The following is a 72,089-nucleotide window of genomic DNA, read 5'->3' on the forward strand; positions in this document are numbered from 1 at the left end:
ATATGACACCATAAAAAGAGGCCCACAAGAAACTGTCTTGGACTATTGCACCAGATTTAACACCATTTACAATGCCATTCCTCAAAATCTTAGACCCCCACCGGATTTAGCATTGATTAAGTTCCCTGATGGATTTGATGCTGATATGGCATATCAGCTAAGAGAAAGAGCACCTGCAACTCTAGCAGACATGCAAAACATAGCTGTGAGTGTAGAGGTAAATCTAATTGCAAAAAGAAACCGGGCAAGAACTGAACGGAGAACTACTTTCAAAGAAGAACCCTCATCATTTGAACATAATCTAGATGCAATCATTAAGGGAATGGATAGACTTGGAGATAGGGTGGAAACCATAGAAAGAAAATCATCTTGGGAAGGTCAAACGAGCAATATCAGAAAAACAAATTTCAGAAAGAATCAAAATCCTAATGTTGGAAGGACTGACCCTGACCAGCATGTCAGACCTCCTTTTCAAGAGAATTATGCTGAGGCTTCAACATCTAGTGAACCTAGTGAGGACCCTCACATCAATCTAATGGGTTTGGATGGTGAAAATCAAGTCTTTTTGACACAAGAAGACCAAGAGGTTTACAATGACAGTCAATTCCACACTAAGACAGGAGAATCATTTGATTTTAAAGAAGGTTATGATGCAGCTGTGTATGAGGTACACAAACAATATAAACTAAGAACCAGAACCATAGATGTACCTGTACCTCCTAAACCAAAGGACAACAAACAACCAAAAAAGATCAATGAAAATGCTACTCCTCCACAATCAGCTGGCAGCTCGAACCCACCTAACACAGAAGTGACTGTGGAAGATATTTCAGAACAACAGTCCTCTCAAAATCAGCCAAGTACACCCCATCTATTAAAGACAAAGGCCGATGCTCCCCTAGGAAACAAACATGGCACCAGTTTTACTCAAAATAGACCTAATTATGAACAAAGGACCCTTGATAATACAACTGAAAAGGAAAAAACTGTTGCAATGAATGCAAAAATTCAGATAGAAAAGCCTTTTAACATGGAAACAGAGATAAGAAAGTTAAAGATATCAGTTCCTCTTTCGGAATTAGCCAAACATGACATTTATAGACAACAGATCAATAGATCACTCCAAATATCAAACAATAAAGATGCTGTGAATGTTCTAGATGACCAACCAGAGTTGCTATTCAGACCTGAGGTTAATGGAAAAACAGAGAATGGAGGGATACCACCCTTTTATGTCAGTCTGAATATTCATAACAAGATCCTACATAATGCAATGTTTGATTCCGGGGCCTCACACAACTTAATGCCCAAATCTGTAATGGAAAAACTTGACTTAGACATCACAAGACCTTACAAGGATCTATTCTCATTTGACTCAAGCCAAGTCAGATGTTTAGGCCTGATCAAAGACTTATGTGTCTCCCTAGACCAATATCCAACCAAAACTATCTTAATGGATGTAGTGGTAGCTGACATACCCCCTAAGTATGACATGCTCTTGTCCAGATCCTGGGGGGCCAAACTTCAAGGATCTCTGCAATTGGACATGTCCTATGCAACTATTTCAGTCTTTGGACAACCAAAGAGATTGTACTGGGAAACTCTGATGAAATATGTGGTAAGCAGTCAAGACAAACCCCAAAGCTTTCCAATCTATTCCATACACTCAGACATGGATTCATTCATTCTCTACAATGCTGACATATGTCACAAAGCTTATTCTGAAATTTTAATGACAGTAGAGACCAAGGTATCAGATGAAAAATCTACCTGTAAAGACCAAGGGACCATGGTGATGGCTGATAACAAGATAGGAGGAAATGATTTGCCTAACAATTTGCAAAAAGCAAATCTGCCCATCATCCAAATCTCTAAAATTGTTAATCCGGATCCCGATCATGAAACTTTATGGTATCTAGAATTCGATGGCTCTGTAAACAAGTTAAGAGCTGGGGCAGGAGTATGGATCCACAATATGTACAATGACCAAGCTGAGGGCCATGCATACAGACTAAAATTTTGATGCACAAACAACATGGCTGAATATGAAGCACTCCTGTTAGGATTGAAACTCCTAAAAAATCTAGGTGCAACCAAAATCTCAATCTTAGGAGATTCAGACTTGGTCATACAACAAATGAAGGGAAATTTCACCACAAATGATCTGAGGTTGAGATCATACAGGGGGGCAGCTATTCAAATACTTGACAGCTTCTCACAATCACAATTGACTAAGATTTCCAGAGAACTCAACCTACATGCTCACAACTTGGAAACTTTTGCCAGCACTTGTAAGTTACCTTTCAAAACCAATCATACATTCACAGCTGAAATCAAACAGAGACCTTCAGTCCCGGATAACATAAAAAATTGGCAAGTCTTTGAGAGTAATAAACAGATAAAAAACTTTCTCACTTTAAAGGAAGAATTTTCGGGCATGAACATTGACACTAGTACCAGAGACGATCAACCACAAATATGCACAGTTACACAGAACATATCAACTGAAACAGATGATCTGGTTTTACATCCGACCACCTTTGACAGTGAAACTATACGGGAATTGAAACAATTAGAAAACGCAGAAGAAATGGCTGAAGCAGAAGATGAGGTGATTGAGCTAAAGGATAATTTTCTGCCCATAGGTCTAACCCCTTTGGAGGATCTGTTTGACTCAAATGATATCTCAAGAAAACCAAAAATCCAACCACTGAATGCTGAAATAGAGGATTGTAACATTGGGACACCTGAACATCCCAAAATGGTCAAATTATCCAAAGCATTACCTCCTGAACAGAAACTGAAATACATTGAGTTATTTAAAGAATTTCAAGATGTCTTTGCCTGGAGTTATGAGGACCTTAAATCTTATGATACATCAGTCATCCAACACACAATACCGTTAAAAGAAAATCAGAAGCCTTTCAAGCAAAAATTCAGGAGAATTAATCCAGTCCTCCTCCCCCTCATCGAAAAGGAAGTCAAACGTATGTATGAAGTAGGGATCATTGCCCCAATCAGATTCTCAGAGTGGATTTCAAACCTAGTACCTACTAGGAAAAAGACAGGAGAAATCAGATTGTGTGTTGACCTTAGGAATCTGAACAAAGTATCTCTCAAGGATCATTATCCTTTACCAAAAATGGATCATATCTTGCAAAGGGTGGTGGGAGCCTCAAGGATCTCCTTACTAGACGGTTTCTCAGGATTCAATCAGATTTTAGTGCACCCGGATGACCAAGATAAAACTGCCTTCACAACACCTTGGAGAACATTCAAATATGTTAAGATGCCTTTTGGGCTTAAAAATATAGGGGCTACATTCCAAAGAGCAATGGATATTGCCTTTGCCAAGGAACTTCATGATTTCCTAGTTGTCTACCTTGATGATCTAACCGCCTTTTCAAAATCAGATCAAGAACACTTAGAACACCTAAGGCAGGTTTTCACAATTTGTAGAAAATATGGCATATCTTTAAATCCAAAGAAATCATTGTTTGGATTGGAGGAAGGCAAACTCCTGGGACATATAATCTCAAAAGATGGTATTAGGATTGATCCTAACAGAATTCAAGCTATCCTACAAGTACCACATCCAAGAAATATCAAAGAATTACAAAGCTTTTTAGGGAAGATCAACTTCTTGAGGAGATTCATTCCAAATTTGCCTGAACTCATTAGACTGCTAAATAATATGCTGAAAAAGGATTCCAAGGTCAAATGGACTATGGAAGCAAAAAAAGCCTTTGCGGATATCAAAAGAGCATTGACAAACACACCAGTTTTGACAAGCCCTAGATTTGATCAAGATTTTATCATATTCTCTTTTGCTTCTGAGCATACAATTGCTGCTGTTTTGCTACAAAAAGATGATCAAGGTTGTGAGAAACCCATTGCATTTTTCAGCAGAGCACTTAGGGATGCTCCCTTGAAATATCAGATCATGGAAAAACAAGCTTATGCATTGGTAAAAGCCATCAAAGATTTCAGAACCTACATCTTGTACTCTCATATAATTGCTCATGTTCCTAATGCAGTAGTTAAAGATATTCTAACCCAAGAGGGCCTTGAAGGCAAGAGAGGCAAGTGGATTGCTAACATTCTAGAATATGACATTGAGATCAAACCGACCAAACTGATAAAAGGACAAGGCCTAGCCAAATTAATGACTGAAACCAATTTCCAAGCCCTTGACATTAATGAACTGGATGACGAACAGGAGATGGCAACTCCACATATCAACCAAGCCTTTATGCAATCCCCATGGTATGCTGATATATGTTTTGTATTATTAAACCTGCAAGCTCCTCCAGGGTTGTCCAGAACTAAGAAAAGATTCTTGAAAATGAAAGCATCAAAGTTTTGCATTATTGATAATGTTTTGTTTTGGAGAAATCATGAGCGAATATTACTCAATTTCTTAACGATAGAAGAAACTGACAATGTCCTTAAAGAATTTCATGCACGTGACTATGGAGGAAATTTGTACTGGAAGTCCACAGCTGATAAAATCCTAAGGGCTGGATTTTATCGGCCCTCCTTGTTTACTGATGTAAAGAAGTTTGTGATGTCTTGTCACAAATGTCAAATTTTCGAAGGAAAAAGAAAATTGCTGCCTTTACCACTCAAACCAATTTCAACTGAGAGACCATTCCAGCAATGGGGTTTAGACTTCAATGGTGAAATTCACCCTTCCTCCTCTGACCAGCATAGGTGGATCCTCACTGCCACAGAATATTTTACCAAATGGATAGAGGCCATCCCTTGTAGGCAAGCCAATGACTCCATTATCATACAATTCCTAGAAACCAATAGCTTGTCTAGGTTTGGCTGTCCAGACAAAATTATCACAGACAATGCTGCAGCTTTCAAGTCCAAGAAAATGATCAATTTTTGTCACAAGTATCACATGACCCTAGGTCATTCCATTGCCTATTATCCTCAAGGTAATGGCCTAGCTGAATCTTCCAATAAAAGTCTCATCAACATCATTAAAAAAGTTTTGGAAGAAAACAAAAAGAATTGGCATAAAAAGCTGGTAAATGCACTGTGGGCAGATAGGTTGACCACCAAGAGATCAATTGGCATGAGTCCATATGAAATGGTTTATGGGCTAGAAGCAAGGTTTCCTACATCTTTAGGAATTCCTGTGATTAAGTTTCTGCAAGAAATACAAGCTGAGCCCAATGACATCCAAAGAAGAATTAATCAAACAATTCACTTACAGCAGACAAGAGAAGAAGTCTATCAAAGAACCCAAGTTCTACAAGAAAAGATCAAAAGAATATTTGACAAAAGAACCAAAGCTAAAGATTTCTTTATAGGAAATAAAGTGTTAATATGGGATTCCAGAAGAGAGGACAAAGGCAAACATGGTAAGTTTGACTTTCTATGGAAGGGACCCTATGTCATTTATGCTATACAAGGAAACAATACCTATTTTTTGAGAAGTGTGGATGGTTCAGACACTGAGGAAGGCCCAGTTAATGGGAGAATGCTCAAGCATTATTTTGACTCCCTTGATTAAACACTAAACATGCATGTATTGTACCTAGATATTTGCATTTTCCAGTATTTTCAATTACAGCAAATAAATAAAGCAGCAAGTGCATCACATTTTTGAGAAAGCCAGGATGATATACTATGATATTTTTGGGAGATATGGATCCTGGCATCTGGGAAACAATGTAAGCACATGGTAGTTATCAAATCATGAAGAGAAAGCTTGAGAAACAGATGAAAAATAGATCTAAAAATTCACAGCAAATCAGCTCACTGGGTGCTGCCTGCAAACATTCAGGATCCTAAGCATTGGTCTCCAACAAACATAGAAGTTCAGCTAGCTACAGGGAAGCAAATTCAGGCAATCTGACCTGCTGTTAGCCTCCTATACCAATAGGTTCTCATCTCTCATGATTGACAATGGAAGTGCCAAAAATGTCTACCTTCCATGCTGCTAAGGTTCCAATTTTGTGATAGAAGCAGATAGTTTAAAAAAAAATGTAAAGAGGGTATGCCTTAAAAAAAAATAAAATCAAAGGGCAAGAAAAGGAATTGGTCAATAAAAAAATGAAAGAAATGAACCCCAAACAAAGACCATGAAAGTGGCTAGTCCAAATTGCCATTACTGTTTTGATGGGTGGTCCAACAACTCAAGCTAGGCCTCACCATGTTTTAAATTGCATGTTGTAGACTAGAGAGGAAGTACCTGATCAAACAGTTCAAGCTTGACAGATGACTAGGTGGATAGAGAAAGAAAGGTGCCCAACTGCTTAATCTGGGCCCTTGGAAGTCATAAGGATAGACTTAGATAGGAGGGCAGCAAAAAGAAAAGAAATTATCAGGGTTTGCAAGACCAAGTGCACCCATACAAAGTGAAGAAAAAATGTTAGGCATAGTAGGTAGGGTAGGCAATTGAAGGTTGTAGAAAGAAAAATCCAAGCACATCACTTGGAGCAAATCAAAGTGGCCATCAGTAGGAAAGGCAAGGGCAATGGTCTATATGGCAAACTGCCAAATCATCACTAACTTCCCTCATCCCCTTCAAAGTTTCTCACTAACCTCCCATGAGCACTGCAGGATCTGCCTGCTCAGTCCTCCTTATACTCTTCATTTGTACAAATTTGATGTGATAAATAACTTCTTACTTTGAAAAAAAGCCACATTTCTTGTGTAAAAATCCTTTTCATTTTGATCTACTTCCTAACTAAGTTTGATTCCTGAAAAGCTTAGTAACTACCACTTCCCATTCTCATTCCCCCCAGTACTAACTACTAATTGTATTTACATTAAATCCCCTATGTTCCCCTTTTCCCCTACTATTATAACACCATGGTGTATAAACCCCAAGAAATGTATAAATATCCCCCCTTTAGCACTATAGCTAAATAAGTTGTCTAAGGGAGACATAGTCCACCAGGGACTATGGTCAACCCTGCTTTGGGATTGCTCTGACCTCTGGTCAGAGTAATAACCTATACTTAACCCTCATTTCCCCTTTTTTCCTAAAAAATTTCATAAAGCCCCCTTCCCCTCTGCTCAAACCTAACCCCAACCCTTTTTCCCCCCGACATATTAATTCAAAACCCATAAAAAACCATAAAAACCCACAAAAACCCCCAAACCCAAAGTTCCGCACCCCAAATATTTAAAAGAATATTTTATTCCGCGGGCGGGTCCCCCCCAACATGCACGACCGGTCGGGGCGCCCGCCAGCCGTCCATCGTCCACTGCCCCCGATCCAACGGTGGGCGGGAATTTTCAAATCGGAACCCATCTCCCTTTAACGTCCGGGGAGAGGGCGGTATTGGTGCTCGTACACGGGACACGTGGCGATCGGCGGGGTTGTTCGGAGGCCCCCTCCCCGATACCTCCTTTGCCCAAAGGTGGTGCGGGGAGATCGCTTACCACCTCCCCGATACCGCCCTGGCGGCACCACGTCACCCACACGTCATTATGACGTCGTGCCGCCTCCATCCGCCCCTACGCCTCGTGGCCCTCCACGTAGCTCTGCGACCGCTCTCCGCCCGCCACCATGACCAGCCGCGCTGGGCTCCAGCTCAGCGTCCACGTCACGCTCCGTACCCCGGGCCCGCCATGACGTCATGCTGACGTCATCGGCGGAAAAGCGCCAATGACGCTTTTCGTCCAAATTTGTTGTTAAAAAGCGCGGTTTTGGCCGTTTTCTGTCATTTTCGAGTGAAAGTGACCGAGCCGTTGTTGCCTCTTCATCGCGAAATTGCCTCCCAACCGCCAAATTCTCAGTTGCAGCCGTCACAACTCGTCAATTCAGCTGCATTGAGCCCCCACTGATCGACCCGAAGGTTTTCCGTGATGTTCATCCAGTTATTCACCATAATTCTCTTGTTTTGCCCCTATGCATGCCATTTATCTGCAAATTCTCCATTAAAGCACCTATTAAGTCCCAAATTGTATACTGTCCATCACTTAAATTTGAACTAAAGTAACCTACATTGCCCCAGCTCCATAAATTTGGTATTGAAACGATAAATTCACGGCCTAAGGTTACAAATTATCCTTGAGTTGCCCGGCATTGTTCCCTTTTGCCGAGTGCGGGCCCAAAGCTTCATTTCACCAATTTGAATCCTACATACCCTCTACAATTCATCCTCGTCAATTCACAATCCCTGTGAATTCAGCCAAGCAAAGCAGAGACAATCCTTTACAGCCTACCTATTCCATTTGGAGATAATTTCTAGCATCACCTGTAGTCAATCTGTCATTTGAGCTTTCAGGAACCTTGCAAGCTATTACACTTACCTTGTTCAAATTCAGACTACATAATGGCTGCTCCTGCACCCACAGCCCTCAGTGTTGCTCCCATAAATGCACCAAATAAAGACCTGGAGTCCTTGCCTCTTGCTGACAGGGACTACCTCATCCAAGACTTTGTGGGTAACAGGGACTATTTGCAAACCTTCAGGCAATTGAGAGATGACTACCTGAATGGCAAGGATACCTATGGCATATGGGAGTCAAATCTGCCACACTACTGTCTCCCCTCTGTCAATATTTTTCCAGAGATTATTCGCCTATGTGCTGAGAATTATGATGTGCAACACAGAGCTGTTAAGTCTCCATCTGGGAGCATCCTCTTTTACATTAATGCTGAGTCCATTAACCAAATGCTCAACTTCAATCAAACTGAGCTGCTGTTCCCTTTCTCCATGAACTATTTGCTGGACACAGGTGCCAAGATGTCCAGTGAGGACATTCAGAAAGTCACCAAAACATTTATGAGGCCTGACCACCAGCCCACAGGGCCACCTCCCTACTTGGATGTCTATTTTACTGATATAGGCAGACTTTTGTTGGACATGATTGCTTATGTGCTGGGATACAGAACCAGTGAGCATGTGGATGAAACAATGCTGGTATTTTTAGCTGCTTACAGCCCAGGCCAACCCCCTGCCCGCAAATATAATTTTGCCAAATTCATAGCTAACAAGATTCATGACCAGCTGTGCAAAGTAGACAGAGAGGGCATCTTCAAGTATTCATCTTATATCTACAACCTTTTCATGTACTATCAGTCTGAGGCTTTTCCATGCTACATCAAAAAGCTGGACTCTAAAGGGGAAAGAAGATCTGTTATCTTCTGGACATCTGTCTATCATCAAGTGCAAAGGTCACCTTTTTCATATTGTGAATTCATTGATCAGTTTGTTTACCCAGTCTCTTGTTTATTAATGAGGTCCCCTCCTCCCAGAATATCATTTGAAATACAGAAGGTCCTGCAGCTCTCCAAGAATTACAAAATAGGTGATTGGTACCTATATGAGAATCATACAATCATCAGAGTCTATGGCTGTGAGCTCTGTCCATACAGGCTCCCAAAATATGTGCCCATGAGGATATTTTCCTTGGAATATTATAGGCAGCTAATTCACTCTGACCTCACTCACTTCCACAGCTCCAAAAAGAAAGCCCATCTCAAGTTCAAGCACCACCTGGGCCCCTTCATCATGAATAAAAAAGAGGGATGGCAAGATGCTGAGCTAATCCTTAAAGATAAGCACATGCTCTCTAAAAGGTTCCGTTGGGTCCCTTATGACCCTGAAGGCTTCATCACTGCTAGGAGAGTTAAGTACCAGCTGTTAGGCTATGAGCATTGCAAGTACCCACACATTGAAAAGTATGCAAATTAGCAAGAATGGCTGCAAGACACTTTAATTGAAAAATTAACTGAAGAAGAGATAATGCAAAAGAATGTCAAGGATTTGGAAAAGACTCTTGACTTGGATTGTGTGCAGCAGGTAATATTCAAGCAACCACATCCAGTGGGAGAAGGGACCTCGGCCACGACAATTGCACCAACAACACAGGCACCTTCCACATCAGCACCAGGTACAGACAAGGGTAAAGGAATAATGGGTGCTGAAGAACAGACAGTCAAAGAACAACCTGCCTCCTCAATAGGGCAGCAACAAGAGCACACCCCTCCTCCACAAACTGAGCCACCGGCAACACCAATTTTGCAGACCCCAGCACATGAGGAGAGGGGTATGAAAAGAGATAGAGAAGAGTCCACTCCTGCTAGTGGATCCTCCCAGCAACCCCAGGCCAAGAGGCAAAGGGTTGATTCTCCAGAGATAGAGGAAATCAGTGAAGAAGTCCTTGACAGTTCAAGGAAAGATGGAGAAGGCAGCCAACATATAGGTACAAGCTCCTTTCAGCAGGAGCAGGGATTACAACTTGGTTTGGAGGTGTCCTCCTCCTCTCAGCAGAGCAAGAAGCCCAAAAGCACTAAGGCTTCTTTCAAGCAAATCAAGGCCCAAAACGACTTGCTAAGAGTAGAAGTATATAAGCAGTTTCTAAAGGTAGCACCAGCCAAACAAGAGAGACTAATGTCGGTATATGACATTCAAGAGGAGAAGATGATCCTTAGTAATTTCAAACCCAAGGTGCCGCAGCCTCAATCAGCTGCAGATTATGTGAGGACAAGGGTGGAAGTCATGGCAAAAGACATTCACCCCATGGACCAAATAGAACTCCACAAGCAGACTGGAGAAATGGTCTATGCCACCTTGGTGGATAGGGCATCCATGGCCCATGAATTAAAAGAATCACTGAAAAATACCAACATTCAGTTGGATTTTGAGAGAATGTCCTCCATGGCTAAAGATAACAGGATCAAATCATTAGAGGACATCATTGTAGATCTGGGACATGATTCCCAGGACCCAAAGGGCGTGAGGGCCCTTATGAAGAAAAAGGAAGATGACCTAAATGCATTGAAGAAAAGATTAAAGCTGCTGCCCACAGAGCACCCTCAAACAATAAAGTTACAAAAGGAGAAAGAAGCTGATGAGCAGTTGGATCTTATCATGCAGCTTAACCAGAAAGTCCTTGATTTGGAGAAAGAGCTTGAAGGTTTACTACAAGATAAGCAGGGAGAATCTACATCCCAAGCTCCTCCAACCACTTCAACCACTGCAACAACTACAGAGGCAGCAGTGGCCCCTGCAACAACAACAGCAACAACAGAAGTAGCAAAAACAATAGCTCCAGATTCCAGCACAAGCATGGAAGAATTGACTAAGGCCATTAAAGAAATGGAGCTCCAGGCCAATGAGATAAAGCAGCCCAAGGAAAAGTTGGCAGATCTAGATGCCAAATATGACAAATCAAAGATGACTGTGGTAGAACAAGGCAGAGAAATAAAAGCCTTGAAAGAGAAAATAAAGACTTTGGAAAAGGAGCTCAAACTAGAGACTGCTATGACAGAAATCAAAAGAATTTTGTGGGCCCGCATCGACCAATCCATCACCAAGCAATGGAAATCAATTAAGACTGTGCATGAGCAGATGGATTTGATTGGCCAAGCACAAACATAGGCTCAAAGGGCCAAAATAGTGCTGGGAAACAGGTCGGAGCTGGCCAATAGATTGATAGATTTTTTGAACAGGCAGACAAAGGAAGAACTGGAAGCCATCAATATTTTCAACAAGACAGAGGCTGTCCTTACAGTTAAAAAGGTACTCACTCTCAGAAATTATGTACAAACTGTGGAGAGGAAGTGCTATGAAATTCAAGCTGAGGTGGATGAGTACAAGGCCAAAATGGCAGCATTACAAGCAAAGGGACTGCCCAGCCTACTAAACAGCACGGGAAGAATGCTCCCTCGTGAGCAATATGCGAACAGGATGTCCACCTTTGTGGAAAATCAAATTACTGCGTCTGGCAGTACTTCTGAGGAGGCAGGGCCTCCAACAGGGTAGAGTCTTCTGCAGAAACTTGAGAATATATTTTTTATTGAAAATGAAATCCACCACCTTTTTGAGATTCCTCCAAATTTTTACAGATATACTAAAGCAGATGAGACCTTGGTGAAGATTTGAAGACACCAAATTCCCAAGGAGGATTGGTGGCAGGCAATGCTTCAAATTTTGCCACAATAGCCTCAGTTGCTCCATCCCAGTCAGCTACAGCTCAGCAAAAGTCAAACAACATTAAAAGCAGCATTAAAGGCAGCTGAAAGGTGACTCAGCAGAAGACAGCGGCAACAAGCCAAGGATAAGATATACGCACTTTTTGGACAGCGTATCCTCAACCGACTCCATCAGCCACAAAGTCAACATCTTCTGACCATTTTGGACAGCTAAGGCTCTGAAGAGTTACTACAGCATTTACTCCCTCAGCTACAACACTCCAAGAGTTGGCATGACATTAATGAAGCATTTACTCATAAGCTAGATATTTTCTTATGTAAATTATGTATATATACCTCCCCTAGCAACGTATGAGGGGTTGGTGATTTTCACTCTGAGGCAAATGTATTGTATATTTTCAGATTATCTAATGCAAAGGGCTGGAATAACTCAGTGATTTCCTGAAAGTTTGATGTCTTGCTGATGCCATGCGTGCTGTTGCAGAATTCTTGTGCTGTCTGATGGAATAATAAGTTTCTCAATCTCTGTTTTGTCTTCTTATGTTTATTAGATCATACACATGTCTCATTAACCTAACAGTAGAGAAAAGGAATAGTGCAGGATATGTTTGATTACACCTTGTGCTCAATCTTCACTGCTGTAAATGTTTTATTCAGAATTAATCATAGACATGAATTCTTAATTGCTCATGTTTTCATTAATTCTATAAATATGAATTTTATGTAGAAATTCTTCACTGCTTCTAAATAACATTCTCACTGTTTCTCCATACCAATCTGTTGGAAGATTCTTAATTGCCTTTCATAGCCTGGTTACATCACACTTAATCACGATTTCAAAAATTGTTTCTCAGACACTTATCTGGCTCTGCAGCATCACTACTGTATCAACACAACATATCAAACAATTAAAGGACCACTGAGTCCATGCCCAATGGCCTAGAACACTCTGGCAAGCACATATATATCTTGACTGAACTCATCATCCATCAAATTCCAAAAACAAAACCATTGAACATCATAGCTAGCCTAATATATTATACAAACAAAGCTAAAACAAAAAGAGAGAGCCCTCTCTGGTCATAGGTAGGCTAGGACCTGTGACCCAAAGATTTGTTAGTGGTTACCTCAGTCGTATTCCCTTGGGAGTCAAAGGGAACAACCTGAGTGATAACAACCATCACATCTTATCCTGTGCTCACAACATATTGCTATTTGTATCGGGTTATTTGTAGTTTCTCTCTTTATAAGATTGTAGGAGATTTCTGGAGATAATAGAAGACAACCTTCCCGTGGATGTAGCCCAATTGGGTGAACCACATATATCTGTTGTATTATTTTTCCTTGTTATCTTTCTTTTCTTATTTATATGTTGATATATTGTTGGTTTCTTAAATAGATAGCTACTTTAGTAGATCTAATATTCTAACAAAAGGGTGTGTGCTATTTGTAGTGCATATTTCCAGTGACAAAGGTAAGGATGTTTAGGATGTTGAGGTCTTGAACAGGTACCCGGTGTTGCAACAATTTTAGGATGTCTTTCCTGCATATATTTTAGAGTTGTCACCTCACAAGGAAGTGGACTTTTCTATTGAGTTGGCACCAAGAGCATCACCAACATCAAAGGAACCTTATAGGATAAGCACCCCAAAGTTAGCGGAATTGAAGTTGTAGTTTAAGGAAATGATGGACAAAGGATACATTAGGCCAAGTGTGTCACCTTAGGGTGCACTAGTGTTGTTCATGAAGAAGAATGATGTTACTCTCAGGTTGTGCATTGATTACAAGGTGACGATTAAGAACAAGTATCCATTGTCAAGGATTGATGATTTGTTTGACCAGTTGAAGGGAGAAACAATATTCTCAAAGATCGATTTGAGATGAGGATACCATTACGTAAAAATTAAAGAAAATGATATCTACAAGATTGCTTTCTAGACTAGGTATGGGCATTATGAGTTTGTTGTAGTTCCTTTTGGTTTGATTAATCTCTAGCTACTTTTATGTGCTTGATGAATAGCATTTTCATCCTTATATGGACAAGTTTGTGATTGTATTCATTGATGATATATTGATATATTCTAAGAATGAGGAAGAGCATGTTGAACACTTAGCAACAATGTTAAGACTACTAAGAGAGCATTAGTTGTTTGTCATGCTTAGTAAATGAAGTTTCTTTCAGACAAAGGTACATATTTAGGGCATGTGGTTTCCAAGGAAGGCATAGTAGTGGATCTAGAAAAGATCAAATCTATCATGGAATGGGGAAATCCTAGGAATGTGGATGAGGTCCAATCATTCATGGGGTTAGCAGGTTATTACAGGAGGTTCATTAGGAACATATCATAGATTTCCTATCCTATTACATCATTGTAGAGGAAAGGAAATAAATTTGAATGGACAAAGGAATTTGTAGCAAGTTTTGAACAGTTGAAGAAATTATTGACAAATGCTCTAGTTCTAAAGATTGCAGAGCTTGATAAAGAGTACGTGGTGTGCACAGATGCTTGCAAGAGAGGACTTGATGGAGTCCCAATGCAGGAAGGATAGGTGGTATGCTACGAGTCAAGGAAACTGAATGAGCATGAGAAGAACTATGTGACACATGATCTTGAGTTGGTAGCGATCATTCATGCACTAAAGATGTGGAGGCACTATCTTCTTGGCTAGAGGTTCATTCTCATGAGTGATCATAGTGGGATGAGATACTTATTTTATCAACCGAATCTGAATCCCAGACAAGCTGTATGGTTGGCTACGATCAATGAGTTTGACTCGAAATCAGGTACATTAAGGATAAAGAGAACAAGGTTGCAAATTCTCTTAGTTGGAGAGTACATGTAAATCACATAACAACTATGAGCTTATATGGGACAGATTTACTGGATCAAATTTTGCAGGCAGGACAATAGGATGATAGGTACCAACAACTTAGGCACAGGTTACAACAACATGGTATAGGTGAATAGGATGTGGACTATCATCTCATGGAAAATGGTTTGGTCAGATTTAGGGACAGGATCTATGTGTCGGACAACAGTGAGCTCAAGAAGATTATCTTGAGGGAATTTAATGTTAATCCATATTCAGGTGACCCAGGATATTAGAAGATATTGAAAATGGTGAAGAAGTTCTACTAATGGCCAAATCTGAAGAAGGAAGTGGCAAAGTTTGTGGCTAGATGTTTGGATTGTCAACAAGTAAAAGCATAGTGCAGGCATCTAGGTGGTCTACTAAAGCTAATTCCGATTCCATACTAGAAATGTGTTGGTTTGAGGGGAATTGACTGAGGTTCAAATTGTGTTACGAACTAAAAAAACTTTCAACTACTGGCCCTTTCAACAACGACCTACAAGCATATTGCAGTCTCACCCGAAGCAGTTATGGGAGGCTATAGAACCAGGCTTCTGCAAATGAAGGGATATCTGCACAATGGCATCATGTATTTACTTCTACTCTATATTAATATTACAACTTCGCATGCATAAGAAATTCACACAGATGATTAATTTAACGAAATCACATTAAACCTAGAAATCCTAATAAATAATAGTATATCTTACAATTCTTTGCATAATTCAGTGAAAAGCATACATAACAATACTAATAACAATAAATACTGAACGCAGAAAGATATATAGTTATTCACCAAAACTTATTTTTTACTAGTATAAATCTTTAGTACATATATGTCTTTGACCTATGCACTCAGCTGTAGGTGGTCTGCAAACTCAACTGCAAACTCTTCCAGGCCTCCTCACACTCAGCTACGGATCCTTCCCCAAAACTACAGACTACATATGTGAATACAACGATTCAATTCATTTATGATGACATGACATTATATGATTCAATTATAAAATATTACATCTCCTTATATACATTTCATATTTACAAAAACCATGGTCCACATACCATGGATCCATAAAAAAAGGACTAATACCTCATACCAATTAAAAAATAAGGGCTTTGTCTAATCCCCAAATCCCTAAAAGACTATGCGATGAATATATCTTCGCCATCTCCATGCGGCCTGCTCCTTCTTCTGTGGGGTCTTTTACCCAAAACTTGGACCAAGTTGGGCCATGCCCAACAGGCCCCCAACACTCACCCGTGACTCATCCCGAGTCACTCAGCTTCGGTGCCCTTGATCTTTGTTGTGATCCCATTGTACATTGCGTTGTACTGCTGGATCGTTTCTTCCATCAATTTTTCTTCCTGGCGCGCCTCCTTCAAAAAAGCTTTCGTAGTAGGGCCAACAATATTTTACAATATTTCTACTTCCCTTCTCTTCAATTCCTTCAGCCTCTCGTCCACTGCCTGTGAAAAAAGTGAGGCTTCCTCCTACCACGACTGAGTCCTTTCCTGCAAGATCTGTGCTTTCCTCTAAAGATCATCTATTTGCATCTAGAGGTTCTTCCGTTTAGAAATGCTAGCAAGGCTTTGTAAGACTGGTAAGGTCTTCACATCTGTCAAGATCTCATCGTGTCGCTTCTACTTGGCCTACAATTCCTCTTCAATATTTAGGACATTTGGATCCTCTTGTAGTGAGGTCCAAATCTCCATCGTATCATCGAGAAATTTTCCACAATCTTCCATCGTATTAGATATGCCTTTTAATGATCCGATGAGGTCCCTTTGTCTCTTCTCCCAAAACTATGGTGGTGTGCTTGGATGCAACCTTATTTGCAGCTCTGATATCTACAATTCGTATTCAAATTTCAACTTAGACATAACATTATTTGAGTCCTTGATCGCGAGGGTGAGCTTTGCGACCTTTTTTCTCTCGTTCTTCATCCTCATGGACTTGCACGTTCGGAACTGTGCTACAAGTCTCAACAATGGCCTTCTCTAGCTATTCTCATTGCTACCTTACTTACTCTGTATCCTTGGCCAATTGCTTTAGTTCCTTCTTCATCGATGCTTTTTCTGACTACGCCTTTTCTTTTAACAACGACATATGCTACTCTAGTTCCTGCAATTTTGCGGTGATAACTTGGTGAAATTCATGCAACACCTGGAGGGGTAGTGCAACAACATTCATTTGGACATTGCACCATGCTTTGTGTTATCTCAAAATCAGACCCTGATAGGCTGCTGGTCAAGTTGACTCTAAGTAACTATTTCAAACCTACTTTAGGCTGAGGCTTAGCCTCCTCAACCTGAGAGGGCTCTCTCTAGATGGGTTAATGATTTTGATTAAGAAAGATGGCTAACTCTTGTAGAACAACTATGACAAATATGAATGCTGGAAACATATTAGACAACTATCCATTGGGCCTATGGAGTCAACAACATCTTAATAAACAATGATCTTGACTTTACATAGAAGTCAGGGATTCATCATTTGAATATTCAGGACACAACTCATATGGAACCACAGTTTATAAAGGCATACAGGAAATCAGAGCACAATCAGTGAATTCTGAGTGATTATGCATTTATACAACTGTAAAAAATTAAGGAAAGAACAAGATCACACATTCTGAACATAGAAATCCTTCATGAGTCCTGAGAAGTAAAGCCAAATTATATTACTGAAACTCTGTCTCTACATAAGCCAAATACAATGCTCTATCATAAAGTTTTCCAACCCTTATTAAATTTCTGTTTCAGCTATATATAGAGCTCTTATTCTAACCGATCGAGATTCCTCCTCAAGCATGAGGGGAATTCGAAAACTACTTCTATTGACACCTATTAACCTTTAACTAACTAATAAAAACAACTGACTGTTGACTGGAGTTTTTAGAGATCTAAATCAAGTAGGATTCTAACACCGTGTTATGCTAATAATAGCCTTGATTACAATGGTTCTTGTTCTTTGACATCTGGTTCCCTTCTGGCGGTGGCTGTGATGGATGTTTATAGCTGCTTGCTGGCCTTTAATGTCGTATCCTTTTACCTCTGCTGAGAAATAGGAAACTGTCCCTGTTTTTATGCCTTTGTTTTCCTCAAAGATATTCGGAAGTAATTAGCCATGTTCTTTATCCTTTATTTACCCAAAATGGAGTGCCACGTGCTTGATGTGCTGTAAGCCTTTCTCATGTACCTGTGTGATGACAAAATCTTTCAAAAAGATTTGCCGCTTTGTCAATCATAATTGATCAACTCAATTGTAACATGCAGCTACAGCAGTTTCGTAGCGCGCTACGAAACTGCTGTGTAATTTCAAAAACACAGTCTTAGACTCTACTCTGTTTGTATACCTTATCTTCAATTTCATTGCCTGAAAAAGGAGCACCAGATTTGTCTTGTCTTTTAATATCTGAATCAGAAGTGACACAGCTACCATTGCTAAAAACTTGTTCAAGTAGATTGAAAAGGTCCTTATCATGCTTATTTTGGTGTTGAACACCACTCTGCTTTTTTGCAAGTTATCTTATTTTCATGGTCCTGAACTTGGTACAAAACTTCCATGGCGATACACATGTGCCACTCGATACATTTATCTTCTCTATATCTCTAGAGATTATTTCATTGAACACCTGGCAGAAGACAAATGTATTAAAGATCAGTGTGTTTAAAATTGATTCTGCATCAGAACCATGTAGCTGAAGAAGCCGTATTCCTTCCATCTCCAAAACTGCTAATACAATGAGTTGATAGACACTTTGGCCAATTATATTCCTCCACATAGAATTACTGATAAAACTTTGAGTTTTTCCTACAGGTAATCTTTTCATCAACTCATCATTTGGAGGTTCTGTTGCCAGTGCCAAAGCACCAAGTGTATCCATAATCAGATTGACCCAAAGCAACTGAACTGCAGTGAGGGGGCAGTTCCTGCTATACATGTTGAAACAAAATTCAAAACTAGAGCAACCACATTAACTGTCAGCTGGAACTGCACAAATTTTTGAATGTTTACATATACTGAACGCCTCCATCTTGCTACATTTACAATTGTTGCAAAATTATCATCTAAAATCACCACATCGGCACTCTCCTTCGCAACCTCAGTCCCAGCTATGACCATAGCAAGCCCAATGTCAGCTTCATGCAAAGCTGGTGCATCATTTGTGCCATCACCTGTCACAGCAACAACTTCTCCCAGAGTTGTGCGCAACTGTCTCACCAAGGTGTGCTTGTCCAATGGTGAAGATCTTGCCATAACCTGAATTTTTGGTATCAGAGTCTTCATCTCTTCTTCGCTCTTTACACGAAAATCAGGTTCTTCAATTTGTCACACCATCATCTGTTAAAATGCCACACTCTGCTGCAATTGCTTTCGCTGTGTTAATATTGTCACCAGTGACCATCCTCACTGTAATACCTGCAGTTCTACAGAGTTCAACAGCTTCTTTGACACCGGGACGCACGGGATCCTTGATGCCAACAATGCATATACATGTATAACCATTTGTAAGAATGATTTGTCTCTCTGGATCAAAATAATCTTCCAAGTCTATATAAGCAAGGCAAAGATTTCGAAGATATTCAGCAGCAAAACCATTAATGATATTGTTAAGATCACTACTTTCTATTTCATCCAGTGCAACAACACTGCCACTCCCATCTAGACCCTTGTTACACATTTTCAGGATGTTTTCCTGTCTCTTCTTTCAATTTCTCGGCTACATCTTGAACTTCAACGACATGGAAAGACCTTTTGCAAGCATTATTTCAGACTTGCTAAAATACTCAGGGGCACATATTCTTTTCCAGAAATCCTTATAGTCATTGTTTACTTCTGAAGCCAATAGCAGTTCACAAACTTTTTCTTTGGTTGCAACATTCCGGCCTGCCCCACATCCCATTGCTGTAGCACCACCAACAACATTTGCCAATACTAGAGTGGTTATCATAGGCATCAAATTTATATAACCAACAACAATAGCAGCTGCAAAGCTATCTCCACATCCTACAATATCTGCAACATCAACCTTCAATGCAGGTGCATAGAACAATCCTTTTGATGTCACCATCATTGATCCTCCAGAACCCATTTTGATAATTACCCACTTGGTGAAAAGTCCTCTATGAAGTAAATTTTGAGCAGCCAAAGAAGGGTTTGCAAGTCCAGTCAATGACTCAGCCTCGTCAGTACATGCAATAGTAATTTCTTCCCATAACTAAAGGAATTCCGAAAACTAGATCTATCCTTATCCTCTGGTGTTCCTTATCAATTAACATATATGAAGGCTCACGATAAATAACAGAAAGACTGTTGAACTCATCAAATATACGGTCCTTGACTTCACTGCTCTGAGTATCAGCAAATACAGAAACTGCTTGTTTAGGTGGATTAGTTACACGCTCTGCGGATACTTCCTTAGAAGGTCTTTCATGAGAACCAGAGTTTCTGCAGTGACATAATCCTTTTCCATCTCTAGGAACTGAAGAAGGCGGTCAACAATGGCATTGACATCATACTGCTGCAATGCAATTTTTCCAACTGCTCAGACAGACTCTCTTGCAATGGCCACATCAACACTTGCGGCATATTCACTCAGCTCGGTCACAATATCATATGTATTACTCTCATTTGCCACGGCTGTAAGCATCTCAAGCTTCAATTTCTTTACATATGAAGGATCACTGTAGCGACAATAAAAATGCTTATAATCTGATGAAAACAGTATTGGAGCACGTGTCACCAACAGATGTAGATGGCTCAAGACTAGACGAAACAAATTGATTGTAGCTAACACTACAACACTATCGGATATGATAGCAGAAGTGTATAGGCTGACAAATGTTGATGGATTTTGATGGATATGACAGCTGTGAAAGAATGGCTACGGATTCGAACAAATCCCCAATTTCGTAGCGCAGCCAGTGCAAAATATGAATTATGCACTACAAAATCATCTAAAACATGCTGCGCTGCGAAACTGCTAAAAAGGATTTATGTGTTGCAAAACCACTTTAAAATGATTACAGGCGCTACGAAATCACCTAGACAATTTCTAAAACCAGATGAAAAGACTAGACCCAAAATTTACACCAACCCTTTGGCAAACAATCGAACTGATGTGAACAATTTAGAAATTTTTCTTCAGTGATAACAGTGGCTCCACTTGGGATAGTGTGCTCTTGTAGTACACTCAGAACTCGTAGGTCCAGTGCATTAATTTTTTTTTATAACAAACGAAAATTTGCTTGACAAACATCCCTTTCCAGCTTCTTGGGTCTTCACCTCGGGCTTAAGCTTGATGACCACTGTAGGAGAAAGAAATCAACATCTACTGAAAAAATGCTCAGTCAACCTTGAGCTTATTTGCATTTTCCTACCTACCTACCCTAACAATTCAAATTTCTTTCAGCTCAATCAATGTGAAATTTCCACTGTAGCCAATCATTTGTATTATCTGACATTTGAGTTTTTTTACTGCATCGGAGTTCAGAGTAACTATGATATTGTGATGACCACTGCCACTGAAATTGCCTCTGATCTTCATAGAAAAGCTGAAACACTAGAGAGTAAAACTCTTCCATGTATTTAGCTATAGGATCCCAGAATACATGATCAGCTTGATGATTCTTGTAACTTTCTGGGTGTGCAAACTAATCTTCAACAACAGTGTACAGTTCCTCACTCATGAAAGAGAAAGGAAGCAACACTCTCTCCTTGTGTTCTGCCATAGAAAGCTTCTGAAAATAATGATCATGATTATGAAAACTATATGCCTGAATTTGACCTTCTAAACCTTCAATGTCTTTCTCAATGTCCTCAGCAACTTCCTCCAAAAACTTCATCTTATCCCCTGCCTTACACTCAAATGATTTTAGATACGAGGACAAGGACAAAGAAAAAATTTCATTTGTTTCTCCATTACTATGATCATTATTCCATTGTTTGAAACCTTGAATTGAAGGAGAGTTTGCCACCACAGCTGATCTATCTATCCATTCCTCCAAAAACATAAGCCAAAAGTCTTCAAATGACTTGATGGATTTGGTAGGAAAGCTTTCAATCCATTGTTTACATTTCCCTTGAAGTGAATCATAGAACAACATAATGCAAACATCCTCATGTTTAACTCTAAGAAGCTCAGTAAAATCATAGAAATCTGATATATGCTTCAAAGTTAAACTCAAATCCTCTCCGTTGAATTTTGGACCATTCCTTAGAAAATATGCATCCTTAGGAAAATGATTTAGGAAACCATGAATTCCTGAAAAATTTATGCATGCATACCTTGAAATAAGAATGGTAGCATCTGGGTCCTTCATAACTCCAGTGGAATCACCATGAATGTATGAATTTTGAATTCTTCAACAATGGAGTTGCCAAGGTAGATTGCAGCCTCGAAAACCTTCTGAGCTCCTGCTACCTTCAGAAGTTCAGCTTCATTATTTCGGGAATGAGTAATCTTCAGGCTCCCGGCAGACGCACCAAAATGTTAGCTAAAAATCAGACCCTGATAGGTTGCTGGTCAGGTTGACTCTAAGTAACTATTTCAAACCTACTTTAGGTTGAGGCTTAGCCTCCTCAACCTGAGAGGGCTCTCTCTAGATGGGTTAATGATTTTGATTAAGAAAGATGGCTAACTCTTGTAGAACAACTATGACAAATATGAATGCTGGAAACATATTAGACAACTATCCATTGGGCCTATGGAGTCAACAACATCTTAATAAACAATGATCTTGACTTTACATAGAAGTCAGGGCATTTAGCATTTGAATATTCAGAACACAACTCATATGGAACCACAGTTTATAAAGGCATATAGGAAATCAGAGCACAATTAGTGAATTCTGAGTGATTATGCATTTATAATACTGTAAAAAATTAAGGAAAGAACAAGATCACACATTCTGAACATAGAAATCCTTCATGAGTCCTGAGAAGTAAAGCCAAATTATATTACTGAAACTCTGTCTCTACATAAGCCAAATACAATGCTCTGTCATAAAGTTTTCCAACCCTTATTACATTTCTGTTTCAGCTATATATAGAGCTCTTATTCTAACTGATCGAGATTCCTCCTCAAGCATGAGGGGAATTCGAAAACTACTTCTATTGACACCTATTAACCTTTAACTAACTAATAAAAACAACTGACTGTTGACTGGAGTTTTTAGAGATCTAAATCAAGTAGGATTCTAACACCGTGTTATGCTAATAATAGCCTTGATTACAATGGTTCTTGTTCTTTGACATCTGGTTCCCTTCTGGCGGTGGATGTGATGGATGTTTATAGCTGCTTGTTGGCCTTTAATGTCGTATCCTTTTACCTCTGCTGAGAAACATGAAACTGTCCCTGTTTTTATGCCTTTGTTTTCCTCAAAGATATTTGGAAGTAATTAGCCATGTTCTTTATCCTTTAATTACCCAAAATGGAGTGCCACGTGCTTGATGTGCTGTAAGCCTTTCTCATGTACCTGTGTGATGACAAAATCTTTCAAAAAGATTTGCCGCTTTGTCAATCATAATTGATCAACTCAATTGTAACATGCAGCTACAGCAGTTTCGTAGCGCGCTACGAAACTGCTGTGTAATTTCAAAAACACAGTCTTAGACTCTACTCTGTTTGTATACCTTATCTTCAATTTCATTGCCTGAAAAAGGAGCACCAGATTTGTCTTGTCTTTTAATATCTGAATCAGAAGTGACACAGCTACCATTGCTAAAAACCTGTTCAAGTAGATTGAAAAGGTCCTTATCATGTTTATTTTGGTGTTGAACACCACTCTGCTTTTTTTCAAGGTATCTTATTTTCATGGTCCTGAACTTGGTACAAAACTTCCATGGCGATACACATGTGCCACTCGATACATTTATCTTCTCTATATCTCTAGAGATTATTTCATTGAACACCTGGCAGAAGACAAATGTATTAAAGATCAGTGTGTTTAAAATTGATTCTGCATCAGAACCATGTAGCTGAAGAAGCCATATTCCTTCCATCTCCAAAACTGCTAATACAATGAGTTGATAGACACTTTGGCCAATTATATTCCTCCACATAGAATTACTGATAAAACTTTGAGTTTTTCCTACAGGTAATCTTTTCATCAACTCATCATTTGGAGGTTCTGTTGCCAGTGACAAAGCACCAAGTGTATCCATAATTAGATTGAACCAAAGCAACTGAACTGCAGTGAGGGGGGCAGTTCCTGCTATACATGTTGAAACAAAATTCAAAACTAGAGCAACCACATTAACTGTCAGCTGGAACTTCACAAATTTTTGAATGTTTACATATACTGAACGCCTCCATCTTGCTACATTTACAATTGTTGCAAAATTATCATCTAAAATCACCACATTGGCACTCTCCTTCGCAACCTCAGTCCCAACTATGACCATAGCAAGCCCAATGTCAACTTCATGCAAAGCTGGTGCATCATTTGTGCCATCACCTGTCACAGCAACAACTTCTCCCAGAGTTATGTGCAACTATCTCACCAAGGTGTGCTTGTCCAATGGCGAAGATCTTGCCATAACCTAAATTTTTGGTATCAGAGTCTTCATCTCTTCTTCGCTCTTTACACGAAAATCAGGTTCTTCAATTTGTCACACCATCATCTATTAAAATGCCACACTCCGCTGCAATTGCTTTCGCTGTGTTAATATTGTCACCAGTGACCATCCTCATTGTAATACCTGCAGTTCTACAGAGTTCAACAACTTCTTTGACACCGAGACGCACAGGATCCTTGATGCCAACAATGCATATACATGTATAACCATTTGTAAGAATGGTTTGTCTCTCTGGATCAAAATAATCTTCCAAGACTATATAAGCAAGGCAAAGAGTTCGAAGATATTCAGCAACAAAACCATTAATGATATTGTTAAGATCACTACTTGCTATTTCATCCAGTGCAACAACACTGTGACTCCCATCTAGACCCTTGTTACACATTTTCAGGATGTTTTCCTGTCTCTTCTTTCAATTTCTCGGCTACATCTTGAACTTCAACGGCATGGAAAGAATTATCCTGGCAATTGATTGATCCTTTTGCAAGCATTATTTCAGACTTGCTAAAATACTCAGGGGCACGTATTCTTTTCCAGAAATCCTTATAGTCATTGTTTACTTCTGAAGCCAATAACAATTCACAAACTTTTTCTTTGGTTGCAACATTCCGGCCTGCCCCACAGCCCATTGCTGTCGCACCACCAACAACATTTGTCAATACTAGAGTGGTTATCATAGGCATAAAATTTATATAACCAACAACAATAGTAGCTGCAAAGCTATCTCCACATCCTACAATATCTGCAACATCAACCTTCAATGCAGGTGCATAGAACAATCCTTTTGATGTCACCGTCATTGATCCTCCAGAACCCATTTTGATAATTACCCACTTGGTGAAAAGTCCTCTATGAAGTAATTTTTGAGCAGCCAAAGCAGGGTTTGCAAGTCCAGTCAATGACTCAGCCTCGTCAGTACATGCACTAGTAATTTCTTCCCATAACTAAAGGAATTCCGAAAACTAGATCTATCCTTCTCCTCTGGTGTTCCTTATCAATTACCATATATGAAGGCTCACGATAAATAACAGAAAGGCTGTTGAACTCATCAAATATACGGTCCTTGACTTCACTGCTCTGAGTATCAGCAAATACAGAAACTGCTTGTTTAGGTGGATTAATTACACGCTCTGCGGATACTTCCTTAGAAGGTCTTTCATGAGAACCAGAGTTTCTGCAGTGACATAATCCTTTTCCATCTCTAGGAACTGAAGAAGGCGGTCAACAATGGCATTGACATCATACTGCTGCAATGCAATTTTTCCAACTGCTCAGACAGACTCTCTTGCAATGGCCACATCAACACTTGCGGCATATTCACTCAGCTCGGTCACAATATCATATGTATTACTCTCATTTGCCACGGCTGTAAGCATCTCAAGCTTCAATTTATTTACATATGAAGGATCACTGTAGCGACAATAAAAATGCTTATAATCTGATGAAAACGGTATTGGAGCACGTGTCACCAACAGATGTAGATGGCTCAAGACTAGACGAAACAAATTGATTGTAGCTAACACTACAGCACTATCGGATATGATAGCCGAAGTGTATAGGCTGACAACTGTTGATGGATTTTGATGGATATGACAACTGTTAAAGAATGGCTATGGATTCGAACAAATCCCCAATTTCGTAGCGCAGCCAGTGCAAAATATGAATTATGCGCTACAAAATCATCTAAAACATGCTGCGCTGCGAAACTGCTAAAAAGGATTTATGTGTTGCAAAGCCACTTTAAAATGATTACAGGCGCTACGAAATCACCTAGACAATTTCTAAAACCAGATGAAAAGACTAGGCCCAAAATTTACACCAACCCTTTGGCAAACAATAGAACTGATGTGAACAATTTAGAAATTTTTCTTCAGTGATAACAATGGCTCCACTTGGGATAGTGTGCTCCTGTAGTACACTAAGAACTCGTAGGTCCAGTGCATTAATTTTTTTTATAACAAACAGAAATTTGCTTGACAAACATCCCTTTCCAGATTCTTGGGTCTTCACCTCGGGCTTAAGCTTGATGACCACTGTAGGAGAAAGAAATCTACATCTACTGAAAAAATGCTTAGTCAACCTTGAGCTTATTTGCATTTTCCTACCTACCTACCCTAACAATTCAAATTTCTTTCAGCTCAATCAATGTGAAATTTCCAATGTAGCCAATCATTTGTCTTATCTGACATTTGAGTTTTTTTACTGCATCGGAGTTCAGAGTAACTATGATATTGTGATGACCACTGCCACTGAAATTGCCTCTGATCTTCATAGAAAAGCTGGAACACTGGAGAGTAAAACTCTTCCATGTATGTAGCTATAGGATCCCAGAATACATGATCAGCTTGATGATTCTTGTAACTTTTTGGGTGTGCAAACTGATCTTCAACAACAATGTACAGTTCCTCACTCATGAAAGAGAAAGGAAGCAACACTCTCTCCTTGTGTTCTGCCATAGAAAGCTTCTAAAAATAATGATCATGATTATGAAAACTATATGCCTGAATTTGACCTTCTAAACCTTCAATGTCTTTCTCAATGTCCTCAACAACTTCCTCCAAAAATTTCATCTTATCCCCTGCCTTACACTCAAATGATTTTAGATACGAGGACAAGGACAAAGAAAAAATTTCATTTGTTTCTCCATTACTATGATCATTATTCCATTGTTTGAAACCTTGAATTGAAGGAGAGTTTGCTACCACATCTGATCTATCTATCCATTCCTCCAAAAACATAAGCCAAAAGTATTCAAATGACTTGATGGATTTGGTAGGAAAGCTTTCAATCCATTGTTTACATTTCCCTTGAAGTGAATCATAGAACAACATAATGCAAACATCCTCATGTTTAACTCTAAGAAGCTCAATAAAATCATAGAAATCTGATATATGCTTCAAAGTTAAACTCAAATCCTCTCCGTTGAATTTTGGACCATTCCTTAGAAAATATTCATCCTTGGGAAAATGATTTGGGAAACCATGAATTCTTGAAAAATTTATGCATGCATACCTTGAAATAAGAATGGTAGCATCTGGGTCCTACATAACTCCAGTGGAATCACCATGAATGTATGAATTTTGAATTCTTCAACAATGGAGTCGCCAAGGTAGATTGCAGCCTCGAAAACCTTCTGAGCTCCTGCTACCTTCAGAAGTTCAACTTCATTATTTCGGGAATGAGTAATCTTCAGGCTCCCGGCAGACGCACCAAAATGTTAGCTCAAAATCAGACCCTGATAGGCTGCTGGTCAGGTTGACTCTAAGTAACTATTTCAAACCTACTTTAGGCTGAGGCTTAGCCTCCTCAACCTGAGAGGGCTCTCTCTAGATGGGTTAATGATTTTGATTAAGAAAGATGGCTAACTCTTGTAGAACAACTATGACAAATATGAATGCTGGAAACATATTAGACAACTATCCATTGGGCCTATGGAGTCAACAACATCTTAATAAACAATGATCTTGAATTTACATAGAAGTCAGGGCATTCAGCATTTGAATATTCAGAACACAACTCATATGGAACCACAATTTATAAAGGCATACAGGAAATCAGAGCACAATCAGTGAATTCTGAGTGATTATGCATTTATACAACTGTAAAAAATTAAGGAAAGAACAAGATCACACATTCTGAACATAGAAATCCTTCATGAGTCCTGAGAAGTAAAGCCAAATTATATTACTGAAACTCTGTCTCTACATAAGCCAAATACAATGCTCTGTCATAAAGATTTCCAACCCTTATTACATTTCTGTTTCAGCTATATATAGAGCTCTTATTCTAACTGATCGAGATTCCTCCTCAAGCATGAGGGGAATTCGAAAACTACTTCTATTGACACCTATTAACCTTTAACTAACTAATAAAAACAACTGACTGTTGACTGGAGTTTTTAGAGATCTAAATCAAGTAGGATTCTAACACCGTGTTATGCTAATAATAGCCTTGATTACAATGGTTCTTGTTCTTTGACATCTGGTTCCCTTCTGGCGGTGGATGTGATGGATGTTTATAGCTACTTTCTGGCCTTTAATGTCGTATCCTTTTACCTCTGCTGAGAAACAGGAAACTGTCCCTGTTTTTATGCCTTTGTTTTCCTCAAAGATATTCGGAAGTAATTAGTCATGTTCTTTATCCTTTAATTACCCAAAATGGAGTGCCACGTGCTTGATGTGCTGTAAGCCTTTCTCATGTACCTATGTGATGACAAAATCTTTCAAAAAGATTTGCCGCTTTGTCAATCATAATTGATTAACTCAATTGTAACATGCAGCTACAGCAGTTTCGTAGCGTGCTACGAAACTGCTGTGTAATTTCAAAAACACAGTCTTAGACTCTACTCTGTTTGTATACCTTATCTTCAATTTCATTTCTTGAAAAAGGAGCACCAGATTTGTCTTGTCTTTTAATATCTGAATCAGAAGTGACACACCTACCATTGCTAAAAACCTGTTTAAGTAGATTGAAAAGGTCCTTATCATGCTTATTTTGGTGTTGAACACCACTCTTCTTTTTTGCAAGGTATCTTATTTTCATGGTCCTGAACTTGGTACAAAACTTCCATGGCGATACACATGTGCCACGCAATACATTTATCTTCTCTATATCTCTAGAGATTATTTCATTGAACACCTGGCAGAAGACAAATGTATTAAAGATCAGTGTGTTTAAAATTGATTCTGCATCAGAACCATGTAGCTGAAGAAGCCGTATTCCTTCCATCTCCAAAACTGCTAATACAATGAGTTGATAGACACTTTGGCCAATTATATTCCTCCACATAGAATTACTGATAAAACTTTGAGTTCTTCCTACAGGTAATCTTTTCATCAACTCATCATTTGGAGGTTCTGTTGCCAGTGCCAAAGCACCAAGTGTATCCATAATCAGATTGACCCAAAGCAACTGAACTGCAGTGAGGGGGGCAGTTCCTGCTATACATGTTGAAACAAAATTCAAAACTAGAGCAACCACATTAACTGTCAGCTGGAACTGCACAAATTTTTGAATGTTTACATATACTGAATGCCTCCATCTTGCTACATTTACAATTGTTGCAAAATTATCATCTAAAATCACCACATCGGCACTCTCCTTCGCAACCTCAGTCCCAGCTATGACCATAGCAAGCCCAATGTCAACTTCATGCAAAGCTGGTGCATCATTTGTGCCATCACCTTTCACAACAACAACTTCTCCCAGAGTTGTGCACAACTGTCTCACCAAGGTGTGCTTGTCCAATGGTGAAGATCTTGCCATAACCTGAATTTTTGGTATCAGATTCTTCATCTCTTCTTTGCTCTTTACACGAAAATCAGGTTCTTCAATTTGTCACACCATCATCTGTTAAAATTCCACACTCCGCTGCAATTGCTTTCGCTGTGTTAATATTGTCACCAGTGACCATCCTCACTGTAATACCTGCAGTTCTACAGAGTTCAACAGCTTCTTTGACACCAGGACGCACGGGCTACTTGATGCCAACACTGCATATACATGTATAACCATTTGTAAGAATGGTTTGTCTCTCTAGATCAAAATAATCTTCCAAGTCTATATAAGCAAGGCAAAGAGTTCGAAGATATTCAACAACAAAACCATTAATGATATTGTTAAGATCACTACTTGCTATTTCATCCAGTGCAACAACACTGCCACTCCCATCTAGACCCTTGTTACACATTTTCAGGATGTTTTCCTGTCTCTTCTTTCAATTTCTCGACTACATCTTGAACTTCAACGACATGGAACGAATTATCCTGGCAATTGATTGATCCTTTTGCAAGCATTATTTCAGACTTGCTAAAATACTCAGGGGCACGTATTCTTTTCCAGAAATCCTCGTAGTCATTGTTTACTTCTGAAGCCAATAGCAGTTCACAAACTTTTTCTTTGGTTGCAACATTCCGGCCTGCCCCACAGCCCATTGCTGTAGCACCACCAACAGCATTTGCCAATACTAGAGTGGTTATCATAGGCATCAAATTTATATAACCAACAACAATAGCAGCTGCAAAGCTATCTCCACATCCTACAGTATCTGCAACATCAACCTTCAATGCAGGTGCATAGAACAATCCTTTTGATGTCACCATCATTGATCCTCCAGAACCCATTTTGATAATTACCCACTTGGTGAAAAGTCCTCTATGAAGTAAATTTTGAGCAGCCAAAGCAGGGTTTGCAAGTCCAGTCAATGACTCAGCCTCGTCAGTACATGCACTAGTAATTTCTTCCAATAACTAAAGGAATTCCGAAAACTAGATCTATCCTTATCCTCTGGTGTTCCTTATCAATTAACATATATGAAGGCTCACGATAAATAACAGAAAGACTGTTGAACTCATCAAATATACGATCCTTGACTTCACTTCTATGAGTATCAGCAAATACAGAAACTGCTTGTTTAGGTGGATTAATTACACGCTTTGCGGATACTTCCTTAGAAGGTCTTTCATGAGAACTAGAGTTTCTGCAGTGACATAATCCTTTTCCATCTCTAGGAACTGAAGAAGGCGGTCAACAATGGCATTGACATCATACTGCTGCAATGCAATTTTTCCAACTGCTCGGACAGACTCTCTTGCAATGGCCACATCAACCCTTGCGGCATATTCACCGAGCTCGGTCACAATATCATATGTATTACTCTCATTTGCCACGGCTGTAAGCATCTCAAGCTTCAATTTCTTTACATATGAAGGATCACTGTAGCGACAATAAAAATGCTTATAATATGATGAAAACAGTATTGGAGCACGTGTCACCAACAGATGTAGATGGTTCAAGACTAGAAAAAACAAATTGATTGTAGCTAACACTACAACACTATCGTATATGATAGCCGAAGTGTATAGGCTGACAACTGTTGATGGATTTTGATGGATATAACAGCTGTGAAAGAATGGCTATGGATTCGAACAAATCCCCAATTTCGTAGCGCAGCCAGTGCAAAATATGAATTATGCGCTACAAAATCATCTAAAACATGCTGCGTTGCGAAACTGCTAAAAAGGATTTATGTGCTGCAAAACCACTTTAAAATTATTACAGGCGCTACGAAATCACCTAGACAATTTCTAAAACCAGATGAAAAGACTAGACCCAAAATTTACACCAACCCTTTGGCAAACAATCGAACTAATGTGAACAATTTAGAAATTTTTCTTCAGTGATAACACTTTGACCTACTCTTTGTCTACTGTTGCTTCAAACTTCAGTGCCCCAACTGGCAAATGTAACATCCTAACTCTATAAGTTGTTTCTAGTCTTTGTTCTAACTGCAACTGTTGGATTACCTGCTATGGTTTCCTTACTACCTGTGGAAATGCCTTTAGCTATGCAATTCCCTACTGTACCTCAGCCAAGTTCTCTTTACAATGATCATAAAATTTGTCCCAGGCTTCTGTGTCAATCTCTTGGATCTTTTCCGCTATTTCATCAATGTCCTCATCAGTAAGGACCAACGACACTGATCCCTTACGCTTATCTACCTTCTGCTTCTTTCTTGCCAGCATTTTAACCATAAATGGGGAATATTCTGATACCTCCACATCACTGAGGTGTTTTTCATGTTCCTGTCCTCGCCCTATTTCATATGTTTCTTCATCGACATCTTTTCTACTCGTACCCGAACCCTGCGAGGTACCCTTTTCTGTTCCAACTATTCCAACTACTCCATTGGGTGGAGTCATCCATTCCTACGACTAAACCTGCACTACCACAAGGAGATCATCTTTTGTTACTAGGTATAACAATGGATGCCATGTATCCATTAGTTCCTTCATTTCTTTCACATACACCCTGTGAAAGTTTGCCTTGAACTCTGCGATATGACAATACTGTTTATACAAGCTCGGTGATAGTCTGGGATACTGATTCACCACCATATGCAGATCCATCACCATGACTACAAAGAATATCTTGTTCTATGTTGCACACGTTAGATCCTTTGTAAACCATAGCGAAGCATACCTCACTGCTTCGCATACATCTACCTCAACAGTTAGAAATTGAGAATCTTCCGGCTCCTTCCATGCAACAAGTGTAATAAGAATTAACAGCCAGGCATAGTGGAAGGTCTTTACTTCTTCCTGTGATTCCCTGCAATCCATCAAAAACTCTCTGCATTGATAGGTAACCTATTTGAATTGGACCCTTGTGCTGCACTACTTAGCCAATGACACTACTGCTGCAAGAACCTCATTGGCCCTGCACTTCCTCATGATCTTCCCTGCTAAGATATGTGCGATGAAGCACACACCCTGATCCTTGATAGAGTTTATCTCATATCCATGGTATTTCTTCACTAATATAAACTTTTATTTCATCATCTAGGTCATCTCCTTGTCTTTTTTTTTACCCACAAATTCATCCGCGGGGTCCTTTCCTTGATATGGAAGTGCTGTTATTCTCCTGATGAGCATCTCATCAATCAGGATCCTCGTCCCTAGCCAAATGCAATCATCATGTACTAGTGCAAGGAGCTGCTGCACACAGATTGTATTGAATGGGCTTCGATTGAAGTGTGGCACATTCAACATGTTCAAAAGCCCTGCTCTCTGCACTCCCGCAACCCATTGTTGCGGTTCCAATCTTGTAACTCCATTGTTTGGGTAGTAGACTTTCTTCAGGTACCTACTAGGCTCAAACTGTGGGTATTTGCTTCTGTCATTGAAATCCCAGTCTTCCATTTTGAGCTGGGGGATCTTCCCCAACACTTCTCCTTCAAAAGGAACCTCCTTTGGCAATAGTGGCGTATAGGTAGCAAATTTCCCTTCCTTTGGCTCCCTAATCAGCTTTACGCTCGACTTTCTCGGTGGCATGTACGCTGGGAGCACAGAGGGAATCTCCACATCCTCTATCTCCTTCCGCTGAAACTCAAATTCTTCCTCACTGTCATGGACCTACTGAGGTCCCTCTTGCTGCATCAGTTTCTTTCCTTTATGCATGGGATTTTTCCCTTTATCCTCCGCGTTCTTCGCCTACACTTCCTTCTGCGTCTTCTTCCACGATGATGTTCTTAATTATGCTGCATAGACCTTAGATGGTCTCTTCTCCTTCGTCTTCTGCGGTTGTACATGAAATTTTCTCGGCGACCTTAAGTGCGTCGGGGACATGGGTACATCTGCCCCTGTAGCCTTTCCTGCTTGTGACTGCATGATACTATCTATCCCTTTCTTTGTAAATATCTTAACCAATTCTTCTCATCTCCTCTTGGACATGCAATAGCTCTTCTTCACTTAGGCGTAATTTTTTATCTCTTTAGGCAGCAAAGTGTAAAATGTGGTGCGGGATGGAGTTTTTATAACAATTTTGAATTCCGAGGCTCATGATTGGCTTAGATTTGTCTCATTTAATGCAGGTATGGGCTAGATACAACTAGTTGTGCTTCATAAATGTTGAAAATGGCAACAAGAAATTCCAGTTTAATTTGTCCTTGAATTAAACTGTGGATTAAAATCGAATTCTATTCTCATAACAACTTGTAAATAGTTAACTAAATTTATTAAGCTTAATTACCTTAGGAATTTCGAGTTAGAAGTCTTTCTAAAGTCATGTATATGTTCTCCCTATATTATAGAGGTCCAGGATGAGTTAAGTATGAGTGGTAATTAGTTAACTCAGTTTATTGAGTTAAGTCTAGTTAAATTAGTTCCAAACTATTTGAGGAACCAATAGTGAGGTAACAGTTAGTTGTTGCATTAGTGAACTCAACTAGTGCTACTCCAATTAATTGAATATTCCCTCATTAGAAGATCATGTATGTCGATTTTGAGAAAGACCCAGTTGAGACTAGAGTATAGGGACAATGTACTATTTGTTTTAATTTTTTTTGAGTTTCACTGATAGTGCATGCAATCAGGAACTAATCCTTGAATGGATTGCACAGTTTTGAGTGCATCGGTTTCCCTTTAAGATGAGTTATTTAGCCATATGAATTGTGCAAAGGAAATAGGGACTTGGAGAGCTGGTGATTCGGTTAAGTGTTGGCCTAGTGCTTGCTTGTGAGTTGGATATTGATTTTACTGAGTACTAGGATTGTTCTTGTGAGAACAAGCATTGTAATCTCATCTTTATTTTCCGATATATACAATACAGATAGTAGGTTTTGAGATTTGGCTTTCCCTGAATATTTATTGTGTGTTATACAGTAAAGTGACCTCCTCATCAACTCAGAGGGGAAAGACATGATGACTGAAGCAATGACCAAGTTCACAAGCCTTGTTTCCAAGCTAACGCTACCTATACACCTTGAGTTTTTCCCTTCTTCGGGCTTGTTAAAATCTACAAAGAAGGAATGAGCAGTTCTTTTCCCTCTTTTTTCCTTGCTCACTAAATTGAAAAAGATACCTTGATTTTTCTTCATTTGACTCATTAAAATTTGATGAAGGTATTGAGTTTGTCGTCACGTGACTCATTAAAAATTCATGACAAATATTGAGTTTAGTCTGTCTCCTCATACTCGTAACAAAATGAGGTAAACATCTATTGAGCATAGTTTTCTCTTTATCCGGACTTAGTAGATTAACTCATGGAAAAGTAACTGATCTGGGTATACTATTAAACCTTTGTCACACCCGGTTAACAACTATGACAAAGGGACCACCATAGAGTCATTCTTTACGATCTTTTCAGACTCTCTAAATATGAAAAGAACCGATTTATCTCACCTGGACTCATTAAATTACACAGATGTGAAGTAGAGTCGATCTTTTTACGATCCTTTTCAGACTCTTAAAACATGAAAAGTTAGACGAGTTTTCCTATCTGGACTCATTAAACTAATTAGATAGGGCATAAAATCGCTCTTTTTGCGGTCCTTTTCAGACTCTTAAAATATGAAAAGATCGATGAGTTTACCCGTCTGGACTCACTAAACTAATCAGATGGGGAAAGTAGACAATACAATTGTGTTCAGTATTTGAAAGCGTGGTTTGGCAATAGTCGTTCCCTTGAACATGGCACTCCCTCAGATAAACCTTCCTTGTGATGACCTCTCAATATGAATCTTACCATCCTTTGAGTTTAGCCTAAATACCCCGATGTTCTTGCATCTCTGTATCCTAACACTCTTTGGTGTTCATGAGTCTAGTGCTGCATGGTTAAAACCGTTGTCGTGCCTTCTATTGTTCAAGGGAAAACCTTTTTTCTTCTGTTTCCTCCATCAACCCATCAAGCATATCCTTTCATCATGCCCTCTGTCGTTTTGACCCAATGCTCAAAGATTCCTCAAAAAACAAATCATTCTTGTCCTGTTTCGTGTCGATTGATGTAGGACACATTATTGCCTACCTTTCGACAGGTCTCTTCCTATCGACTTCAACACTCTATCTAGGAAAAAGACCCAGAAACACTTCAGTGCCTTGGTACTTGCAGACATCAGTGGCAGGTCACCTTGTGTTTGATCAGGGGTTCTCATTATTGGCTCCTGGTTAAATGATTCTACGGGTGTTCGATGCCAATTTTTTTTCACACTCGCTAGATTGTATTGTGCATCTTGGAGACCATCACCATTATTGGTGGCCTTCCTCACGTCTGTTAACGGTCTCCATTATTGACTGGTAATCAGACGATTTCGTGCATGTTCGACATCAACACATATATTCACATGTATTGATCTATGCTATTCGGTGAAGCGGAAATCAAGACCTTGGGTAGAGGCTTGCGTCACTCAGCCTTGTTTCCTCTCCCAAGTTGCGTATATTGTTTTTTGGAGACAACTCATCAGAATGATCCTACTATGACACCAGATCCTCATTGTGCTTATCGATGACTAGACTTGTCATATCTCTTCATTGAGAAAATCACTCTGACATAGCTACTGAGCGTGGGAATACCCGACTCAGGACATGATTTCAGTTCTTTTATATATGTGTTGTATCAGGTTTCCCCTACCACCTGAAGCTTCGATCCTCTCTCTCTTTTTGTCAAAGAAGGAACATAATAGTTAAGTAAAGTATTTCAGCCATCATTGCAACCTCTGATCTCACACTTTAGGGGGAATTTTTTATATAGTAAAATGACCTCCTCATCAGCTCAGAGGGGAAAGACATGATGACTGAAGCAATGACCAAGTTCACAAGCCTTGTTTCCAAGCTAATGCTGCCTATACACTGACAATATGATTTATAAAGCTTCTCTACAAGCCTAAGGGAGTGTTAGTGACCCAAGTAACTCTTGTTACCTCGGGGACAACGTTAGTGAACACTAATGAGGATCTAAGGGTCAAAGGAGCGAATTGACTAAGAAACATCCCTATATTCTCTCCTAAATCAACTCAAAAAAGCAAGGAAACATCAAAGTTCGACCTATTTGGGGGATTTCTAATCCTAATGAAGTAGGCAAATGAGAAAGAGCTCAAAAGAATGGCAACATCATTGCTTTACCTAAGGAAACTCATGGAGAAACTTGGAAACCCTAACCTCGCATGCTACATAAGCAAAGCTAGGGCTATTGTGATAGAGGTCAGATCATTTGAAAGGATAGCTTACTTGATTGTCGAGCAGAGTCTCAGACCTAAGCATAAGAAGTTGGTAAGAAGGGAGAGAGAGAGAGGAGCTGGAGGGGTAAGGGAAGGCTAATGCAACCGATGGTTGTAATCACTCTTTCGACATTAATATAGAACTGCAGTTGTACTGTCTACTCCGTGGTGTTGGTACTATAATTCATTTATATGTTTATTCAATGTCTTTTAGCATGAGTAGCTTAGTTATGTGCAACTAGATGTCTTTTGTATATTCATACATTAATTGTCAAGGTTTTATGCTGTGATTACGCTTGTCTCTTCTATGTGCAGGACTTGATCTGGAGCCGGCTCAAGGGACTTCCACCTAGCTGCATTGCGCTCTCCAACAACTCTACACAGAGACTCAAGGTAATGAATCCATCTTTCTTTGATAGTTAGTTATTGAATATGGACACGCATGTAACTTTGTGACAGCTGCAGATAATCTTACAGTCTGCCAAGGGTCCCGGGAAGACCCTTGAGGGTTCCTTCGTTCTCCATACACCGTGCATTTATCCCTATAGCCGTAGCTCTACTTATGTATCATGCGGGGTTAGGGTTGCCAATTTTCTCCATGAGTTTCCTTAGGTAAAAGCAATGATGTTGCCATTCTTTTGAGCTCTTTCCCATTTGCCTACTTCATTAGGATTAGAAATCCCCCAAATAGGTCAAACTTTGATGTTTCCTTGCTTTTATGAGTTGATTTAAGAGAGAATATAGGGATATTTCTTAGTCAATATGCTTCTTTGACCCTTAGATCCTCATTAGGGTTCACTAACACTGTCCCTGAGGTAACAAGTATAGTTACTTGGGTCACTAACGCTCGCTTAGACTTGCAGAGAATCTTTATAAAGCATGTTGTCAGTGTATAGGCAGCGTTAGCTTGGAAACAAGGCTTATGAACTTGGTCATTGCTTTAGTCATCATGTCTTTCCCCTCTGAGCTGATGAGGAGGTAATTTTACTATATAACATTATGTGTATTTGATTCTCTTCCTCTATCAATTATTGTTTTTCTTGATCTTTATGTGCTTTCACTGTAAAGAGTAGAAGTAGATTCTTGTCTCTTGGTTTAGTACACTACATGAGCTTCTGAATCTATTGGATTTTCTACATGGTATCGGAGATGAGAACAATATACTAGAGGATATTTCAGAGTTTTTGAGTTCGGGATTACAAGTGAAATTCGAATTTGCATTTCATACTTTAGGACCAGTTTATGGCATCCTACGGTTTGTGACTCGAGTATGCCTTTGAAGGCATCTCAAATTTTACAGCCTGGAGGGACAAGATGGAGGATGTGCTAGAAGATAATGGCTTGAAGGAATTAATTGATCAATAATTCCCTAAGCCAGCAACTACAGATGCATAGAAATAGGCTAAATGGAAGAAGTGTGTAGCGAAGGCAAGGCATATAATCCTTGAGGGATTTCGAGACCACATTGTCTCAAGTCTCCATGGCAAGGAAAATCTGCATGCTATGTGGAAAACATTGACGAATTTTTATCAGAACAACAATGACCAAAGGAAATTGGCACTGAAGGACAAACTTCGAAAAATAAAAATGGAGAAAGGCGAGACTATTTCCAAATACTTGACCAAGTTCACTCAACTTGGAAGTGTTGGAATCATAGTTGCTGAAGAGGATATGGTAAGTTGTGATCTTCTAGGACTCCCAAAGAGGTGGCATAGTTATCAGGACCCTGTTAATGGTCGGGAGAAACTACCATATTGGGATCGACTGTGGTCGTATTCGATGGAGGAGGAGATCAGGAGGAACACCAGGGATGGCTCTTCATCAAAGACTGATGATGAAGAGAACTGCGCCTTAGAAATTAAGGTGAGGAAGGGGAAAGGGAAAACTTCCCATTCTAAATCAGATTCTAATCATGGAGGTAAGAAGAAAGATATGAAAAAAGTTAAATTCTTTCATTGTCATAATATGGGACATTTTTCTACAAATTGTCCACTCAAGAAGTCCAAGGAGAAGTCCTCAGGAGGAGCAACAAGTGAGGCTTTGGCCTCTCAATTCAAACTGAACTTTTCCCTTATTGCATGCATGGTGTCATCTATGTTGGGAAGTGTATGGTACTTAGACAGTGGAGCTTCATTCCACATGACTTGTGATAAAGAGTTATTCAGTGACCTGGAGGAGAAAGATCTCTAGATGCATATCGAGATGGGTGACGATGGGAAGTATAGTGTTTTTGGATTGGGCATGATTTCTTTTCAGAGGGAGCATGGGAATCCACTCACCTTGAGGGATTTTATGTATGTACCCAGGTTGAAGAAGAACTTGGTATCCATTGCCATGCTTGAGGATAGAGGCTATGATGTGATCTTCTCGAAAGGAAAGGCGTTCCTTCGACACATAGCCACGGGTCAAGTAAAGAAGATATGGATTCAAGTTAAGAATCTCTATAAGATGGAGGTAGAGGAGTGTGATACTTTGAGTTCAAAATAAGAAAAGATGTAGAGTTGAGATGTTGGCAAGTTGTGGCACAGGCGATTGGGCCACTTGCATCATGGGGCTTTGAAGATATTGCAACAAATATCTTCCAGTCTTCCCAAAGGTATGCTTGAGAAAGTTGATACATGCAACGAGTGTACTTTGGGAAAATACACCAAGTCTTCTTTTGGAGGCAGAGACAGTCGAGCAGAGTCTATTCTAGAGAGACTCCATTCATATTTGTTTGGACGATTCTCGATAGCATCCATGGACAAACACGTGTATTGTGTTATATTTGTTGATGATTATTATTGTAAATTCTCGATATTTTTCATGCAGAAAAAGGATCAAACTTTCATAAAGTTTTGTGAGTTCAAAGCATTGGTGGAGAAAGAGTCAGGCAAGAAGGCCAAAGCTCTATGGAGTGATCATGGTGGTGAGTATGTTTCAAATGAGTTTAAGAACTTCTGTGCAGTGGAAGGGATTAAATGAGAGTTGACAACACCCCATAAACCTCAATAGAATGGGGTGGCTGAGAGGAAGAATAGAAGCATAGTATGGGTAGCGAAGGCCATGTTTCATGATTAGGGCCTACCACTACACTTGTGGGATGAGGCACACAATAAAACGGTTTATGTTCATAATCGTAGCCCACATCGGATACTTGAGATGAAGACACCAGAGGAGACTTATTCCGGAAAGAGGCCAGATGTTGGTCACTTCATGATTTTTGGGTCATCGGCATATTTCCATGTGACCAAAGATGCATGGAAGAAGCTTGACTTGACAACAGAGTTGGGGATATTTTTGGGGTACACTGATACACCCCACAACTATCGGGTGTACATGCCGACCAGTCAGATGATAGTGGTTTGCAGGGATATAATATTCGTTGAGGAGAAGGCCATGCGAGTTTCCCTTGAGAGGGAGCTTGAGATACATGCGGATGAAGAGATTTTAGCTCCTAAGGTTGAGGGGCCTCAGATTAATGCGGAGAAACCACATGTAGAGGTTCTGGGAGTGGAGACATAAACTCAGGTTGAGTCTTGCAGAGAGGGAATAAAGTGCACTAGAGAGGCTAACAAATTGTTGGATGGTGCATGGGAGAATGTGGGAGCACCCACTTCTCAGTACAGATAGAGGAGGTCACCTGAGATGTACACTAGATACATGTCTCTTATGGGTGCATGTGTTGTGATAGAGCCATCTTCCTTTCAATAAGCAGTGCAGCAGCCAATTTTGGTTGATGTGATGCCAGAGGAGTACGACTCCATAGTTCAAAACAATGTTTGGGATGTGGTCCCTAGACCGGAGTACAAGTTAGTTGTGAGCTCCCGTTGGCTTCACAAGGTAAAGAAAGTTGCAGATGGTAGTGTGGAGAAGCATAAGGCCAGATTTGTGGCCTGTGGCTTTTCACAGGTAGAGGGGATTGATTGCGATGAGACCTTTGCTCCTGTTGCAAGGTACTCATCAATCAGATATATATTAGCACTACTAGCACAAATGGGTTCGAAGATCCATCATATGTATGTTAAGACTGCCTTCCTCAATGGCATGATCATTCATGTGGATAAAAACTGAATAATATCAGTGAAGTGATCATCTACAACTTTAATTGCAAACAACTGTGCATCGGGCAAGTTATCTTCAATATTCATAGGTTCTTCTCCTATCTCTATCCTAGATAGATGATCAAGCCCAACATTCAATCTTCTTAGCTTCACTATAACTTTGAAGTCACATTCTTGGAATAATAAAAACCATCGACATATCTTCCCCCCTAAAATAGGCTTATTTACCAAGTACTTCAATGTGAAATGATCTGTGAACATCTTAAAGTGTGTTCCTAACAAGTCATGTTTGAACTTCTGTAGTGCATACACCATAGCTAACCCCTCCCTTTATTTCATGCTATAATTATTTTCTTCCTTAGACAAATTCCTACTTGCAAATCCTGTGCTAGTACTACTCCCAAAGCTATGCAAGATGGATCAACATGCACATTGAACTCTTTCTTCTAATCCAGGAAAACTAGAATCGGTGTAGTTATCATCTTTTCTTTCGGCACATCTAAGCTCTTTTGACATTATTCATCCCATTGGAAGGCCACATCCTTCTTCAACAACTTCTCCATCGATGAAGCTATCTGCGCATATCCTTTTATAAGCTTCATTTAGTAACCAGTGTGTCCTAACGTAGTATGCAATTGTCTTACTGTTTTTGGTGCTAGCAGCTCTGACCCTATATTCACCTTCCTTGTCTTCAATGGCTTTGCTATATCAGGAATCTCTTTAGGTCCATTTACTTCGCAATGTCCCTTTGACTCTTTGATATCAATGTTGCAAGGATATTTGTCCTCTTATGCAATGAGATTATAATAATATATCACATTTCATACTTGCGCAGCCCAATCAGGTTACTAGATAACTGGAACTTTGTTTTCAAAAATCTTCTTCTTAACTATATTCAGAGATGCATCTATATTTGGAAAGTCATCTTAAAAACTGAATGTCATCATGAATCCAACCACCATCTCTGTCCAACTAGCAGTGCCATGTCGAAGTTCGGTTTCCAAATACCAGTTCCGGGGGATCATTTCAAGGGTATGGATGAAGCCATGCACCCATTCTTCTTGTGGAATTTCTCCCCAAGATGCCATACAAACATTTATGTGGTCTCTAGGATCATTTTGGCCATCATACTTGTCTGCGAGCTCTGTTTATACTTGTCCAAATTTTACCCACATTAACCTCCTACATTTTTGTCAACCTCTGATATTTTTCTTATGAGTACCCCACCATCTAGCATGATTAGCTCTTAATGCTTGCTCCAGAGCTAACAGTCTTTGACATTCTAGTACCCATCTTTAATAATCTCTAAAGAAAGTATTTACATCACCCAACCCATCATATAAAGGTAAATCACATACCTCAGTTGTCATGCAACACACTACTTTAGTGATCCTTGCACATCACCTTGTAGACACTTCATGCAATCTATTCTGCCAGTTCTCCAATTCCTCTTCTGAATCCAAAGTGCATGAACTATCTTGCTCCCAAGTCAGCTTTCCATTTGCAGTGGGATTGATCCATTCTTCTTCCTTCACTATGATCTGATAGATATTATCAACATCATTCATGCTATATTCTTCTTTGACAGGCTTTGTATACCTCACCCCTTTTGATGGATCCAATGGAACAATAACCCTCATATTATTGATTTCAAATATCATTTTCCTTTTCTTTAGATTAATTATAGCCATGTTAGAAAACACCCAATCCAATCCAAGCAATGTGAGGTAAGGATTACTATCATCTACTATCTCAATCACTTCAAAGTCAGTGGTAGTGCGCACTCCGTCGATGTCCATTGTGACATTAGACAACCTTCCTAGGGGTAAGATTTTCTGTTGATTTTCCATCTTCAGTTGAATAGTAGACCATTGCAACTTCGACTTACCCATCGATTCCAAAGTTTTCCTTGGCAAGACATTGGCATCAGATCCTAAATCCAGGATAACCTGATCCATGTCATACTCCCCAATCTGTGCTGTAAGCTTCATTTCTTTTCTGGTTCTCTTCTTGTGTCTATGTAGATTATTCATTGTGTGCATCTCACTCTGTGGTACCTCCTTAGAAGCACAAGAGTCTATTAGTTCATGTAATCCGTCCACAAACTTTTGATTCCTCAACAACTTCATGCTGGTATTTAGAAAAGACTTAAAAACATTCAGATCTACTTGCTGCGTTGCAATTGGTACTATCTCATGGTTATCCTTTTGAGTTGGCTATGCGGTAGAGGTCGAGGCCCCATCATCCATAAAAATTCACCTCACCTCCATGAATGCTTGGTTTTCCTTTAAGATGTCAAATTCATGAGCTTTTCCAGTAGTTTTCCTTATGCACATAGCTTCAACTTCCTTTTTCCTTTCAACTTTATCATTTCCGGTCACAGTTCTACTTCTTGTTAAAATTCCGATGCGTGACTGACCTTCTCTTGGCTCAACGATCATCATTTGGAAATTTTCTACAGGATGCTCATTTCTTTTCTCCTACATCTTTGTAATAAGGATGAGACATTATTATATCACATCAAAATACTTACAGTAATTACAGGTTGTCGTCAGGTTCTGACAGTCTATTGTGAAGTGTCCTGTCTATCCACAGTCATAATAGATAATTTGGCCACATCCTCTACCAACTCCTCCTCCTCATCCCCATCCTCATCTTTGAAATCCTCTTTGACCAGCATGCTGGCCTGACTCTTCATGTGCATGTCCTCTGACTTGCAATCTATAACTATCAACAGTGCGCTCCATCATTAAGTCATAACTTCAGAATTTTTATCATCATGGCCTATTGATCTACAAAAGTTACAAAACAATTTCTTTGGGGTTTGTATATATTTCTGTAATAGGTAGCATTCTTCAGAGTGAGTTTGACCTCGTGTGCTATAGATCTCACACCACAAACCTGGATTTACTAGATTAGGCACTCCATTTGCAATATAATATATGAACATGGGGCATTGATCCTTATAGTGACCTTCTACTTTGCATTTCATACACCACACTTCTGATCTTTCTGGTCTGACTTCTTTACCCTTCTTTAGATCCTGCAATTCTAGGGTCAACGTAGCTAGCAGATTCTATATCTGTTGTACTCCTGCATGAGTATCTCCAATCGCCGAAGCTTCTAGCTTCAACACAATCTCGAATGCTTTAGCTTGCGTCACGATGTTTTATTGCATCAATGGAAACCTAATATGTGGCAGTAGAGTGGCTATGAACCATTCTTTAGGATAATATGGGGGTATCTCAAAACTCACTTAACCCATCAACACCTTGAATTGTCGATCAAACTCCCACACAGATTCAATTAGTGCTTGCTTGATCTCTTTTAGCTCCGTGATACACCGCGACTTTGATTTTGGCTTCTTGAACTCTACTACCAAGGTTTTCTTAATTTCATCAAATGTAACATTCGACTTACTCGCAGATTATTTAATATACCATGTTAGAACTCTCTCCCTTAATGACATGATGAGCAATACCTTATTGACATCATCATTATTAATCTGTCTCACTGTCCATACTGCATCAGCTACGAACCAAAACTGATCAGGGTCCTCTGATCCTAGTCCTTTAAATATAGGTAGTTTAATGTCATCAACCATTATTATTCTTCTCAACATTCTAGGTGGACGTGGAGGTGGAGATAGAGGTGTAGGGAAGTATGGGGAGGGGGATGGGGAGTGAGGGGGGTAGATGAATGGGGGATCCCAAAGACACCCTGATTCTTCTCAGCTCCTGAGTTCGATGCACCTTCGGGATGGGTGGGGTAATATCCTAGGGTTTGAGGGTTACTTCTTTCTTCTTCACTCTCAGTTCCTAACAGAGGGCTATAGTCAGTCTCAATATAGTTCTTTGGCTTTGTTCTATATCGCTTCCCACTTCGCATAGCTCCTGGTTCCAGCTTATTTCTTCTTTTCCCAAACACTAATATGTCTACATCCGCAAAATCCCGTTTTCACACAATAACATCTTAATCCAAAGCTTCAGAGAGTTTAAGAACTTACCTCTCGATCCTTTGAATAATCTTCATTCAAATTCGCTATAGGACACGATGTCATCGATTGTGAACTCAGTGATAAATCCTCCCAAAATGCTATCGATCCAGATATCAACAACCCTTGAGATACTGTTATCGATTCTTTTGAGTCACTGTATAAAATTAGAGTTCCACTCCTTAGGTTCATCGCCTTTGAAACATGTCTTATGCTCAGCTAACTTAGATATCCACTCAAGTAATTCAATTTGGAATGAACCAAAGAAAATCTTGTATTGATCTTTGAAGATATATCTCTGCAACCAAGATTCAGTTAATAAACACGAGTTTCTATTCTCTTTTTTCTGCAAATTCTCTTTCTATTTGTTCCACCCACTCCTGGAGTTCTTTCTTCGATGGACGCCAAATCATATAATTCCCATGGAATTCATAATAGGTTTTCCAAGGACCTTTAGAAAACAGGATTATATTATGGTTGTGGTTGACAGGTTGAAAAAGGTAGCACACTTCATTCTAGTAAAGTCTGCGAGTTTAGATAGCGAGGTAGCAAAAGTCTTCATTAGAGACATAGTAAGGTTGCATGGTGTTCCAAAGAAGATTGTGTCAAACAAGGATGCTAAGTTCACTTCTAGGTTTTGGAAAGAGTTATTTGTAGGTTTAGGTATAGAGTTGGCCTTTAGTACAACTTATCATCCATAGACAACTGGATAGAAAGAGAGGGCCAACAGGATTTAGGAGGACATCTTGAGAATGTATGTTATGCATAAAAATCGGAAGTGGGAAGAGCATCTTCCACTGGTTGTGTTTGCTTACAACAATGAGTATCAAGAATATTTGAATATGAGTCTGCTTGAGGAACTTTACGGGTGAAGTTGTAATACTCCTATCAGTTGGAATGATCTAGTGAACAAGATATTGATTGGACCGAACATGTTGGTAGAGATGGAACATGAAATGCAGGTAATCAAGAAAAATATAAAGGTATCATAGGATAGGCATCAAGCCCAAGAAGAAATCCTTGAGGGTTGGATCATTTGCTAAGTTGGAACCTCGGTATTGTGGACCTTTCAAGATTCTTGAGAGGATTGGATCAATAGCCTACCAACTTGCACTACTTACGATAGTGAAAGTCCATGATGTTTTCCACGTGTCATTGCTTAAAAGATATATGAAAGATGTTGATCATGTTAATGATTGGTCTGTATTGTAGGTGGATCCAGAAGGATAATTCCAGCTAGAACCTCAATGCATTTTGCAACGAAAGATGCTCATGCTCCAGAATTGAGCAATCAAGCAAGTTAAGGTGTAGTGGAATCACTTTGGGCTTGATGAAGCTACATGGGAGATGGCTAATGAGATGCGGGATATGTATCCTTCTCTATTCGCTAGTTGAGAAGATGTCTTTTCGTATATGTTTTGTTGTTGTGTTTGGTTATGACTATATATGCACATGTATGTAAATATCACATCAAGTTGTGTTATAAAGCCCCAATAAGCGGTATGGTGTTCATGATGTTTTAGTTATGTTTTAGCAGATGAATATGATGTATCTAGCTATGTTAGAAAGCTCCATAGGCAAGATGTGTTTTTTAGTTTATAGGTGTCATTAAACATTGAGGACGGTGTTCCCTAATGTGTCATTAAAAAGCCATGTAATAAAGTTAATAAAGGAAAAATAATAGCCAAGGTCATGGGACATGTATTCCAAGCTAAATGTTGGACAAAAACATAATGATGGGGATCATTGGTGATTAATAAATGGCTACGGAAATTGGAAAAGGAAATGGCAAAGGAAAAGAGGCATTAATTGACATTTATTTATGAAAATAAAGGAAAATAGGAGAGAAGGAAGGTGAAAAGTCACATAATTGCATGTGAGGAAAATTGAATGAATATTAGAGGAAATTGAAGAAAATAGAGGCCTCAATGATATAATGGAATATGAGGATCAATTCACAACCTTTTGTTAGTTTTAGCTGGGAGCTCTCTTCCATTTCTCTCTCTCTCATACTCTTGCACATTTATATTTTCTTCGAGCACTCTTGGAGGATTGTGACGTACTTTGGATTTGGAGAAAGAAGGCAAAGGAAAAGTAGGAAAGTGTAAGAGAAAAATGAGATCAATAGCTACAATGGGTTTTCTTTGTAGGTACCAAGTTGCATGTATGATTTCCTTGCTATTTTTGACATGCATGTGATTGTTTGATTATGATCTGTCATTGGCATGGAGGATTTCCTGGATTGACAAAGGTTTTTCCTAGCCTTGCCATTTCCTAGATAGCTGTGGTATCATGGGTTTTCCCATTTGATTTTATGATTATCACTCATGTTCCTTATGGTTGTGGGTTGATTTATTTGTTCTTGAAGCAATGGTTGGACAAATTCTCTAGGAGCCTTGGAACAACTTGGGTTGAGTTACTAGTCCTGGAAGCCTTGGTTGGGTAAATGCTCTGGAGCCCTTGGTGTGATGAGTTACTAGTTCTAGAGCCTTGGTTGGATAAATGCTTTGGAGCCCTATGGCAGTTGTGGGTTCAGTTACTAGTCTTGGAGCCGAGTTGGAACAAATTCTCTGGAGCCCTGGACAACATGGGTAGAGACCGACTTGTGATGTTAGTGATGTTTGACTATGAGGTGGAATCACAGGTTGAGGGTTGAGGCCATTTTCCCTCTAGAAGCCCTGGTTTGGTTTTATTTGATTTATTCCATGAGATCCCACATTCATGCTTGAAATATGGCAGGAGGGTGATTGGCTGAAAGATAGATTTGGTTCAACCCAATCTATGGTCGGGTGGTACGTGGAAGTTCCTGAATTGGTTGGATTTTTCATATGATAATGAGAGTTATTTACTCTTGTATTCCATAAGTAATTGTATTTAGTATTATGTTGATTTGATGGTTGGTTTATCATGATGTATATGTTGCTCGTTTATTGGTTATATGCTGGTCATGTGATACATAGTGGCTATGGCTCTTGATGTGTTTTGATTGATTAAGGAATGTTTAATGAATTTATGAGATAATAGATGCTATGCGACTATTATGAGAGGGAATTAGACCTTCTTGATGCTTCTTAGATAAGTATGAGATCCCTATGTTGAGATATGTAATTATGACCTATAGATTACATGTTCATGAAGTGTTTGATGAAATGTCTATCATGGTTAGGCTTGGTTAGGTCAAGTTCATTTTTAAGTTTGTATGGAACGCATTTTCCTTCTATCATTCATTGTTCTAGAAAGTATCATTAGGTTTTGGGAAGTGGTCTAGGGGCTAGCCCTAAAAACGTGCCTCGAATTTTGCAGTTGCATGCGTAGAACTGGGTGAAAAATACTACAGTCACTCACTTGCAGGATTATGCATGCGACTAGAGGGTTACAGTTGAATTCCTATAGTGTTGTGCCAAATTTTGGGAGTCAAGGACATTTCAAAGAGGCTTAAATTAGGGTTTGGGCATCTCAAAGGTTGGTTTAGCCCTTGGGGGTCTTGTAGCACCTAAGGGAAGTCAGTAAGGTTTTGGTTTTGTCAATTCCACTTCCTTAAGGTGATCTAGGAGGTTGAGTCATATCATAGTAGCTCTTTGTAACATATTTACCCCAGAGGAACAGTGAACTTGGGTAAGTGTGGGAGGAGGGTGTTACAACTCCCTTGTCCACCAACACTCCTACATGCTGGCCCAGAACTATGCCCTTGATCCCCAATGTCAAATACTTTGGAACTCCCCGACGTGAAACAATAAACCCTATAGTGGGTAGAGGTGTACCTCCTTTAGGTGGGGGTGGTGTTCCTCCTCCCATAGTCTTTGGACTGTAATCACCTCTATTTGTCTCCAACTCAGCCACAACCTCACATCCTCTGGCTCAATTTCCGAAAAAACCTCTATATAATGGGCCTTGTGCTTAGTGCAATAGTGCCCTGGTGGCCATGGATCCTGGCATATAAAGCATGGCTTCCTCCTTCGGAGGTCTCTCCTGGTCTCATCATCCAACTATCCTCACCTCATCTGCTCCTTCCAAGGAGGTCTAATGTCCTTATCTTTCTGAGGAAATGTAGGCCTAGGAGGTACTAGTGTCCTGGTCTTTGAGACTGCATCAAGCATGTCCCTGATCCAGTTAATGGAATCCTACAATGACACAATCTTGTAAGATCTCACCCAACCACACAGTGGCTTTGTGAACGCCTCAATGAAAAACATGGTTGTTGTGGAGGTAAATCCTCTCTGCGGACAGAGACGATCCCTACTAGCCCATACCGGGTCTAGCAACAATCACACAATGCTATCACGCAAGTTCCTAATTGCAAATAAAAAGTGGATGGTGAGAACCTACTTGGATTCCAACGCTAGTGTTCATAGAAGAGATGTCGCCCTCGTTCCTTTGCCTCGGCCGGTCACGATCCCCACGATCTCCGTGATTGGACACCTGCACATGCAAAGAACAACACGAATACAAGCATAAAATCTAGTAGATGCAATTATATATAGTCAGAAAATATATAACTCAACATCAAATATAAGACAATGAGAGTGGAACCATAATGATAGTCATCTATTATTAATAAATAACAAAGAAGAATACAACCATTGTTCTGACGTCAAATCCTCCTTTGGCTGGGTAGTCAGCTACACAAGTCTTGCAAAGCTTGTTGGGATAGGAACAAGCCTCTCTCTCTTTGGGTGACAAGAATCTCCTTACTTAGATTTGGCCTTATGGGTGCAAATAAGGCTCTTGCAGCTTCAAACTCTCTATCACTATACTAGAACTGGAACTATTGTAACTAGCTTGCTCAAGGCATAGAGGCAAGCTTTTATAGATAGAGAAGAAAGAGATAGGATCAACCACATTATTCATGGGATTGGCTTTATCACTTGGAAACTTCCATGAGAGGTGGCAAACCACTTTCCCTTCTATGGAGATTCGAAGCCAAACCATCCTAGCTCAACATAGATTCAGTTGGTGAATGGGTTGAAGAGAACCTTCGGAAGCTTGTTGGTTAAAAACTTTACTCAATTCGGTTGGCGCGAGTGCGACTCTGGGACAAAGCGCCAATGGCGTGCCCTCTTTAGAGGATTTCCCTCATGGGCGTGGGCAGTGAACTGGGGACCCGCGCTAATGCAAAAAGAGCTGTTTTCATGGATATTTTTCAGGAGATGTCTTCAGGGTATATGAAGCTCATACTTAGAGGAATATGATGCAAGTGGTTTCAGGTCATGTCACTTCTCACAGGTCCCAGAATGAGTCCTCCAGTGTGCGGGTGAGGGGTAACAGGGACGGTGACAAACGGTGACAAATTGCTGTGTAACAGATGCCCCCTAAAGCATGAGGCCCGAGAGAGAGAGAGGGGTGAAATGCTTTACAAGAACATGCGTGACTGAAAACACGGCTTCCGGAGAACCTGCGTAAAGAAGTACAGCTGATATCTCAAGTACATGATATATGTGGTATGGGCGCAGCCATCCATAACAGAGTACATAATAATCTAGATCCAAGGTATGGACACAGCCATCCAGTGAGGATCGATAAATAGACTCAGGCATGGTTGCAGCCATCCAGTGAATGAGTCATGTAATGAACATAATAATCCACAAATCGCAACCTAGATTCCAACAGACAAAATCCAGGGTCTTGCGCTCCATCTCGACCCGAACAGAGTACAAGTCCAAGCATGTGAATACATGAGTTGAAGTCGAACATGCATGAACATCGTCTGATTACCAGTCAATGATGAAAACTGTTAACAGACGTGAGAGGTACCACCAATAATGACAATGGCCCTCAAGGTACTATAGGTGCAATCTACGGCGTGCGAATAAGTGAGCTGGCGTCGAACACCCGCAGAATCATTCGATCGGTGGCCAATGATGAAAACCTCTCGTCGAACACAAAGAACCTGCCATTGAGGCATGCAGGCTCCAAGGCATCGGAAGGGAGTCTCTAGATCAACCTCCTGGATAATGAGCTGAAGTCGACAGGAAGTGACCTTGATCAAAGGTGGGCCATAGTGTTTCCCACATCATTGACACGAGACAGAGGAAGAATGTTGTGGTGAATCAGAATTATGTGAGGCATCAGAGGGAGGTTGTAATTCTGCAGAGGTCAACTTCTCTTGAACATATCATCGGCACGACAGTGGACTTGGCAGTATTTAACATCAAATGAGCAGAGGTCATGGTGACAAGGCAATGAGCAGATGAGAGGTCAAATAGAATAACCCAAACCCACGAAGGCTAGTGTAAAACAAGATGAGATGTCCCCACCTAGACATGAATGCAGACAAGTGCCATGTTCAAGAGCGACATACTGCCGACACGACAATAATTATGGGTCCATTTTCCCCACCATTTCTGGCAAGTACCCCAGTTATTTTTAACAAGCTTAACGGGGATAGCATATGCTTGTGAGCGTCATTACGACGGAACCCGAAGTAATTAATTTTTAACGAGTCTGACAAAGGAAGAATTCGGCATCTTTTCCTGTTTAGAGAGTCTGAAAAGACAGTAGAAAAGAAAACTCCAGGGGGGTCCTTTTTCGTAAAGTTGTGTCTCCCGAGCCCGAAAAAGTATAAAACAATGCTCGAAAGAACCGCTCGACCATTACGATCGAGGAGTACTTTTCATATATAGTGACATCGACCTGAAAAAGTAAAAAAGCGATCGATATCACGTCGTTTTGTAACCCTTAACGAACCTGAAACGACAAGGGTCCGATGATCTTTTCGTTTTTACACGGTCGGAAAAGGGTTTAAAGACGACCGCCTCTTATTTACGTTTAACGAGTCAAGAGGGATAACTCGGCAATCTTTTCATGTTTAGCGAGTCAGAAAAGAGCTGAAAGATGACTCCATAGTGACTTTTTCGTGTATTTACCGAGTCCGAAAAAGTATAAAATACAACTCGTTTCACCATCGAAGTTGCGTAAAAGACCTGTCGCTGCACAAGAAGCAAGTGTAAAATCCATTCTTGACCAAAAATATATTAAAATATTCAAAAAATGACGTTTTAAACCTAAAAATAAGCCAAACAGTCTATAAATATGGTGAAAATGTAAAAAAATAGAATCACTTTTACTTTTTACCTCTTGAATAGTAAGAGTGGTCCATTTGGGGAGCAAACTTCGAGCGGTGATTTCAACCAATCTGTGCAACCATTCGGGATTTCGTCGGTTCCAGGTAAGAGGCACTTTCCTTAGCTTCATTTCCGTACCTTTTTTACGCATTTTGGTCCCTGATTAAGCCTCTGCAAGGAGGAATTTAAAATTTAGGGCCGCGCCCCATTGGCGCGGGTATCCGGCACGGATCCGTGCCAATGGGGTTATTTTCCCAAAGGTGCCGCGCCATTGGTGCGACTGTTTTAGAAACAGTCGCGCCAACCGCGCGACCTAATTTTTTACGTGGAATTTCCCATTGCATTTGAAATTTGTCCGGTTTGTAAGCTTACCAGTATTCTAATAATGATTTATTCATCCTTGTGGGTGCAGGAAACAAGAAAAAATGGTGGTGGAATGGAAAGAACGGGAGCATGATGCCGTGGATGCCTTGGCCATCGAGGATGAGGGATGCATGAATGCCTTGAGAGACTGTGGTCTCAAGAAGTTCTTCCTCACATCTTACCTGCGAGCTCAGCCTGAATTATTGCAGTTCATAGTTGATGCTTGGGATGCGGATGACCAAGTATTTCGCTTACGGGACCAAACCTTAGAGCTGGACGTGTCTGATGTGTATTTCATTACTGGGCTGTCACGGAGAGGGGCGAACCCTATTTTGACCGGAAGCAGACCTTCCGGAGAGAAGATAGGTGAAGTGAAGGCCCGAGTGTGTCCAGAGGCACAATATGGGAGAAACAGTGCCAAGGTGGATATCGCCACCATCAAGGACTTGGTTCTTAAGGTGATACTATTCACCATCACGCGTGCAGCTGGGGTACAAGCGCCCCATGAGGCGAGAAAGAATCATCTGTTACTAGCTATAGAATGCCTTAGCCCCACCATTTTTGACTGGGATACAGCGGTGACTATCAACATCAAAAGACAGCTTACAAAGTGTAAGCGTGGAGGAGTGAAACAGTTCGGGTATGGCTCGATTGTGGTGTCTTTCTTCTTGGAACGATTACCCCTATTTCAGATTCAGGGAGCTGTGGTGGTGGATCCATTGCCACGAGAGCCTAGGATGACCCGCTGGGCAGCAAGGATGACCCGCTGGGCAGCAAGGATGACCCGCTGGGCAGCATTGATGCCCAGAGGAGGAGGGGGCCAGTAGATGTCTTGGCGGCCTGAGTTCTTCATATGGCTCCGTCGTCAGCTGATCGTAGTGGAGGATTGGCCATACGCGGGGACTAACTTCATCGGGGATCCAGACCTCCCACTGCCAAAGGGAGAGGAGTGGGACAAGGAGTTAGGTATGATCTCTTCATTTTTTGATATTTTATGTATTTTCATTTTTTTTTGTTAATACATGCATGTTCTGATGACAGTCGTATGTTTATGCAGATGTAGGCCCAGAGTGACCAGCTGGCTTGTCTCCTATAGCGCGGAGGGGCCAACCCGTAGCTGACCCTCAGGCAGGAGGTGCCGTGGGGGAAGAGCTGGTGCAGAATCTCGAGGGACTCACCCAAGGGATTCCGGGTTATGCTCGATTGGCGGACGTGCCTTTTGCATACCAGAGGCACACAGTGGGGGTGCCGACCCGCATCCATCGTCTGTTGAGACGCTTGGTGCACGCGGTGACGTGCTATCATGAGCACCACCACGAATAGACTTCTAGGCTTTTTTCATGCATATTTTTTGAGGGACATGTCGTCCCAGGATGTATCAGGATGAACATGTATTATTTTTTGGACTATGTAACGCACGCGGTGCAAATATTATGACACATATATATATATATACATATGCCTATGCTTTATTATTGTGCTTTTATGTGCTTGCTTGTATAATGTTTTGATTATAAATTACGCAAATGTCTATCTAATACATGATTAGCCAATGCATCAGATAATGTGTTTAATCGTCTTGGAATATGTTGATATGTGATAAAGTCAAAATTCCTTTCTAACAATTTAACACGTAAGTATAACCTTAAAATGTGACGGTCTCTGACGAAATATCACCCATTGAGCTGATGGACGACAAGTTGAGAGTCTAGGTTAACAACCAATGTACGAATACCGAGATTAATTGCCTCGGCTAATAATTCAATAACAGCGCTATATTCAGCAACATTGTTTGTAGTACAGCCTAAACAGACACCTTGAAGATCTATAAACTCACCGTGAGGATCGTAGATCACCCACGCCGCAGAGGACAAATTACAAGTGCTGCGGCAGGCACCATCAGCGAAACCAATGTAAGGTGCACCCGACATCTGCACAAGAAGCAAAAAGACACAATAAGGGGAAATTATGCTTTCACACCAAACTGAAAACATGAAAACTCACACACACACACACACACACACACACATGTACAAATCGAAGCGCACTAAGCTTGAGAATAACAATACAGGCGTGCCCCCAGCATGATGTCTCAATTCGAGGTACATGCCCCCCAAGCTTCAGTCCATTGAAAATGGAGTGAAGGTTGACATTACTGTTAGTGCGCTCAAACGGCATCATATCGCCCCAAGATTCTATCTGATTAGCGGGAGGAAAGACCCACGGATCAGAACGCACAGAGATCCTGTTAATAGGAGCGAGATTCGGAGGTGGAAGTGGAAAGACACCCATTAGGGTGGGATCCTTAAAGAGCCCAGCTCCCACAGTCTCGAATGATTTGGAGGTATGATCCACGAAAGGCACAATACCTTCAGAAGAAGAGGCGAAGAAGGAGAGCTGGTCCACTGTGACAATCTTCCCCTGATGAGGGAAACAAATGACATGGAAAAGGGAGGAGGCCACGGCTTGCATGGCGTATGTCCAGCTACGTCCGAGGAGGAGGTTGTAGGTAAGATTAGCGTCGACAACTTCGACCTCCACTTCTACCATCTTCCCTTCCAAGGAGATGGGCAAGCGTTGGAGGATACCATAAGGACGGGACTCTCTTCCATTAAAGGCTTCTAATGTTGTGAGAGACTGGCTTAGCGTTGGAGAACCAATAGCTTTCCAGCAAGCAACAGACATGATGCAAGTTGAGGCACCTTCCTCAATGACCGTACGATGAATCGTTTTACCATTGATGATGACCTGTATAAGGAAAGTGATTTGGTGAGGCAGTCTCGGCATATAGCCCTCGAGATCAAAAGAAATTAAATCCGAGTCAGCCGGGTCTATGCCACCGATGGCCGATAGCAAGGACTTCCTCTGGGAGGGGCAACTCTGGAGTACTTCTAAAGCGGACATAGTAGACGGAGCCTGAGCTAAGTCCTCAACGATGCTGTAGTGCTGGGCAGCACGAGCATTAGGGTTGTAAGAAGACTTCCGGAGTACACCTTTTGGAGGGGGTCGAATAGTCGTCTCAGTGCTAGGTCTTTCGATGTGGAGTGGACCAGAACTAGATGGAGGAGTGCTGGAGGGGACCTCCAGCTCTTTCCCAACATGAGATGGATATTCCTTTGCTCGAGTAGTGACATGGATGGGAATCGTCCCAGCCATAAATACTTGAGAGCCGAATGAAGAAGAGGGTCACGATGGATCTGCCACCATTTGAGTTTGCTGTGAAGGGAAAGGTTCTTTAAGCACAGTAGGAGTCCCAGGAGCACCTTTCAACAATCGACTAACTTCGGACCGCCTGGGGTAGTCTTTAGTATAGTGATCCTCATCACAGGTAAGACAAGGATACTTAGGTTTACGTTTGGCTCCTTCCCCGGGTGGAGGTTTAGGGGAGTCCTGTTTGGGCTGTTCGGATTTATTCTTGGCTTTCCTTTTCTTTTTCCCTTTCGAGGATTTATCCGCCATGGTGGATTGGACGGTGTTGACCTTGGAAGTGTTTCCAGAATTAGATTGACCCTGAGAAGTGTTTCCATTAGAAGCATTCTGTTTTTGTTTCCCAGGGTTCGCGGATGATTTTTTGAAGATACGTTTACAGAGCCAATAACATCGTCAACAGATGGTTTTGGCAGAGCTTTGGATGTTCCAGGTCTCGGGGCGTCTGGAAAATAATCATATAAAGTACCCGACTGAGAATAAACTAAGTCGAGGTACTGAGCATGCGCGATAGCTTGCTCTTCAGTCACACAATCTCCCATGGCAATATCTCGCGTGATTGCAGGGACAAAGGAAGTCGTGAACCAATCGGTGAGGAGCTGATCAGGAATCCAAAATTTGATCAAGCGGCGACGCCGTCTCCATTCATGTATATGATCGGATATATGCGTGGCCGTGTCCTGTTTGAGAGACGTAAGGAGATGTGTCCTTGTCTCATACCGAATGGGTAACTGAAAATGAGTTAGGAATGCCATAGCCAGCGAGTTGAAATCTTAAAATGTTCCGCGATTCAACTCAATATACCACTTAGCGGCTGAACCGGTGAGAGTCCTTTGGAAGAGGCGGAGCCGGATGGAGTCATCAAGCCACGAGTTGGATGAGCACCAAAGGTGATAGGTCATGACATGGGCTTGAGGATCTTCACCAGCTTTGCCATCGAATTTCGGGCAATCACCGGGTATCTTAGTTGGAACTGGTGGCCAATATGGATTATGAAGAATGGGATCATTTGTAAACTTGGACACATCTAGGAGTTCCAACGTCGCTAAGAAAGGCAACTGAGGGTTAAAGGACATTTGTGGCTGTGGAAGAGAGGTAGTACCAGGGTTCCAACCAGGTGGTGGTTGCCCCCATGGACTTTGTCCGGATGGGCCTGGCCCATAAGGGATCTGCCCATAAGGATTTTTCCCATAGGGGTTCTGTCCATAAGGATTCTGTCCATATGGATTCTGTCCATATGCAGACAGTTGACCCTGGGTCTGTGTTATAGACATTTTTGTGCCTCGCAGCATGGAGCATGAAATGTCATTAATTACAGGGATCCTCAGTCCCTAAACATGTTGTTCTTACCCCTAGAAGAACAAGGTCAGCAAACCACAACACTTCCCATCAGTTCTCCACCTGAAAACACTCAGAAACAGGCTATTTTTGGATCATGTCAGCTGCTCCACTGAGCATCTGCGCTGGAATGCAACTGCTCCTCCTTGTACCTGCGTTGAAAGTCAAATCTAATGAAGGCTACCTGCGCTGGGCAAGATTGGCCAAGTGGCACAGTCATTCTGCAAGGTGTCAATTGCCCAGGAAGCTTCCAAACTGACACTTGGTTCAAGAGATTCGCCCTGTGATGAGTAAGAGGTACTTGATCTCCATGTGTAAGCAAGGATCTCCAAGTGGACTCAAGAACTGAAGATTAACTGAAGAAGGAGAGGACACAAGGCAGCTTTATGTCAGTCTCAAGCTGACTCATCCTCTCTTCTTCTATCCTATATATAGAGCTCTTCTATGAGGTCTAAGGAGGCTGGAATTTTGTGCAAAGCAAGGAAGTGCTGTTGGTTTACAGTTAGAGCTATTGGGTGATTGCTTTTATAGAGGTGAAGAGGAGATTTCTTGCTACTGGGGAGGTGCTGCTGGATTGGAGCCATTGATGGTTGTAACCTTCTCAGAACCCTTTTACTTCTATCAATAAAGCTTTGAATGTTCTCCTATATACTTGTATTGCATTGATGTATTGTATTTACTTGTATATCTGATTCACTCTAATCCATGCATCAGTTATGAGTACATGTTTCTTGTAGTTTCCCTCTCTTGTTTGTGCAGGATCTGTGTGTAGCTGGGCCGGCAAAGGGAGCAAGGAGCTGGGAACAAGAGACAAAGAGAGAGGACAGGATCGACAAAAGCGAAAGACATCGGTTGGTCAATCTTTTCTTCCTTCTCTGTACTTTCATAAAGGAAAATATCAAAGCTTTGCTTTCAGTTGTTGCTAAGGACTGTCACCCTTAGAGTAGGGATAGGGTCATCCGAGTCGGATACTTTTCCCCACAACAAACTGGCGACTCCACTGGGGAGCCTAGTATCTTGTTGGTATTTGTAGTATCTTTGCTATTCATTTCCTGAACCAAAGAGTACCAAATCGAAAAGCTTTTGACTATATCAAAAGCGAAGTAGAGGGGCTGCTACTCTTGCTCATTTACTGAGCAGATTCATGATTTGAAGAGCTGATCTACAAAAGACTCTTGTACTCTTTGTGATATCTTTTCATCCTCTTGAGCCTCCCGTTACTATGCCTCAAGCGTACCTCAAGCGTTACTATGCCTGAATAGTAACCTGAGTGCTTTTGTTGTATTTTGTTTTCGCTAAAGTGTTTGTTTCGGTTTAGTAATCCACCCTTCTCGTTTGTTGCAGATGTCGAATTATTCTGAGACATATGTGGGATATGCCGACGGAGCGAGTCGTAGTACGCGGAATTTGTCCTCCGCAGCATGGGCCATTTTTGATCCAAGCGGCGAGTTAGTGAGTTTCAGAGGGGTGTGTATTGGGCAGTCAACGAACAACATCGCTGAGTATAGCGCGTTGATTGAACTCCTCTCTGATACCATCGCTCATGGTATACGCCGACTAATTGTTAGGCTAGACTCACAGCTTGTGATACTACAACTCACTGGTATATATTCAGTCCGCAATCCAGCTATTTATCGAATGTTTCTAAGAGTTAAGATTTTGGAAAGAGAGTTTGATTCAATTCAATACCAGCATATTTCCAGAAACTTGAACACATTAACAGATTCATTAGCAAACTATGTATTAGATAGACATTTGCAACATATATAAAAAGAGATGCATCGGTGCTATGCAAGTGGATCGCAAATAAACCAAAATAAACCCCGAAAATCAAAATATATAAAGTTGTTTATAGTTTGTACATAATGTGCTGTAATCAAAACAAAATTGGTCGTATGACCTAGAACTCAAAAAGATGCTAGGGGGCACCCTAGCCTAGTGGTGCTCATGAAAGTACGTCACGGTCTGTGCGATCATGCGCAAGAGACGAGTCCATCGTCTAGGCACGCCAATAGTGTGCCGCTGCAACTGTAAAGGTAACTCGTCAATCTGTACATCCGGAAGACCACGAGTAAGGCTCTCGACCTGCTCTTGCACAGCTGCAAGTATCTCAGTATCACCAAGGTCGCGAATAACAACTCGCCTAGCAGGCTCTGCTGCTGGGGCAGCAACTGGCGATCGTGGACGAGCTGCTGGATGAACAGGACCAACATCTGCATGCACCCAAGAGTTTGATCAGTTTTGCACAGTAACATCATGAGTAAAAACAATAAACAGTAACATGGTCAGAGATTTTACCAATAGCGCCCCATTGCTCGCCATCCGGTAGCACCAAGTCCGGATCACCTCGGTAGTCCATACCCACATATGGATACTCAGAAAACGCCATCTCCTGACGCTCGAACCACCTAAAGAAGGCCTCAGTGAAAGTAATCTGAGGTTGACCAGCATGTCGGGACATGTGGTCAACCCACCTCTGCATGCGTGGCTCGGTCGGAGAAGGCAAGTCAAGTATGATGTACTGAGGCTGCATCAATGGGATTTTCTCCAAGGCAAAGGTAGTCAGAATAGAACCAAATCCAAAGTTCTTGAGCCTCCCGTCCTTTACCTTGGTCAATTGACTTTTCATCTGAACAAGTACTGCATCACACCAGTTAAACACTTTCGGTTGGAGACACTCCAAAGCGTGCTGCATGTAAGATCTGTTGGCAAAATGTAAAGCTGCGCTACCAGCCATCCTACCAATAGTAAACAGAATGGACCTAAGAGACCTGTCAGTGATGTCACGGATGTTGATCTTGCCGTCTTTGCTCGGCTGTACCTGACAAAGAAATGGGGGCACCCCGCCTTGACAACCCAGTCAAGAAGTACATGTCCTCTATGGTCAAGGGGATAGTTTTCCCCCTAATCTGGAATACTTGGTTAACAGGATCCCAAGCATCAAGCATATACTGCAGTAAAGAAATCTGTGCTCTCATGCTAGAGATACGGAAGAACTTCAGTAGGCCACAGTTCCGAAGCACACTCACCGTGACCGGGTCATGGAGTGCAACCATGTCCTCTGCTTCATGTTCTCGTTCTCGCAATGTAAGGGACATTTTGTTCAAAGTTCCCTGCAAGCAAACAAGAGAAGGAGTAAGTTCCTAATTTTGATGAAAAACTGGCGAAAAATCATCAAAAAACACATGCAGGATCTGTTATAGACATTTTTGGGCCTCGCAGCATGGAGCATGAAATGTTGATAATTACAGGGATCCTCAGTCCCTAAACATGTTGTTCTTACCCCTAGAAGAACAAGGTCAGCAAACCACAACACTTCCCATCAGTTCTCCACCTGAAAACACTCAGAAACAGGCTATTTTTGGATCATGTCAGCTGCTCCACTGAGCATCTGCGCTAGAATGCAACTACTCCTCCTTGTACCTGCACTGTAAGTCAAATCTAATGAAGGCTACCTGCGCTGGGCGAGATTGGCCAAGTGGCACAGTCATTCTGCAAGGTGTCAATTGCCCAGGAAGCTTATAAACTGACACTTGGTTCATGGGATTCGCCCTGTGATGAGTAAGAGGTACTTGATCTCCATGTGTAAGCAAGGATCTCCAAGTGGACTCAAGAACTGAAGTTTAACTGAAGAGGGAGAGGACACTAGTCAGCTTCATGCCAGCCTCAAGCTGACTCATCCTCTCTTCTTCTCTCCTATATATAGAGCTCTTCTATGAGGTCTAAGGAGGCTGGAATTTTGTGCAAAGCAAGGAGGTGCTGTTGGTTTACAGTTAGAGCTATTGGGTGATTGCTTTTATAGAGGTGAAGAGGAGATTTCTTGCTGCTGGGGAGGTGCTGCTGGATTGGAGCCATTGATGGTTGTAACCTTCTCAGAACCCTTTTACTTCTATCAATAAAGCTTTGAATGTTCTCCTATATACTTGTATTGCATTGATGTATTGTATTTACTTGTATATCTGATTCACTCTAATCCATGCATCAGTTATGAGTACATGTTTCTTGTAGTTTTCCTTCTCTTGTTTGTGCAGGATCTTTGTGTAGCTGGGCCGACAAAGGGAGCAAGGAGCTGGGAACAAGAGACAAAGAGAGAGGACAGGATCGACAAAAGCGAAAGACACCGGTTGGTCAATCTTTTCTTCCTTCTCTGTACTTTCATAAAGGAAAATATCAAAGCTTTACTTTCAGTTGTTGCTAAGGACTGTCACCCTTAGAGTAGGGATAGGGTCATCCGAGTCGGATACTTTTCCCCACAACAAACTGGCGACTCCGCTGGGGAGCCTAGTATCTTGTTGGTATTTGTAGTATCTTTGCTATTCATTTCCTGAACCAAAGAGTACCAAATCGAAAAGCTTTTGACTATATCAAAAGCGAAGTAGAGGGCCTGCTACTCTTGCTCATTTACTGAGCAGATTCATGACTTGAAGAGCTGATCTACAAAAGACTCTTGTACTCTTTGTGATAGCTTTTCATCCTCTTGATCATCCCTTAGCCTGTACTTGACCTATAGCTTTTTATTTCAGCAAAAACAGTGCATTTTTGAGCTTTTTATGACCCGGAAATCCTTGTAAACGCAACTCTCGTGTCTCAGTGCAGGTTGTCCACAGGCAGTCTGCATTACAGCGCAGGTACTCCCTTCGGGAACTGCGCTGGAAGTCAACTTGACAGACCAGAGCCTGCGCTGATCCAGTTAGGCTATGTCTTCCTGAGGTTTCCCACTGTGTCTTAGCCCTGTTTTCACTGATTTTTTGCTGCTGATTGCTGGTCATTGTACTTGCTGTAAACCAACTTTCCTTGACATTATTCCGCCTCAGTTGTGTGATGAAACTGTGAGTGTTATTTCAGTATTTCTTGCTTCAGTTACAGTTTCCCATTGTGAAAAGCGAACCAGTATAGCTGTGGCCTCTTAGATCCTGAACTGTAAAAGTGTCTTTGTGATCTTAGGAGCTAGTTTTATTACTGTTCATGGCTGTTTGAGTTTGTTTGTTTTTCATTTTATGGTTTGAATCTATACATTTCCAGTGTCTAAAACAAGTCGATCTTAAGGTGTCTTTTGATTTTGGACAAGCTTGTTTATTTTTCGCTTGAAATTAGATTCAAAAGTCATACAACAGTTTTCCTTTCTGTCTTACATCAACATTAAGGATAACGAAAAGAAATACATGCATTGTGCATATTTGCATTTGACTGTGTGCTTGACGATTTAGGAAAATTTGCATTTTAGTGTGTGTTCTATGATCTGTGCGAAAAGTTGTGTCTTTCTTTTCCCTCAGTAGATTAAGGTTTTCAAAGTTGAAAGATTGAAAAGTTTTGCTTCTCATCTTAGATTGCATTTAGGAAGTTGTATATATACATCTCGTGGTGATCCTTAAAGGCAAACTGCTAAGCAAGATCAACATTAAAATAAACCCAATTTACATAACAACGCTTTGTAACATAACGCAAACATCTAGAGGTCTAGGTAGAGACGTGTTCCGACGTCGTTAAACGTAGTGACTGTCGATCTCTACGAAGGTGGGTGATTCCTCCTGAGAGTCGGTGGCACTAATACGGACTTGTGCTCCCGCGTACCGTCGCGTATATTGGGAGACCCCTATAGGCATTTATCCTTTATCCTTAGGAAGCCGTGTCGACCGCCCTACTGATCGCGATGCAGTGAACACAGCATTCACGAAGATCGACCACCCGTACCGTAAAACGTATTCTGTGGTTTCACGAAAGGTTTGGCACACCCTCTGCCTAGATCTCCAGAGCAGTTTCTTTTGGCCTTTTTCAAACTCTATAACTGAAAAAGTCCAACCGAGCATTTGTCACTTCGGGCTCGTTAATACATCGAAGGCGACTAGAGTCATCTTTAGCTTTTTCTCGACTCTTAAAACATGAAAAAGCAAGTTTGTGTCTAAAAGCGTCGTTAATAAAATTTATTTTAAGCGGAACATAATCACCTGTTATTCCCACGTTGATCTTTCAGTTGAAAAGTATGGAGCCCACCAACCAAGGAAGTAACCTTGGCGGAAGTCCAAATCCCTTCTCCTCTTGGGGAGATGTTGGTGCGCCTCATATGGCAACATTGTCACTTCCAGGATTGACAATTGGCCTACCTGTATGGCTCTTTTCAACTAATGTAGTCCAGATCGCCACTAATCCTGAGCAGTCGAATCAACAGTCAGAACAATCTAGAACTACCCACCAGCCTTCCACTTCTTACGATACTTCCTCTGATCCTTCATCTTCGCAAGGTAGAATTGGCAAGAGTCAGCCTCCCAAGGAGAAGAAGGAAAAGAAGAAGAGAGAAAAGAAGCAGAAGGAGCCTATGGCGAAGGCGACTGGGGGCAAGCAGAAGAAAGCTGACAAAAACCCACACACTGCACCGACCGGGCCTAAATCGCCATGTGTCATTTGCAAAGGGACCCACTTTCATCGTGATTGTCCTTGTATTCCCCGGATACTAAGGGACTGGTCCCCAAGGTTGCACAATCCGGTAGCATCAACCTCTGATAGTCATGTTGATTGCAGTCCGTCAACTAGCAAGAGTGAAGGACGAAGAGGGAGACCAAGATCACCCTGTGTATTGTGTGAAGGCGAACATGCCATCCATAAATGTCCATTCTTAGATGAGGCAAAGAGAGTTTTGGAAGATCGTCCGGTTTCACCGTTACGACTTCCTCCTGGATACCAAAAACTCGCGCCAAATCCCTTGGTAGTTGAAAATCCAGCCGACCCGCCCAAGTGGTCAGCTGAAGTGTCGGTCATTGAGAATGAACCTACGGAATCCAGACCAGACGAAAGTCTAAAGGTCAAAACGGCAGTTGACCCGGTTCTTCCTTTAGAGGTTTCGTCACCCAATGACTCCGTCATTGAAGACCCGTCTTCAAATGACACCGTCGCCGAAGAGTCAGCTTCATGCGACACCCTCACTGAAGAGAATAAGGATGACACCATCCAGGTTCTTTTCATCAGCACCGACTCTGATGAGCGTCAGGGCAATGCGCCCATTCCTTTATCGCAGGAAGGAACATCATCAGGGTCATACCCGGCCGTATATTCGGTCCCACCACCAAGCAACCTGGTTGTATCCTTTGATTGGAATCAACTAGGCAGACCCCGGTTACCAGCCAGTATACCATTCAGAATCATTGTCCAGATCTATAGAATGATTATGGCTGGTACTATCATTGATGAAGGGGCATCTGTGAGTATCCTTTCCTCTATTGCTTGGAAAGCACTGGGTTCCCTAGCACTTTTACCTGAGTTAAGAAATCTCTCAGGTTTTGATAAAGGAACCAGTCGACCATTAGGAATCCTCCCCAATGTACCTGTTACATTGAAAGGGAAGACCGTTAATATGAACGTGTTGGTCGTCCAAGGACCCTTGGATTATAACCTACTCCTTGGACGCGACTATATTTATTGCATGGGAGCGATAGTCTCCTCACTCTTTAGAGTAATGTGTTTTCCACACGAAGGAAGGATGGTCAAGCTTGTAGACCAACTTTCATTTCTGGGATCTCGCATCGCAAATAGTCAAATACCAATCCTAAATGGTCTGTTCACTCAAGATACGCCTCCGCCCCCAGTCCTCCTTCCCGATGAGTGCGAGTGATTCGGAAAGAAAGACTAGGACCCAGGGGGCATGCACCCTGGTCTGCTTCGGGCAGAAGAAACCCTGGGTATAAGGAAGAATTTCCGCAGAAGAATATGACTAGTCCGTACCCCGTCCGAAAGAAGGAAGAGGGGTTGTTCTGGAATAGTATTCTTTTGTTAAAGTTATGTGTTTGGCAAAAGAGTCATTCACCTTTGTCTAAATAGGTGGGCACTGCCCAAGTAGGAATTCCCTTTATTGTAACAAGTAGTAACCATCTTTGGGGAAAAGCAAGCCTCACCCATTAAAACAAATGTTTTGAAGGATAAGTAGGGGCAGCCTCCAAAGAAGGAGACTATATTGTTGTGACAAGGGGTAACCATCTTTAAGTAAACCCAATGATAGACATCGCCGAAGAAAGAGATTGATTTGCGGCAGCGAATAGAACCCTCTTCGGATAATAAGAAAGAAGCAAGCCTCCCTCAATAATACCAATGTTTTGTCTTTGAATAGTGTTCTTCTCTTGTCACAAATAGCTGTTCGTTAAAAGTTGGGCCGACGGGAAGTCTGAGTACTGCATAAGATCCCTTAAAATAACGAGAAGACTAGTATCGTTAACATTAGATTGGCAAGGTGACAAGTAGCTGTGAACACCCAAAGAAAAGCAGAGGTAGGGGAGAGGAGGGGCAGCCTCGAAGTTCTATCCTATACCTGGGGGCATGCAAACTTTTGGAATGTAAGCAAGGGACGACTATTTATTTTTTTAAATTTTTAGGTCCTCCCTTTAAACCTGTAGGTCTAACCCTTTAAACTCGTAGGATTATCCGTTTCCGACCTTGCATGAAGAAAGCCTGTGGGGCAAAGGTAAAAACTTGCCAAAATTGGAGCATAGCTTTGTGAGATAAAGCTCTTTAAAAAAAATAGTTATCTCACAGGAGGCATTCTTATTATGACTGGTATATCGAGCAGTTTTAGCACATAGTTCATGCTCGTTAAAAAATAAACGCAAGATCCGAGCAGTTTTAGCACATAGTTCATGCTCGTTAAAAAATAAACATGAGTTATGAGCAGGCTTTCCTTTAGAGTTCAAGCTCATTCAGAAAAAATGAACTGGTAAATAACCTGTTGAGATCGTAAATTCATCAGCCATTAAAGCCTTGGTCGTGTTTGTGTACCGTCACCTCCACTGTTCATTTGGCCGATCATTCACCTCCATTTGTGTGTTTACCTCTTTTGAGAAACAGCTGCGAAGAGTGATTTCACCTAGCCATCCTTGTGACACTGCCGTGATTGGAAAATTCCAACCTGTACCTGGAATCTGCTGCTATCCCTGTTTATCACTCGTTCCTCAAAAGACGAGTCTTCTTTGAGCTCTTTTCACTGACTCGTAAAATATGAAAAGTTTGCCGAGTTTTGGCCTTCCAGCTCGTTAAACGACCGGAAGAGCTATCCCTCCTCTAGATTTTAATCTTTTTGGACCTGAGGGATTATTGCACAAAAAGGTCGAGCGCTTGTTTTGTTCGGCTCGTTAAAAGTACCGAACACCCATCCCTTCTGTATTGTTTTATACTTTTTCGGACTTAAGGGATTAGCTGACGAAAAAGGAATTATGGAGTTAACTTTCTGTACCTTTTCAGACTCTCTAAAAATGAAAAGGACCGAGTTATCCTTGTCGTTAGACTCGTTAAATTTATTAAATAGCGACAAACTTGTCTTTAGACGAGAACGAGTTTCCCTATCGCTAAGCTCGTTAAATCATAGCGATGGGCTTGCCCGAAGGGCAGGTTATAGAACAAGCATATGTTATCCTCCTCAAGCTTGACAAAAATAAAGAGGTACTGGTCAGAAATGACTGGGGAAAAATTGGGAGAACATCAAAGCCTAATGGTAGCAAGTCGCTCTTGAACATGACACTTTTCCTCTGTACCACATCGGGTTGGGTTGTTTCATTCACCGGTCTCATCACCATGGTCCTCGCCAAACCATCCACATTTGGGGTAATGCTACCGATCCATCGCATCAGTGTCGTTATATGTTCAAGAGGGGTCATTCTGAAAGTGTCAACCGTGTCCCATCCACTGCCACACATTATCCTTCATCCATTCATGATCGCCACCCTGAATCATATGTCACAGTTTGTTTTCACCTCCACTAAAATCATTAGCTCCGTTCCGTGTCATTGATGTGGGATTCATTAAGGCCCTCCTTTGACGGATCGCTTCTTGTCGACTTCAGCTCATTATCCAAGAAGTTGATCTAGGAACAACCCCATCAGTACTTTGAAGCTTGCATGCCTCAATGGCAAGTTTCTCACTTCTGGCGACAGGTATACATCAATGACCTTCGACCAGAAGATTTTGCGTGGCGTTCGACGCCAAATCCTTTATTCACGCCACGTGAATTGTACTGCAGTACCTTGAGGGTCATTATCATTATTGGTGATTCCTCTCGCGCTTGTTAACGGTTTTCATTATTGGCCGGTAATCAAGCGATGTCTTTCCATGTTCGACTTCAACGCAATTCTCACATGGATCGACTTGTACTTAGAGTGAAGATCGAACGAGTTTGAAGACCCCGGATCTAGTTTCATCCATCCGGGCTGCGATATATATTCAGGAAATATAAAAGCATTTGTCATGTACATCATTGCAGCAGATGATCATCCTATTCAAAGGATGATAATTTCAACGGAAAATTATCAGTCTACCATCAGACGATCATCTATTATATGTACCAAAATGTATTTATAAAGCTGAGCATGGGAATGCCCGCCTGAGCTAGATCATGAAAACAGAATGAAAAATAATGTATTGTATTGTATTGTATTACAGGGCGCCTCCTCAGCACTGGAATGAACTTCGGACCCTCTAGATAAAGCATTTCACCCGATAAACGGCCTCATACTTTAGGGGGCAACTGTTATAGACATTTTTGTGCCTCGCAGCATGGAGCATGAAATGTCGATAATTACAGGGATCCTCAGTCCCTAAACATGTTGTTCTTACCCCTAGAAGAACAAGGTCAACAAAACACAGCACTTCCCATCAGTTCTCCACCTGAAAACACTCAGAAACAGGCTATTTTTGGATCATGTCAGCTGCTCCACTGAGCATCTACGCTGGAATGCAACTGCTCCTCCTTGTACCTACGCTGTAAGTCAAATCTAATGAAGGCTACCTGCGCTGGGCGAGATTGGCCAAGTGGCACAGTCATTCTGCAAGGTGTCAATTGCCCAGGAAGCTTCTAAACTGACACTTGGTTCATGGGATTCGCCCTGTGATGAGTAAGAGGTACTTGATCTCCATGTGTAAGCAAGGATCTCCAAGTGGACTCAAGAACTGAAGTTTAACTGAAGAGGGAGAGGACACTAGTCAGCTTCATGCCAGCCTCAAGCTGACTCATCCTCTCTTCTTCTCTCCTATATATAGAGCTCTTCTATGAGGTCTAAGGAGGCTGGAATTTTGTGCAAAGCAAGGAGGTGCTGTTGGTTTACAGTTAGAGCTATTGGGTGATTGCTTTTATAGAGGTGAAGAGGAGATTTCTTGCTGCTGGGGAGGTGCTGCTGGATTGGAGCCATTGATGGTTGTAACCTTCTCAGAACCCTTTTACTTCTATCAATAAAGCTTTGAATGTTCTCCTATATACTTGTATTGCATTGATGTATTGTATTTACTTGTATATCTGATTCACTCTAATCCATGCATCAGTTATGAGTACATGTTTCTTGTAGTTTTCCTTCTCTTGTTTGTGCAGGATCTTTGTGTAGCTGGGCCGACAAAGGGAGCAAGGAGCTGGGAACAAGAGACAAAGAGAGAGGACAAGATCGACAAAAGCGAAAGACACCGGTTGGTCAATATTTTCTTCCTTCTCTGTACTTTCATAAAGGAAAATATCAAAGCTTTACTTTCAGTTGTTGCTAAGGACTGTCACCCTTAGAGTAGGGATAGGGTCATCCGAGTCGGATACTTTTCCCCACAACAGGATCAGTTTTTCTAGGCCCAGCGCAGGCAGAGAGTCTCCCCCTTGCGCTGAGGCGCAGTCTGCCTTAAGACTGCCTGACATACAGCGCAAGTTTCGAAAGGGGAACCTGCGCTGATGCCAGGGCGCCCTGATGAAACCCCTGGGGCTCAGAAACCCTGAAAAATGTGCATGAAACTGAAAAAGGAAACCATGAAAGTGAAGGGCTAAGGTTTAGCTCCTACCTGGTCCAAACGGCGCCGAAAATCGTCCACAGAATCTCCCGGAATCAGCTGGTGAAAATCAAGGAAGAAGAGGCACCTCCAGAGCTCCAACAAGCAAAATGCAAATGAAATGGTAAATGAGAGGTAAAAACACCTTTTTATGACTTTTTACACAGTTTAAAGTTAAATATTAGGGTTATAATCTCCTTTTCATGCAAATATTGTCCATTTCTAACAAAGTTTGTTGCAGCAATTGAATGTGAAGTACTACATTTGAAAAGAGAAAAGCTTGTAAAAGTAAAAAATCAAATTTGACCATGAATCGAGCAGTTCTACCGCAGAATTTATGCTCGTTAAAAAATAGAAAAGCGTGAGCAAAAGTTTCCACCAGAGTTCAAGCTCATTAAAAATGAACCTATCTCGGTAAATAACCATTGCGATCGTAAATTTATCAGCCTTAAAAGCCTTGGTCGTGTTTTCATCCATCACCTCCATTTCATTTGGCCAGTCGTTCACCCCCATATGTGTGTTTACCCATTTTGAGGAACAGCTGCGAAGAGTGATTTCACCTAGCCATCCTTGTGACACTACCGTGATTGGAAAATTCCAACCTGTACCTGGAATCTGCTGCTAACCCTGTTTATCACTCGTTCCTCAAAAGACGAGTCTTCTTTGAGCTCTTTTCACTGACTCGTAAAATATGAAAAGTTTGCCGAGTTTTGGCCTTCCAGCTCGTTAAACGACCGGAAGAGCTATCCCTCCTCTAGATTTTAATCTTTTTGGACCTGAGGGATTATTGCACAAAAAGATCGAGCGCTTGTTTTGTTCGGCTCGTTAAAGTAATCGAAAATTCATCCCTTCTGTATTGTTTTATACTTTTTCGGACTTAAGGGATTAGCTGACGAAAAAGGAATTATGGAGTTAACTTTCTACACCTTTTCAGACTCTCTAAAAATGAAAAGGACCGAGTTATCCTTGTCGTTAGACTCGTTAAATTCATTAAATAGTGACAAACTTGTCTTTAGACGAGAACGAGTTTCCCTATCGCTAGGCTCGTTAAATCATAGCGATGGGCTTGCCCGAAGGGCAGGTTATAGAACAAGCATATGTTATCCTCCTCAAGCTTGACAAAAATAAAGAGGTACTGGTCAGAAATGACTGGGGAAAAATTGGGAGAACATCAAAGTTTAATGGTAGCAAGTCGCTCTTGAACATGACACTTTTCCTCCGTACCACATCGGGTTGGGTTGTTTCATTCACCGGTCTCATCACCATGGTCCTCGCCAAACCATCCACATTTGGGGTAATGCTACCGATCCATCGCATCAGTGTCGTTATATGTTCAAGAGAGGTCATTCTGAAAGTGTCAAGCGTGTCCCATCCACTGCCATACATTATCCTTCATCCATTCATGATCGCCACCCTGAATCATATGTCACAGTTTGTTTTCACCTCCACTAAAATCATTAGCTCCGTTCCGTGTCATTGATGTGGGATTCATTAAGGCCCTCCTTTGACGGATCGCTTCTTGTCGACTTCAGCTCATTATCCAAGAAGTTGATCTAGGAACAACCCCGTCAGTACTTTGAAGCTTGCATGCCTCAATGGCAAGTTTCTCACTTCCGGCGACAGGTATACATCAATGACCTTCGACCAGAAGATTTTGCGTGGCGTTCGACGCCAAGTCCTTTATTCACGCCACGTGAATTGTACTGCAGTACCTTGAGGGTCATTATCATTATCGGTGATTCCTCTCGCGCTTGTTAACGGTTTTCATTATTGGCCGGTAATCAAGCGATGTCTTTCCATGTTCGACTTCAGTGCAATTCTCACATGGATCGACTTGTACTTAGAGTGAAGATCGAATGAGTTTGAAGACCCCGGATCTAGTTTCATCCATCCGGGCTGCGATATATATTCAGGAAATATAAAAGCATTTGTCATGTACATCATTGCAGCAGATGATCATCCTATTCAAAGGATGATAATTTCAGCAGAAAATTATCAGTCTACCATCAGACGATCGTCTGTTATATGTACCAAAATGTATTTATAAAGCTGAGCATGGGAATGCCCGCCTCAGCTAGATCATGAAAACAGAATGAAAAATAATGTATTGTATTGTATTGTATTACAGGGCGCCTCCTCAGCACTGGAATGAACTTCGGACCCTCTAGATAAAGCATTTCACCCGATAAACGGCCTCATACTTTAGGGGGCAACTGTTATAGACATTTTTGTGCCTCGCAGCATGGAGCATGAAATGTCATTAATTACAGGGATCCTCAGTCCCTAAACATGTTTTTCTTACCCCTAGAAGAACAAGGTCAGCAAACCACAACACTTCCCATCAGTTCTCCACCTGAAAACACTCAGAAACAGGCTATTTTTGGATCATGTCAGCTGCTCCACTGAGCATCTGCGCTGGAATGCAACTGCTCCTCCTTGTACCTGCGCTGAAAGTCAAATCTAATGAAGGCTACCTGCGCTGGGCGAGATTGGCCAAGTGGCACAGTCATTCTGCAAGGTGTCAATTGCCCAGGAAGCTTCCAAACTGACACTTGGTTCAAGAGATTCGCCCTGTGATGAGTAAGAGGTACTTGATCTCCATGTGTAAGCAAGGATCTCCAAGTGGACTCAAGAACTGAAGATTAACTGAAGAAGGAGAGGACACAAGGCAGCTTTATGTCAGTCTCAAGCTGACTCATCCTCTCTTCTTCTATCCTATATATAGAGCTCTTCTATGAGGTCTAAGGAGGCTGGAATTTTGTGCAAAGCAAGGAAGTGCTGTTGGTTTACAGTTAGAGCTATTGGGTGATTGCTTTTATAGAGGTGAAGAGGAGATTTCTTGCTGCTGGGGAGGTGCTGCTGGATTGGAGCCATTGATGGTTGTAACCTTCTCAGAACCCTTTTACTTCTATCAATAAAGCTTTGAATGTTCTCCTATATACTTGTATTGCATTGATGTATTGTATTTACTTGTATATCTGATTCACTCTAATCCATGCATCAGTTATGAGTACATGTTTCTTGTAGTTTCCCTCTCTTGTTTGTGCAGGATCTGTGTGTAGCTGGGCCAGCAAAGGGAGCAAGGAGCTGGGAACAAGAGACAAAGGGAGAGGACAGGATCGACAAAAGCGAAAGACACCGGTTGGTCAATCTTTTCTTCCTTCTCTGTACTTTCATAAAGGAAAATATCAAAGCTTTGCTTTCAGTTGTTGCTAAGGACTGTCACCCTTAGAGTAGGGATAGGGTCATCCGAGTCGGATACTTTTCCCCACAACAGTCTGCCCCCCAGCACCCCATGGATTAGCAACTTGACCAGTAGGTGCAACGTACTGTTGCTGATAATTCTGGTAAGGAGTGACCTGCATTTGTTGATAATTCTGATAAGGGGTAAATTGAGTTTGCCCCTGGGGTTGCTGGTAGCCATACCTTTGCTAAGCTCCATACTGAGCCTGATAAGAAGGCTGCGCTTGGTAA

General features: G+C 41.1%; 3 pseudogenes; all 3 read right to left on the minus strand.

The window, feature by feature from the left end:
* Window positions 1-18,288: 18,288 nt before the first annotated feature.
* Window positions 18,289-19,860, minus strand: LOC149140732 (calcium-transporting ATPase 2, plasma membrane-type pseudogene; annotated as a pseudogene).
* A 94-nt stretch (window positions 19,861-19,954) lies between these two features.
* LOC149140733 (calcium-transporting ATPase 2, plasma membrane-type-like) lies at window positions 19,955-25,165 on the minus strand (annotated as a pseudogene).
* A 106-nt stretch (window positions 25,166-25,271) lies between these two features.
* LOC149140734 (calcium-transporting ATPase 2, plasma membrane-type-like) lies at window positions 25,272-30,469 on the minus strand (annotated as a pseudogene).
* Window positions 30,470-72,089: the final 41,620 nt, after the last annotated feature.

Source organism: Pinus tabuliformis, chromosome X, assembly GCF_031772625.1.
Source record: "Pinus tabuliformis cultivar Carrire ecotype Pingquan chromosome X, CPIR1, whole genome shotgun sequence".
NCBI lineage: Eukaryota > Viridiplantae > Streptophyta > Pinopsida > Pinales > Pinaceae > Pinus > Pinus tabuliformis.